This window comes from Hordeum vulgare, chromosome 3H (genome assembly GCF_904849725.1).
Source record: "Hordeum vulgare subsp. vulgare chromosome 3H, MorexV3_pseudomolecules_assembly, whole genome shotgun sequence".
NCBI lineage: Eukaryota > Viridiplantae > Streptophyta > Magnoliopsida > Poales > Poaceae > Hordeum > Hordeum vulgare.
Window position 1 is genome coordinate 2,877,284 of NC_058520.1, and position 72,089 is coordinate 2,949,372.

General features: G+C 46.2%; 2 protein-coding genes and 1 pseudogene across 2 annotated transcripts; 1 reads left to right on the top strand and 2 right to left on the bottom strand.

Annotated features, from left to right (window-relative positions):
- The first annotated feature begins 2,685 nt into the window (after window positions 1–2,685).
- LOC123439128 (probable serine/threonine-protein kinase PBL28) lies at window positions 2,686–4,580 on the top strand. Its single transcript, XM_045115877.1, has one exon. It carries the CDS (start codon window positions 2,834–2,836, stop codon window positions 4,205–4,207), a length of 1,374 nt encoding a protein of 457 aa, XP_044971812.1. The 5' UTR covers window positions 2,686–2,833; the 3' UTR covers window positions 4,208–4,580.
- A 23,252-nt stretch (window positions 4,581–27,832) lies between these two features.
- Window positions 27,833–29,873, bottom strand: LOC123439129 (probable serine/threonine-protein kinase PBL7). Its single transcript, XM_045115878.1, has one exon. It carries the CDS (start codon window positions 29,564–29,566, stop codon window positions 28,052–28,054), a length of 1,515 nt encoding a protein of 504 aa, XP_044971813.1. The 5' UTR covers window positions 29,567–29,873; the 3' UTR covers window positions 27,833–28,051.
- Window positions 29,874–33,993: 4,120 nt separating this feature from the next.
- Window positions 33,994–37,030, bottom strand: LOC123439075 (annotated as a pseudogene).
- Between the last annotated feature and the right edge of the window lie 35,059 nt (window positions 37,031–72,089).

Here is a 72,089-nt window from a genome sequence, read left to right on the forward strand (position 1 = left end):
GTGGTGTCAGGAGGCAAGCGGTGGGCTAGCGGCCTGAGCGGGGGCGACGGTGGCGCGAGGCGAGCAGGTTGAGCGAGGAGGTGGAGCACGGTCAGCCTTAATTTATTTGATAAATGCACACGGTCATGCTGCGTGGATGGTGAAAGGCCGTTAGATTGTAATTTGTTGTCTATTTGTGTGGTGGTGATTAGTGTTTGTTTTTCTGGGTGTAATAGTTGTGTGTACCTAGAGAAGTTTTCGTTTGATCTTTTATTAGTATTATAGATTCCATTATAAGTTGGGAAAAACTGAGTCTGTAAAGCGACTTTTCTGAAAGATACAATAGAATCTCGAAAGCGACTAGCTCCATATAATGAATGTTATTACACTTAGCAACTAGCGGTAGGCTACCTCCACTTGCACTAAAATAAATCATATGTATATTAGTTTCAGTTTTGATTTTTTTTAATTATTCATGTTCCATAGAATCAAATTTCATTTGTTACAACATACACCACGCATGACGGAACACTATCTATAATAGTCCCACATATTGGTAATCAAAACTAAACTTAGCTAAATCATGGACCGCCCCGTCGAATCCTAAACTTTCTTATCCTACACTGAAAGAATGGCGACTTCGAACACTTGATCGACTTTACCGACGTTGCAATTTATGATGTCTCCTATGCCATGAAGAATGTCCTCGCCGCCCCTTTTGACCTTCCTGATTCAAGGTACAATGTGTTATTCATGTCTCCACTTGTTTATGTGTGTTGCACTTTTTAGTACTCTTACTACGTTTATAGATATACATTATATATATATATATATATATATATATATATATCGTCACCCAGGGTGAGGAATAGTTATTCTTCACCCCCTCCATTGTAACATCAATGCATCATAATTTTACGTTTCGTATTTTTTTTCATACGTAAAAAGAGACCGTAAGAAAATATATAATCATCGTAAAAAAAATTGTTACGTAAAATTACAAACGTAAAAATATAGTGTAAAAGATACATAAAGTGCATATTTTCTTGTCTTACAACCTATATTTTTATTTTTTTATGCCAAATTTTACATAGTGGGTCAATATAAATGTAACTATTTGTATTTTAAATATAATTTATTTATGAAAAGCTCATAAGATTACCTCGGGTGAAGAATAACCTATTCTGCACCCTGGGTGATGAATAGAGTTCCTATATATATATATATGTGTGTGTGTGTGTGTGTGTGTGTGTGTGTGTAAAAAGAGAAAGTAAGAAAATATATATTCACCATAAAAAATATTTTATATCATGTAAAATTACAAAAACAAAAACGTGGTGAAATTATACATAAAATACGATTTTTCTGGTCTTATAACCTATATTTTTGTTTTCTTATGTCAAACTTTACGTAGTGACTCATTATAAATGTAACTATTTGCATTTCAAATATAATTTATTTATGAAACGTTCATAAGATTACCTCGGATGAAGAATTACTTATTCTACAACCTGGGTGATGACTAGACTTTCTAATTAATAAAAGATTTATATATATATATTCGTATAAATTAAATTAATAAAAAATTGCTAATTTATTCAACGTCGACTTCGTCTGGGTCAAGAGAAAAGTTCAACCGCGTGGCAGGCTGTTGAACCAAAATTAAATGGTGAGAGCGAAAGGATCTGAATTTTTCTTCTGCGGACATTGCATTCCTCGCACCGTGCCAACCTACCAACTATACGTACGTAACGCGGCAAATATATATCCGGGCCACGTACCTCATCAACTACTAGTAGCTAGTATAGTTCTCCTCCTTCGGACTACAGTGACATGCTAATCAATGGCACTGATCTAAGCTACTCACGGAAATTTCCTCGAACACCTTGATCGCCAAGCTCGCTTCCAATATACCAAAACCAGAAATAAATGGCGAGAGCGAAGGGATCCGGGATTTTGTTCTCTGGACATTTCTCACTCCGTGTGCTGACCTTAGCAACTATTCATACCACCTAAATAAGTACTTCCTCTATAAACTAATATAAGAGTGTTTAGGTAACTAAAATAATGATCTAAACGCTCTTATACTCCCTCCGTCCTGAAATACTTGTCCTAAAAATGCATGTATCTAGACTTATTTTAGTTATAGATACATCCATTTTATTCATTTTTAGGACAATCATTTCCGGACGGAGGGAGTATTAGTTTACGGAGGGAGTACCTATGGAGAAGGATGGAACGTTTGGTTCCTAGATGTATCAACATCTTATATAAAAGAATAGCATTTCAATAAATAGTTAGATATTTTTGACAAAAACTTAGCATTCCATTGTACTTGTAAGAAAAGTTCTACAAAAGGAAAATGATCGTTTGATTTCTTTTCAAAAAAGACAAATTTTCAATCAAAATAATGTGAATAACGACCTATAGTAGTATAAAAAATTTGTCAGATTTTTCCCCCAAAGTCAATGTTGTTGTTTTTTTGTGAGAATTTATATAGTAGTGCAAAAAAAAGTCAAGTTTAATCTAAAAATACTTTATTTTTCTTTAGTATTTTATTTAATAATTAAAAATATTTTTTCATATAAGATGTATATACAACCAGAAACCAAAATGTATTTCTCCTAGAAAAAACGTATATAAAACATATATAGTAGTATAAGTTTTATTAAAATCAAGTGATATATGAGTTAGACGTGACTTGATTAAGCTCATTTAGATGAGCGCTAGACACACCCATAGTAGTATCGCAATTAGAGTACTAGTAGTAGCTAGCAGTCTAGTACTACCGGCCTCCTCGTCTTCTTCCTCCCTCCTTGGTGCTACTAGCTAGGTACCTCGTGTACAACAAGTCATGGACGCGCTAGGGAGTACAGCTTCGGTGGCGCAGCTGGTCGGGACCGTGGGCAGGCTCATCTCCAAGATCATCGACGCAGCGAGGACGGCACGCCAGAACAAGCGGGAGTGCGAGTACCTCACGGCCCGCCTGTCCATCATCGGCGAGGTGCTGCCTCGCCTGCCGCAGGACACCAAGGTGAAGCGGTCGCTCACGGAGCTGGTCAAAACGCTGGGCGAGGCGCACGATCTGGTCCTCGCCTGCAAGAACTGGAGCACCGCCAGGCACCTCATCGGGGCACGCCGCCTCGCCGACAGCTTGAAGGAGGTCAACGCCAGGATCGACTCCCACGTCGTCCTCTTGAACTTGGTCTTTACCACCTCCGGCTCCGGCTGCGGTGACCAAACCCTCCCTCCCAACAACACGGCGACGGGCTGCTCCTCGGGTCGTGCTGCCCCCGTGAGGCTCACCTGGGCGGAAATAGCGGGGGCGACCAATTACTTCGCCGACGAACTCAGCCGACGCAGCTCGGAGGTGTTGTACAAGGGCCGGCTCCGCGACGGCCCGGAGGTGGCCGTGAAGGTGCTCAGCAAGAACGGGCGGCATGACGACGTGGAGGGCGCGGTGGTGGCGGAGGTCGAGATCCTCTCCCCCCTCCGCCACCCACACATCGTGCCCCTCGTCGGCTGGTGCTCGGAGGAGGAGGACCGCATTCTCGTCTACCACCACGAGCACATGAGCAACGGCACGCTCAGGGACCACCTGCTGCGCCTGCGCCGCCGCGTGCGCGTTCGAGCGCGCCTGAGGGGCGGCTCTACCTTTAGCTCGTCGCCGGTGAGGTCGGCCTGGAAGGCGCGCGTCGAGGTGCTGCTGGGCGCGTCGCGGGCCATCGAGCACTTGCACCGCTGCGGGGTCATCCACCGCAACGTGACCTCGTTCAACATCCTGCTGGACGGCAGCTGGGCGCCGCGCCTGTCCGGATTCGGCCAAGCGATCTTGCTGGCGGCGGCCGGAGCCCAGGTCCTCGTCACTGAGGTCGTCGGCACACATGGTTACGTCGACCCGGAGTACCGCCGCGATGGGCGTGTGAGCGCGGCGAGCGACGTGTACAGCTTCGGGGTGGTGATGATGGAGACGCTGACGGGGGAGGATCCCGCCACCATGCAGATGGACTCGGTGCTCCTCGCCATACGGAACAGGAAGCTAATGGATGTGCTGGTCCGCCTCCCCGCCGCGACGCCGCGGCAGCTGGAGGCGCTGGAGCTCGTGGCGCACACGGCGGAGTGCTGCCTGTTTCCACATGGGAACGACCGGCCTGCCATGCCCGACGTCGTGGCCAACCTCGAGAGGGCCCTCACCATCATAAATACGAAGCTATTATGTCCGCAATAGCTATTCGTAAGTTGCCTCGAGAGGTTACTGCATGCGTTGCTGGAGGAAGAAGAAGAAGCCCGGGCCGTTCGGATCTCAATCCAACGACGAGGAAAAATCGACTGGTTCTGGAAAAAGAAAATCTGGAAACTTATATATATTCTGTCCTTATCTAGTACTATATCATTCCGGCGATGGCGACGGCCATGGCGACGACGACGGCTCATCAAAATGTGGTCAGCCTCTAGTGCTTTGTGTGAACCATACACGGACAAAGAAAAATGCTTCAGACTTTGCTCCTAGGCATCCATCACTACAGGAAAAAACTGTTTTACCGTATGGTAAGCCATAAGCCGAGTGCTTTTTTTCGGGCATTCGGCTTATCGACATATAAGCCGTGTTCCACATAAAAAATACTCGGTAACAACAAAGCACTCGGCTTATGCTATCCTATAAACCGAGTGACCCCAAAAAGCTCTCGGCTTATAGGTGACACACGGTATCTACGCATAAAACACTCGGCTTCTAGCATGCCACGGGTAAAAATAACCTACCACGTGTCTCCAACAGTGACGGCTGACGGCGCCGTCACGCCGTAAGCTGTAACCCGAGTGACACAAAGAAGCACACGGCTTACAGGCACTATAAGCCGTGTGCTTGACAAAAACACCCGGCTTACAGGCACTATAAGGCGTGTGTTGTTGTAAGCCGAGTGGCATTCTATAGTTCTCACCTTATACAGCCTATAAGGCGTGTGCTTGACAAAAACACTCGGCTTACACGCAACATAAGCCGTGTGTTCCGCATAAGCACTCACCTTGCATTTATGTTTGATGCTTGATTATTATTTGTTTATCTATTTACCACAAGAATGTCTCTCATGTCGACTATGGACCTTGCGGGCCCTACGGCCGGTGCATCACCGAAAACGGTGCGAGCGAGGGTACAAAGACCGCACCGACATGGGTTTTACCCAAATTAATTTATGAAAGGGTGTTGCGATGTATACATAACCAATATAAATTTTTATGTGACACTTGCCTCACAAACACAACAGTTTCACAAGAAGGTTCTGCGCCTATAATGTTGGTGTTGCACCTAGTGTCGTCGATTCAAACGGTTGGATCAGGCATGTTGCCGAGGTAATTTCGCACCCCTGATGGCTGGGTCTGCCCCTCCCACACCTGCACAAGGCATACCCATGTCACAAATACATCACATAGGATTTTCCATGCCGCTTCTAGGCGTGATTTCATGTGTCGCCTTGTAGATCTACAATTTCGGACACTGAAACCCTAGAAGTGCAATAAATGTCTCAAATATTGCAGGCGGGTCAGAAAAATGCGGGGGCCTGGCATGTGTCTTTTGATGGCCTCCTTTGAAAGCACGAGAAGTTTCGAGGTCAACGGAGCAACATGACCAGGCCCGGTCCCGGGGGAGTGCAACCTGTGCGGGCGCACAGGCCCCCGGGGTCTTGGGGCCTCAATATTTTTAGTGAGTAGTAATATTAATAAGGATCATTAGTGATAGATGATGGGCCTGCCGGCTACTGTTAGGTGTCATGGGCCTCCTGGCACGACTGCGAGCAGCTGCTGATTGTGAGCGACCCCTCATCTGCGCTTCTCGCGCGTAGAGCAGCCACGCCGCCAGGCTCCCAGTTTCAAGCGATTGCAGATCGAATCGAAGCGTCCCTTCTCCAATAAAAAAATAGCGATCGAATCGAACCGTCCTTTCTCCAACTATTCTTTCATTTCCCTTGGTTTCCAAGTTTTCTTCGTGTGGCGGCTAGGGCCAGCGACTCACGGTCCGAGCAAGGCAGCGAGCGGCCGACAACGACAGGAACGGGACCCGGCGCCCCACCGAAAGGTATGCAAGTTCGCACCATCTTCGATTACTCAACCATCATTGCATCGACTGCCGGAGTGCCGGTGATTCCGTGTGCCCTTCATGTTTGTCGTGAGTTTCAATTTCAATCATGTATATAGTTTTACTGAAACTTTGTAGCTAATTTTTATTATTCTCATCAATTAGACCTCTAGCATTGCAAGAGCTGAGTCATACCTTCACTTAGAAAACATGAATCTGCTTACCAAAAGCGAGTGAAGAAATAAAATATCGAGGAGTTAACTCAGTCTCAGTTTTAAAATATGGTAAGTATGTTATAAAAAAATGGTTTTGCTAGAATTCATCTAGCTGAATTTTATTTATGTCTCATTCACCTTTTATTATCATTTTTTATGATATTATAAGATGCGTGTGTGCTGATGTGGATCATACAACTTTATATATGTTTTTGTTTATCAGGGGAATGAGACCAAATTATATCTGATCTACATGAGTTCTAGGTACCCCTATAAAAACAAGTGTCCTCGAATAATCAATCGCTTGCAAATATGGATATTCATATAGTTTCTTAAAGTGGGGTAGGGCCCATTTTAAAGTTTCGCACAGGGTCTCGGATTTTGCCGGCCCGGCCCTGAACATGACCCGCACTTGCTTCATAAACCTGATATGTTCCCTCTCGATACCGAGAGACTACCTCGTCGAGGTAATTTCGCACCGCCAATGGCTGGTCCTGCCCCTCCCACACCTGCACAAGGCATGGCCATGTCACAAATACATCACATATGATTTTTCGTGTTGCTTCTAAACATGATTTCATGTGTCGCCTTGTAGATCTGCAATTTCCAGCGCCGAAACGCTAGAACCGCAATAAATGTCTCAAATATTGCAGGTGGGTTAGAAAAATGCACGCGCGTGACACGTGTCATTCGATTGCCTCCTTTGAGAGCAGGAGAAGTTTCACGGCCAACGGAGCAACATGACCCACACTTCCTTCACAAACCTGATACGTTCCCTCTCGATAGCAAGAGATTACCTCGAAGATGGTGCAGTTTACAAGCAGCCTTAGGTGAGGCTTACTCGGAACGTGTCCAAACTTTGACCACACCCTACAGGGGGCATGTGATGACACCGTGCCTGATCCTGAGGAGTTCCAGCATCGTACCATTTTCTGGAGACAAAACACCACAGCCCGAGGCTCCGATCCGCCGCGTGTCAAGCAGCACCTCCAAGAAGGAATGTGACATCGATGACGCTGCTGCTCGGAAAAATCCTAGGGTTTTCCCTGACACACGGAAGGAGGTAGTGGATGGCTACCAAAGACACCCCCGAGGAAGGAATGGTGGCAACCGCCAGCGTCACCGCATCGGAGCCGGCAGAACCGGCAAGGAATCCCCCCGCACTCCAAACCCCACTGCCCAACCAAAGCCGACCAGCGAAACCACCGCCCAACCCCATGCACCATCACAGTTGCGCCAACATCCACGTTGTCTCACTGCGAACACCAACACGAGGCCAAGGAGACCGGAGAGAAGCGTCAAATGACGGCCATGCTGCAACGGGTAGGTGACGGCGCCGCCAGCACCCAGCCGCTCGTCGTCGCTGCCCTGCCTCCCGGAAGTTTCGCCGCAGACCCGCTCCACCGTAAGACCCGCCCCAGGCCTAGATGGGCCCCGCAAGGCGCAGATTTGTGTCGGGAGGCCGTTGCCAGGTCGCGCCGCAGCATCAGCCCACCGTCAACGCCGTCGCCGCCACCCAGCCGTCCGCCCACGCCGCGTCGGGGAGCCTCGCCGCCACACGAACCATCGTCGCCTAGGAGCACCCCCCGATGCCCCTCCGCCCCACGCGTAGAGCCACCAAGAGGGGAAGATCTGGGGCCTCCACCACCAGCGGCCGCGGGTGCGAGCGAAGGCGGCAGAGAGGAGAGGGAGAGGGGGCTGATGGAAGGGGAGATTGGCCGCGGCCGATCGCCCGCGGGGGCGACGCGGTCGTGGGAGAGGGAGGACACTTCGAACGCCCTGGTGGCCAGTCCAACCCTTTTTAAAAGACAATACACAAAATATTAAAAAAAAGAAAAATAAAATAGAATAAAATAACCTGGTTTTCTTATGGGAAAGAAAAAAATATAGTTGTAATGAAATAAAAAAGTAAACCGTGTACAACTACCTTACACCCGGCTTACCTTTTCCCTCGTAGAGCACAAACAACGTGGGACTTGGCAAAAAATCAGGCGCGTAGCCAAAATCCTCTCCCCGCGCCGCCTAAATCCCCAAATCGATAGCTCTGCCCGCATTTTTTCCCCGTCGCCGAAATCCTCTGCCCGCCGCGCCGCGCCGCCCCCAGCCCCCACCCATCCACCGGCAGCCACCGACCCCACCCTCCGGTGTCGTCCATCTCCTCCAGACCCCGAAGTCATGACCGGCCGCCGTCGCCGCCGCCCCTCGTCCACCGTCCGTTAGGGTTGAGGTCGTCGACGAGGAGAAGAGTGTCGTTCCCCTCGGGCCTCCTCCAGCGGCAACCTGTTCGTTGAATAGGAGAAGCGCGTCGTTCCCCTCGGGCCTCCTCCAGCGGTAACCTGTTCTGTGAAGAGGAGAAGAGCGCCCCGGAGCAATTTTTCCTCAGGTGCAGCCACCCCGTTCCTCCTCCAGCGGCCAGAGCAGCCCAAGGTAGCGCCCCTTCAGTATATACTAACAATTACATGGAACTATGCAATGCTCGATTGCTCATTTTTCTGAAGTTTCAGCAATATCAGTACATTATTTCAGTAGTTTCAGTATATTACTGTTCTTGCGTGTCCAAAAGAACCTTCAGGCAACAATATGGCAAGATCTGGCATATATACTATATATTTGGATTTCAGTAGTTTCAGTATATATGTATTAAGATTTGAGCTGAATGTGTTCCTTTTTTACAGTTACTGAATGGGTTTACAGTATATATATATATATTTGGATTTGAGTAGTTTCAGTAATACTACTGTTCTTGCCTGTTCAAAAGAATCCAACTTCAGGCAACGATATTTCAGTAGTTTCAGTATATATGTATTATGATTTGAGCTGCGTCGATGTTCTTGTCAATTTTGTCTGTTTGGAGGAAGAAGACTCATATGGAAGCCATTCAGCATACAAGTTCTCACCTTTGTCCTGCAAATTTCTTATCTTGTTGTCTGAATTCCGTTTTGGATATTTGCAGGGGATCTCTTTCAGAGTACAGGAGTTCAATCTTGGTCTTTTTAGTGGGCTTGCCATACACAGTCATACTTTTGAGCTTGAGCAATGACGTCTGGAAGTTTACTAAGTGCATAACTATAAACCCACTTATCAAGAGCTGAATGTGTTTCTTTTTTACTTCCAGTCACATTTGATGGGATATATACTGAAGTATTGTTTAGTTAAGGAACAACCACATATTGTTTGATCCCAGATTGTACTTTATTGCAGGACACAAATCAGTTTGATGTTGGGACCGTCGTCGCAAGGTTTTTTGCTGTAGGGGCAACTGTTGCCGAGCACACTTCGAGGTAAGAATCTTTCGTCTCATAAGGTTTATGTATATGCAAATCATGTAGCTAGCCAGTTGCGTTACCTATGCGTCTCCCGTTCGAAAGAGTTACATTATTTATAAATATGCAAGTTGCATATTTATAATCGTAACTCTTTCGAATTGTCCAGCGTTTTCCACGGACAGCCCGAGGATGTGTAGGCTGGCTTTGCTTTCATGCACTACTCCAATCCGACACAGAATTTCGACAATGTCTCCTCGATGTTCTCCGGATGCACATTCTCTCTGCTTATGTCGAGACGTGTATTTGGAGAACAGCGGGGAGGTGCTGCCGAAATTCTGTGTCGGATCGGAGTAGGGCATGAAAGCGAAGCCAGCCTACACATCCTCGAGTGGGATTAGGACCTATCCTTACCTATTAGGTAGTTTTGAGTTCATGCCATAAAACTTGAATAGTTGTAATTTGTTGAACTAATACTGGATGAAACAACTTGGTCAATGAAAAACACATCAGATGGAGGATCGTGAGTGGATGTATAGTGGACAGTTGAGTGGAGGGGGTGTGCTTCCAGAATGGGTTACAAAGACAAATCAGTTCTTCGAAGCAGCATTTGCCAGGCACACGGGACATGGTGGAGTTGTGTGCCCTTGCACCAGATGGTGGAGTTTGACGAGTTGGACATACCCTTGTACCACGTGTTGCTAGCCCTATCCCCTCCGCCCATTCCGAGGAGGAGTCGGAGGAGAGGGAGGAGGAGTTTGAGGAGGAGAGGGAGGAGCCAGTTTTGGAGGATAGGGAGGAGGTGGAAGAGGAGAGGGAGGAGGCGGAGGAGAGGGAGGAGGAGTTGGAGCAGAGGGAGGAGGAGTTTGAGGAGGAAGAGTATGCGGTGGAGGAATCAGCAAAGGACATGGAATGGCCGGTTCCTACGGAGACCAAAATCTGGTTGCGCAGGGTGTCCACTCTCCCTTCGCGACCATATCCACATAAGGGGATCATTGTTAAACCAGTCGGTGTGAAGTAAGTGCTTCTGTGGACTCTTAACTACGTCTTTACATTCAAGTTTTCTGCCGATACTAACTTACTTGCCTTTCCATTGTGCAGGGCCTTGGTGGTTATTCCACAAGGCATAATCCCGCCACGCCAGCCAAGCACCATCATTGGTTGTCTTTGTAGGCATTATTACCCTGGTCTGGTTTCGATAGGAGATGATGAGGAGGAGCCAACTTGGTCTTGGGAGCATTGGAAATGCGCTCCAGATACCAAAGACAAGTGGGGCAGGGAGTATCGCAATGCTGCAGAGCGGGTGGTTAACGATTTTTGGGTAAAGTTATTTCTTAATTTTCATAGTTATTTCTTTGCCAATATTCAAAACATTGCACCGATAACTGTCTTATGTGAATTGATGCACTTTGGTAGGAATTCTTTACTTGCGTTGAGGGTATGGAGGATGAAGCTAGTGATGTTGTGGAGGAGATTGCCAAGGAGATTGTCCAAGACATGACTTCCGAGGCTCGCGTCAATTCCGTGGTGAAGTATTTTGCACATGAACGCAAGATGCTTCTCCCAAGGCCGCTAGCCCGTAGAGTGCATCTTACCCGTTCCATGTACATGAAGGTAGTTTCCATCTAGTTGTGATTGCCTAGATTAAAACTACTTAGTTTCATTCGTAAGTTGGATATATTTGACATGTTTCAGGCGGTTCCTCCATGGTGCAACAACAAGATTCCTTGCTACCAGCAAATCATATCCAAGTGGATAAACCCAGAGTGGAGGGCCACACACACAGCTGCTTCGAAGCGACGTGCCTTGATGGGTGGTCCGGTACACCTTCAAGGCAACCTCAACCTCCACGCTTACGTGCAGAAGAAGGTAATAATATCATTCGACTAATGAACTTCTCAACTTGTGCCCTTATGGATATTATTGCTTCTATTGCAGAATAGGGAGAGAGGTGAGGGTGAAGAGCTGCTCAATACCTTCACGGGATTATGTCTCGCCCGTAAGTCAAAGAAACCGGAAGGCGGGTGGGTTAACCCAGGGGCTGGCTTGAGGATTAATACATATAGTGGGAAGTTCAAGGAGTGCAACGGGCCCGACTCTGATCCGGCCTCACAAGACATTGACATTTTAGTTTCCTTCAAGTCGGGAGAAGGCAAGAAGCGTGGCCGATTATATGTTGGTGACGGTTCCTTCCGTAAGAAGGACATTCCAAAACTCGCCCACATCCGTGCAACCACATCGAGCTCAGGTCCTGCTATTGAGCGTCGCCCACAGCCTGGGATGGACATGCTGCATCAATTCAATGTATGCTTTGCTTCACTAATCTTCTTCTGATTTCTTCTTTACATTGCAATGATGGTGAACTTGTTGTGCTCACATATTGTAGGCCCGCCTAGAGGAAGAAAGCAGGCTACGACAGGAAGAAACCAGGTTGCGGTTGGAGGCTCAGGCCAATGCCCTACTTCAACAGGAGCAAGCCATGAAAATGCAACAAGCCCTAATTCGGCAACAGGAATTCATGGCTAAACAACAGGCAGCCTTGCAGGAGACGTTTGCTCGGTTCAGTAATAATATGCAGAGTTCTATTTTGCCAGATCTTCCTCCTATTCCGCCTCTTCCTACTTTCAGCTCTGTAAGTATTCAACTTTTCAATCATGCATCTTACCATCTTACCGTCTCATGTTTGAAGTGTCCTCGGTTAGGAGAAGGCTCCAATAACTTTGTGGTTGCTGGATGTACACCTTCCCAAGCAGGCCCAACGACACGCGCTTTGGCTCAAGATGCTTTGACCTCCACGCCACAATGAGCACCCGAGGTAGTTGTCTATGCTTGTGTCTTGCCGTTGGTTGTGCCTCCACTCACAACTTGTGCATTGCTGCTTGTTGATCCTTATATTATTCATACTTCTTATATTATTCATACAAGCCCACAAGTGTTGATCCTTATATTATTCATATTTCTTAGGTTGTTGATGCTTGTTGAATCTTGTGCCTGACCAATCATTTGCAATTTAACTTTGGAAACTTATGCGTGTGGTAATGAATTTATAGGTTTGCATTGAGGATGTCGTCGATGGTTGGCATACATGCTGCGGTGGAAGCTCATTGCATATTTTAGGTTGAACTCATGCTTGGTGTGAACTTGGAACACATGATTTCGTTTGTGAACTCTTGTTGCATATGTAGGCATGTTGTTGTGAACCCTTGTTGAATATGTATGCATCTGTGGACTTCGAACTCATGATCCTTTCGTTTGTGAATTCTTGTTGCTGCTGTACGCATGCTTTTGTGATACTATATTGGATATGTATGCGTGTATGTACTCTAAACTTATTGTTTGGTGAACTCGTAATATATTGTAGTTGGATATATATGTTGTTGCTGCTCCCTGAATATATATATATATATATATATATATATGTTGTTGCTGCTCCCTGAATGTATATATATATATATGTATGATGTAAGGTGCGTGTTCCACGTTGTGGCATTTGGTTTATAGGATAGCTGGTATATAAGCCGTGTGTCCCAGGGCTTGGAACTCGGTTTATAAGGCAGTTCGGCATATAAACCGTGTGTCCCAGGGCTTGGCACCCGGTTTATAGGGATGTAAACCATGTGTCCCAGGGCTTGGCACCCGGATTATAAGCATATATGGCGTGACCCTCGCCAATGGTGTGGCACCCGGTTTATAGTGCAGCTCGGCTAATATGTAAAATTGTATAAATCGTGTGCACTGTTGGCACTCGGTTTATATATAAACTGTGCGCGCGCATTTGGCACTCGGTTTATATATAAACCGTGCGACGGTTGGCACTCGGTTTATATATAAACCGTGCGACCGCAGGCACTCGGATTATATATAAACCGTGTAAACTATGGCCTTCGGTTTATATAAACGATGATGTGGCTTGCCGTTAGGGTCGGGATGCCGTCAGGTATAAACCGGGTGCCTGGTGGCACATGGCTTACAGTGCACTGCTCGGTTTATAGATAAACCGAGTGTTTCCGCTATGGCTCTCGGCTTACATCTGATAGCCCGGTCCCCAGTAAACCGTGTGGTGTAAACCGGGGAAAACACTCGATTTATATATAAACCAAGTGTTTTCACGTATAAGGCAAGTGTTTCGGGCACTCGGTTTATAAGTTTTTTCCTGTAGTGCATCCACCACAACAGAACAAGAAAAATGCCTCAGACTTTGATGCTTTTCAGCCAATAGTAGCAGCTTTTCAATTAGTTAGCAATACAAACAACAGTTTTTCAATTAGTTAGCAATACACATGTTGCACATACATTAGAAAATAGCATTGTATATGTACTGAATAAGCAACATCGTAGATAAGCTATCATGTATACTTCCATTGCTGCACAATATTGCTACGACGAACAGTAGCACCGGTATTATTATGCCTATGCGCCAGTTTATTGCGCAATCGAAAGGACTACTCAACACGCTAACACTGTCGTGCTTTACGCATAACGTGTGAGCGTGAGCTTGGCCAGGGGACGACTCGTGCCGTCTTTGTCTGTAGAGGTGAGCCCTACCTAAAATATGAGGAACGTAGACCAAATGGAAAATAGTAATGTGTATGTTTTGTTTGTGATATGAGTTCAATAATTTGCATTCCAGTGCAAGTTTTGATTCTAGTGCCATAGGTTTAATAGTTTGCATTTTTTTCCTCGGTGAGTTTGGATTCAATAGTGCCATAGGTTCAATAACTTGCATTATTGCAGTGTAAGTTGCAAGTTTGGACAGACTTAGTCTCTCAAGCGAGTACCCCCATATTTAAATTAAGATTCCCCATAGAATAGAAAACCTATCAACCAGCTGCACTTGTACTACGATCGACTACTTCTGGTTGCAAATCAGCTAGTAGTCAGCTAGTAACAATAGAGGGGGAGAGGGGAGGTGGTTGGTGAGGGAAAACGCGGGCTGAAATGTCTCCCCATCAATTGCTTCCGCTTATATCCAGGGCACCACAACGGTGAGGGGGAAACCCGCAAATACGCGGGTTGGGGCTGAGATTTTGCCGCACTTCCCAATTTTTTTTACGGGCCGGGGCGGGATGCGGGGTCTGATCGTGCAGGTTTTTTCGCAACTGTTGCGCCCATCTGATACTTCCACCACACATCAGTGTCATTGGATTGCCGCGTGCCAAGAAATACCTTCAAGAAGGACTACAACGACGAGGACGCTGCTGCCTGGACAAGTCCTAGGATTTCTCCCGGCACACGGAGGGGAGTGGGGGAGAGGTACATTCGACACCTTTCAGGAAGGGAGGGGGCGTCCGCACGCGTCACCGCACCAGTGTCGGCCAGATCCGACATATATTTCTCCCGATCCCTCGCACCCACCGCTCGGAATCAATCCTTAGCTCCATGATGCCAACCACCCACCAACATGCGCCACCACAGTCACGAGGACACCACCGCCGTCTCACCACAGCATGTTGGGGAACGTCGCATGGGAAACAAAAATTTTCCTACGCGCACGAAGACCTATCATGGTGATGTCCATCTACGAGAGGGGATGAGTGATCTACGTACCCTCGTAGACCGTACAGCAGAAGCGTTAGAGAACGCGGTTGATGCAGTGGAACGTTCTCACGTCCCTCGATCCGCCCCGCGAACAATCCCGCGATCAGTCCCACGATCTAGTACCGAACGGACGGCACCTCCGCGTTCAGCACACGTACAGCTCGACGATGATCTCGGCCTTCTTGATCCAGCAAGAGAGACGGAGAGGTAGAAGAGTTCTCCGGCAGCGTGACGGCGCTCCGGAGGTTGGTGATGACCTTGTCTCAGCAGGGCTCTGCCCGAGCTCCGCAGAAACACGATCTAGAGGAAAAACCGTGGAGGTATGTGGTCGGGCTGCCGTGGAAAAGTCGTCTCAAATCAGCCCCAAAACCTCCGTATATATAGGTGGGAGGGAGGGGACCTTGCCTTGGGGCTCAAGGAGCCCCAAGGGGGTCGGCCGAGTCCAAGGGGGAGGACTCCCCCCCCCCCCCAAACCGAGTTGGACTAGGTTTGGTGGGAGGGAGTCCCCCTTCCTTCCCACCTCCTCCTTTTTTTTTCTTTCTCTCTTGATTTTCTTCTCCTTGGCGCAGAGAGCCTTTTGGGTTGTCCCACCAGCCCACTAAGGGCTGGTGTGCCACCCTCAAGGCCTATGGGCTTCCCCGGGGTGGGTTGCCCCCCCCCCCCCCGGTGAACTCCCGGAACCCATTCGTCATTCCCGGTACATTCCCGGTAACTCCGAAAACCTTCCGGTAATCAAATGAGGTCATCCTATATATCAATCTTCATTTCCGGACCATTCCGGAAACCCTCGTGACGTCCGTGATCTCATCCGGGACTCCGAACAACATTCGGTAACCAACCATATAACTCAAATACGCATAAAACAACGTCGAACCTTAAGTGTGCAGACCCTGCGGGTTCGAGAACTATGTAGACATGACCCGAGAGACTCCTCGGTCAATATCCAATAGCGGGACCTGGATGCCCATATTGGATCCTACATATTCTACGAAGATCTTATCGTTTGAACCTCAGTGTCAAGGATTCATATAATCCCGTATGTCATTCCCTTTGTCCTTCGGTATGTTACTTGCCCGAGATTCGATCGTCAGTATCCGCATACCTATTTCAATATCGTTTACTGGCAAGTCTCTTTCCTCGTTCCGTAATACAAGATCCTGCAACTTACACTAAGTTACATTGCTTGCAAGGTTTGTGTGTGATGTTGTATTACCGAGTGGGCCCCGAGATACCTCTCCGTCACACGGAGTGACAAATCCCAGTCTTGATCCATACTAACTCAACTAACACCTTCGGAGATACCTGTAGAGCACCTTTATAGTCACCCAGTTACGTTGCGACGTTTGATACACACAAAGCATTCCTCCGGTGTCAGTGAGTTATATGATCTTATGGTCATAGGAACAAATACTTGACACGCAGAAAACAGTAGCAACAAAATGACACAATCAACATGCTACGTCTATTAGTTTGGGTCTAGTCCATCACGTGATTCTCCTAATGACATGATCCAGTTATCAAGCAACAACACCTTGTTCATAACCAGAAGACACTGACTATCATCGATCAACTGGCTAGCCAACTAGAGGCATGCTAGGGACGGTGTTTTGTCTATGTATCCACACATGTAAATGAGTCTTCATTCAATACAATTATAGCATGGATAATAAACGATTATCTTGATACAGGAATTATAATAATAACTATATTTATTATTGCCTCTAGGGCATAATTCCAACACAGCAAACGTGCCGGGGCCGGCTGGACTCAGACACAACCACCGTAGACAGGGCCCGACAATACCACATCCGCGCGGGAGAGGACAACCACCACCGGCTCAAGCGGTAGCAGACCGGACGCATGAGCAAGGGCATGCCGGACCACATGCCCAATCGGGTCCAGATTGGGCCCGTTAAGCCCCTGCCGTTGCGCTGCAGCAGACGCAACACAGGAGCCGTCGCCCCCATCGCCTGTATCGCGCCAGACCAGCCGGAGTCGTCCCGTCGGAGACAAAACTGGCCCATCCCGACCCAGATGTAGGCTAGCATGGCGCTGCCAGCCAAGCCCCCCCCCGCCGCCCGAGCTGCCTCGGGGCACCACCCGTCGAGGACCACCGCCACTGGAGCACGCCGCCCGAGCCGGGAACTGTGACGGGAAAATGCAGGGGGCGCCACTGTCAGCCTCATGGCGCCGCGCGGGCAAGCGCCCGACCACGCCTGCAGACGGCAACGACGAGAGGAAGGGAGGGAGGAAAGGTTTGGCGACACGGGGAGGAAGGGGCCGCCCTGCTTGTCTCGCTTGGGGAGGCGACGCGGGGGATACGCGCGGGGGGGGGGGGGGGGCGACTTAGACCACGATAATGTTTATTGACATACAAATCTTCAAGTTGAAAGACATTACCAGATGCGAGGTATGAGAATGACAAATTTCAACCATGAATAGTGATATTACTATTTGGCATTATTCAACGACTGATCTTGTCTTTTTATAGCTCACAACTTATAAAGTGTTTTAATTTAAAACTTTTGTGGCAATAAAACATCATTCTCTTAACATCCCGTATTTTTTTTAGATATTTTAGAAATTACAAAACATTTTTTTTCTCATTTGATTTTCATCGGTTTTGATTGAATGTTGGTTTTCGTATGATATGCTCCCTATATGGAGTGGTGTGTGAAACCACTCAGTCATGGTGGTTTATGCAGAGGGAGTGAGTGGTATAGATCGTCGCTATGAGCTTGCCGACTATTTGGGTCATCTCCGGTCATCGGTACCGATCGATAACGAACAAAGTCACGCGAACACACCGCAAAAGAGTATTACATCGGATAGCTCTCTATGAAGATCATGGAGAATATGGTATTGAAGATCAAAGAGAGAGAAGAATAGCTACTAGCTATGAACCCGTAGGTCTGTGGTAAACTACTCACGCGTCATCGGAGGGGCAATGCAGTTGATGTAGATGCACTCCGTGATCGAATCCCCCTCCGACAGATTACCGGAAAAGGCTCCTAGATTGGATCTCACGGAAACAGAGGTTTCCGCCGACGGAAAAGTATTTTTTTGGTGTCTCATCGATAATGGTGAAATATTTGGGAATTTATAGGACGAAGATTATGGTTAGGAAACCTGCAGGGGGGCTACAAGCCAGTGCCCCCCTAGGGCACACCCGGCAGGCTTGTGGCCTCCCGGCAGGTGTCCTGCCCCCCTCTCCAAGCCTGACAGGTTTCTTCTGGTCCAAGAAAAATCATTCTGGAGATTTTATTCTGTTTGGACTGTGTTTAATATTCTGTATCTGCAATATCCAAAAAACAAGGAAAAACAGAAACTGGCACTAGGCTCTAGATTAATATGTAGTCCCAAAAATAATATAAAATAGCATATTAAGGCATATAAAACATCTAAAACAGATAATATAATAGCATGGAACAATAAAAAATTATAGATACGTTGGAGACGTATCAGCGCTGAACAACCTGGTCCTTAGTCATGATTCCACGGGTCACCCGAACAACACCTGTTCGGGAACTCTCCAGAGTTAGTGTAGTCGAAGTAGATCTAGAAGACTCAAAGAACATAAGCTTCGGGCAGCAAGCCCCATAAATAGTAACCACTGGCTTCGGCCCGAGGAGTAAGGGACACTCTCCCGTCTCATGCATCTCCTTAAGACAAATGTCACATAACTCAACCAAGCACTCAGCCACAAAATGCCCCTGTCCTCTACATCCGTAGCAGGTCATCTTTTCTTTTTTCCGAGACCACTTTGTAGCTCTCTCACCACCAGACTTATCACTAGCTTCATCCGACACCACTTCCCGAATAGCAGCTGCCTTGATAGTAGGCACTTTCACCCCCGCGAGAGCACGAACCGCCTCCATGGCTATTCCCGTCAGAGATGCAGAACTAGTGGCCGCACCATCAGTGTTTGCGGTCGACCCCGTCCCAGCCTCAGCATCCTCTAGTGACGGGAGAGGATCGGTCCTAGCTAGGTGGATCCCGACGCGGATATGTCCGTCTCCCACCCCCGTGCCTACCATGATTCGGGCGCTGCACCGGGCGCTGGCGATATAAAGGACCCTTTGCTCCCTCGACGAACGGGCCAGGAGGGCCATTGAATCCACAACCACCTCCGTCACCTCGGCCAACGCCGGTGGAAGAAGAACCACGGTGCACACCATCGCCTCCCCATGAGGCATTGAAGTTGTTGTTACCCCACTGTCAGCGATTGTAGTGATGTCCACCATCCGCCTGCGATGAGTAACCTTGGCCCGGACCAAAGTCCCCGCAGCCGTGGCCAGCCCCATGAGGTGGAGGTCGCTAGGTTTAGGCCCTAGCCGGCGGCCCCTTGGGCGGCAGCGACTGTCCATTCCCGCGTCCGGCCATGAGTGACACCCCCCCCCCCCCCCCCCCCCCCGGTATACCGAATCCTGGGAGCACACCCTGATCGCAACGAAGGGAAGCCAGGTCGAGCGAGAACCCTAGACGAAGGAGGCGTATGACTAGATACAACCTCGATGGATACATAGTCGGTTTCCAAAGAGCAATGCTACACGTACATGAGTTTTACGGGCTGAGCTAAGGTGAAATGTATTGATTGATGATCAAGATGAAGCGGGCCCCATCCCAAGAATCAGGGAGGAGATTAGTGAGGAGAAAGACCAGTCCGTAAAACTCCTATAAAAAGTCTCGGTACATGTAGCATTTTTGGCCAGAATCATCAGGTTGGGATCCACACTGGGCCAATTACCAAGTGCATCGCGAGCCCAACCCTGAATAATCCGCTACACGCCCACCTTGGCCCAGTAGCTCGGTCAATTGTTTCGCCTGCGCCTCCCGGATCTCCTTGATCGGGTCCGTCGCCGGCGGCACTGGTGGCCGATGTTTGTTCTTCCTTTGCATCACGTTCCAGGAAAATCAAGCAGTGTTAGTTTTGGAAGACATACCATGGAAAGAGGTCCATGCCATGGCCGGATCACCGTTGCCGACGAACGACTCGTCAAGCCATCTCCACCCTGTCCGTCTTCATCAGGCCCTGCCTCGTCGGATAGTCTTGCGGGATCACCGTATCCACCAGTACAGCCACGTCGTCCTCCGAATACCCCATATCAAAAGCTTCCCAGATCGTATCTGATGGAGTTGGCGACGCTACCTCCCGCAATACGGCGGTCGGCAACTCGTCGTCCTCATCTTCATTATCTCCGGCGCCCTCCGCTAATGCCCAGAACTGGCCACCAACTTGCCGGTGGCCGTCGGCCTCGGTAGTGGGAGGACCGGCCCTAGTCATTCTTCCCGTCCAGACTACCAATGTTCTCCCCAAATCACAATCACAGAAGCTGTTAGCCGGTTAATTGCACACTAACTAGTGGTGGTGTATAGTACTTCCATAGTTGTAGCCTTCATTCCTAGGTTTAACAAATTTAGCCTTTTCAACTTGCCAAGAGAGGTTGGGATATATATAGTACCCTCTAAATGGTTACCGTTGAGAAAAAGTGCCTAAATAGTACCCTCTTTGGAGAGAAAAGATATCACATGCTTGGATTGAAAACATAGACCACAATCGAGTCCATTTGCCATCTGGAGGCATCGACGAAGGACACATGTACCTAGCAAACACGTGGCAAGGTCACTTCAGGTATCTTGGCGAAAAGAAAAAAAGGTTCACTTCTTGTAGGAGGGACATGTAGTGACGCAGGTGGTCACCTTTGTCGCCGCCGGGAATGAAGCATATTTCTATGGTGCCTCATCCACCAGCTCCGGAGCACACTACTTGTAGTAGGTAGTGTAGTTGTTTCACAACATTCGAAATCCTTCCATCCTTATAGCCTAGGGGTGGGTGGCGAGAGGAACAAGAAAATGGTACGGTAGCTTGCTTGGTGTGTTGCTTTGGTACGATGGAAGCATTGGATTGGAGTAGGAAGTGGCTAGATAGCTAGCTTTTATAGAGATGAAAAGCACACAACTTACATTTCTGCTCACACATATACATGTGATATCTTTATTATAATACCATATATAATTGTTATGAACCTTAAATATCATGCTACCCGACACGTTATGCTGCCAAAGTCTCCAACTAATTTTTTCATGACTTGTCAAAATTTTAATCTTGTTTGTAAGGAAACTAAAGCTTCAGAGCCTTGACTGCGAAAATGATACTCTCTTGTTTGTAAGGGAACAAATTAATGCTTTAGGGCGTATGCCGTTGGCAAAAATTTAGAAATGCTAGACATATAAAGAGTTATATAAGGTTACACGTTGATTAGGATTCTTTCTTTCTAACTAACCACTTTCATCCTAATTTTTAAGGGGGTGGGCCCTCATTCCCCTTAATCTCCAATCAAAATTCACCTCTTTGTAAAGTCTATGTAAACTTATGTATGTGTAGCATTGCTGCAAGAAATTTTAAAAGGATTCCAATTAATATGCATTTTTTTTACTTCTAGTGTTTACTGCCTTGATGGATGATGAATGAATCGGAAGTTTATAAAAGAAAGAAAAAAATACTCTTTGCAAAACGAACGAACGAACGAATTTGCTTGCAAGAGGAAAAGAAAAAAGAGAAACATAAAAACCGTGGGCCAGACTGCTGAAACCGCTCTGTGGTTGTGGTTTAATCTTTAATAATGCCGAGAGAAGGGCTTTGCAAGGTCGTGCATGGATTGTCGGACGAGCTTGACTTTGACAATTCCTCGGGTCGTCGCCGAACACGGTGCAGAGAGAGCGATGGACCACGACAATGGCGCGGAGGCCACGTCGCTACGTGCTACCATTTCCACAAGGGTACACCTCGATCGAGCTCCAGCGCACGCACATAAAAAATCCTATCCTCTTCCTTCTACTACTACTAGCAGCTTAGCCTTAGCAGGTAGGGGAACATACTCATAATCGTAGTGCATGCACCATTGATCGAGTGATTGATCATGGCGTTGACGTTGGTGGGGAGTGCGGCCGCGGTGACACAGCTCATCGAGCAGGCCACCGGGCTCATCTGCAAGATCATTCAGGCGGTGGAGACGGCACGGCAGAACGAGCTGGGTGCTGTCTAGCATGCGGGACGACCCCAAGCTGGTGCCGCCGCTGGAGGACCTGAACAAGACACTCAAGGAGGCGCACCAGCTGGTCCTCGACTGCCAGAAGCGGGGCATCGCCGACTTAGTCATCTGCAACACAGAGCATCTTCAACAGCCGCGCTTCGCGTCGCGCGCAAAAAACTTGTTTACCGCGCGCACTTCGGATGGTTTAGCGCGGCCGTCAGTGCTGGCTCCAACAGCCGCGCTAAAATGCAGCGCGCGCCGCTCCAGCAGCGCGCAAAAAATGCAACACGCGTGATTCGTCGGGCATTTCACATATATGGAATTTTGGACACAAATTGAGTTTGAAACATTCATCAAAATGCAATGAACATGTGAAATTTGACACAAACAAGTTGATGAATAAAAGTTCATGCCCACAAATTCATCCAACCAAGTTCAAAATGTAAACTAAAGTTCAAGACACAAATGAAAGACACATCAATCCTCTTCCTCGTTTTCGTCGACCTCATCTTCCGAAGAAGATTCTTCTGTCTCCGAAGATGAATCTGCCTCCCTCACCTCATCACGCACGGCATCACGTGAAGCTCCGACGGTGTTGGCAAGATCTTCAACGACATCTTCATGAGAATGTGTGTGAGGACAACATCTAGTTTTAATAAAGTGTGTGACTAGATCTCTGTCCAAGTCTCAGCTAAGTGACAGAATATATTAAAAAAATAAGAAAGAAAAAACTAAAAGAATATTTTACATGAAAATCCATGCAAGATCGCAGGAATATATCACTGACAAAACTAGTAGTTCATCGGGTGGTGTATTTCACACGTTACTAACAAGACTGGTAGTTCAAGGCATATTTGAGATGGTCCACAAATTTACCAATTGATATCTAAAGCAAGTCGATTTAAAATTGTGCTTGTCTTGGAATGGCGACCTACAACTACAAGCGCCTCCGGACGGGCCATGAATTGGGTGGTTTGTGCCCGAACGCGTTCCCGATGAGCTGCGTCACCGCCACCGCATGCCGCACAACCGCAAGTGTTCCCTGCTACCAAAGTGTTCCCCCGGTATTAGTAGCTGATCAGCAACCAGAAGAAGTCGTAGACTCGTAGTACAAGTGGAGCTAGTTGCTAGGTTTTCTATGGGAAATCTTAATCTTATTATATGGAGCTACTCGATTCAAAGACTAAGTCTGCCCCAACTCCCAGCTTCCAACTAATTACACTGGAATAATAATGCAAATTATTGAACCTATGGCACTATAGAATTCAAACTGACACTGGAATAATTCAAACTATTGAACCTATGTCACTAACTAGAATCCAAACTTGAACTGGAACGCAATTATTGAACTAATGAAACAAAACTTATAGTTTACTCTCTCTCTGTATCATAATCCTTAGGTTTGTGTCAATGCAAGTCTCTTAACATGGTTTTATAGGCATTTTATTTATGTGACACTGTATTTAATGAAAACATATAGTGAAATTGTATCTTAGCTAACATACAACCTTGACACGTGGTCATAGACAAAAAAAGATACAAATTATTCACATGCCTGCATAAGCCACAAACTACTAAATTCACATACAACACATAATCTACAATGCATTGTACTAATTATTTCTTATATTTTTATTACACATATGATTACGTGGTAAAAGACGATGCATTGACAAAGTCTTTATTATCGAAAGACTTATACTAATTCTCTCCCATAAGAAATATATAGGTATATAGATGGAGCAGTTTCTTACATTTGGTCTACGTCCCCGTGTTTTGGGCAGCGCTCACCTCTAGTGACAAAGACGGCACGCGTCGTCCCTGGCCTAGCCCACGCACACACATTCTGCAAGACCGTGTTGAGTACTCCCTTGGATTGTGCAATATACTTGCGCATGCATGTACTCGTGAATAAAGATTTTTTTTCAAAAAGACCCCTAGCCGAGTTAATTCGTCGAAAAGAATCACCTGCGGGTGAAATTAGCAGAAAAGACCCACACCCACCGTGACGGAAGGCGCGCCCGGCGATGCGTGTCACCTGCCGTCACCAGGCAAGGTGGCTGGGGCCTGCCGCCACGGCACGAGACGACCGGCTGGCTTTTCTGTTTCATCTTACGTTGCGACGGAACGGGCCGCATATGGCAGGCCCTGCCGTCACCGCGCGAGGCGACCGGTACTGTGCCTGAGTGTGCGCTGATGGCGCTGATTCCCACGCCTCTTTCTGTATTCACTGACGAAACAGTGGACGATTTTCCCGCCTAACTGTTTGCGCCCTTTTTGGCTCCAAAATTTCGCGTGTTCGCGCCTTTTTTCCTGCCTTCACATCCGCTTGAGCCTATAAAAGGAGGCACCGAAATACTCTTCGACATCGTCCAGCAGCACTTGAATACACCTGCGCCTCAATGTTTCACACTTCTTTCGTATTCAGTATGAGCTTGCCTTGTTCGGATCAAAGCATTAGGCCTTATGAGGAAGATCCACTCGTTGCTCCTTCACCGTACATCAGTCCTCCGGTATGCTTCAGTCATCAAGAATAAACATGTTGTAGATATTATTGTTAGCTTCATATATATATATTTCTATTTTTGTTGTAGTCTCCTCCTCCTCTGTGCATGTACTATCGTTGGATCGACACGGAAATGCTAGACTGGGCGATGACCGAGATTCGTGAAACAGGTCGTCGTGTATGGGCTAGTTTGAACATGGAAGAGCGTCGAGTGAAGGATGAAGCAGAGGCGAAAGCAGAGGAGAAAGCAGGGGAGAAGAGAGAGTCGGAAAATACTGTGTGCAGCAGAGGACTTTTCTTGATGAGATGATCTGGAAAAGCGAATAAGAGAAACTTCGACTGATTGAGGTTCACAGACAGTGACAGGAGGCCCGTGATGCTGAGAGGGAGAGAAAGAAAGAAAAGGCTCGTGTGGCCAAGGCAGCAGAAGAAGCTGGTGATGGAAAAAAAAAATATACACGCTGGACTCAGTAGATTTATTTTATTGTTTCTTAATTTCTGTCAGTTGTATCTTAATTTCTGCAAGTTGTATCTTAATTTCAACAAGTTGTATCTTCATTTGAGCAATGTGTATCTTAATTTCAGCTACGTGTATCTTCATTTTAACATGTTAATTTCAACAAGTTGCCTCGGTTTCCCGCCATTTCTTTTCCGCCTCGCTTTGCCGCCATTTTTTTCCCGCCTATAGCTTTCCCGTCATTTCTTTCCCGCCTCGCTTTCCCGTCATTTCTTTCCCGCCTCGCTTTCCCGCTATTTATTTCCCGCCTCGCTTTCTCACCATTAATTTCTCGTCTCGCTCTCCGGCACCTATAAAACCCCCTCCACATCAAGGTGGGTAAGGAGCGTCCTTAAAATGTCTCGTTATCCTTTCGATCATAGTTTTTACAGTGGTATGTCCGAGTGTCTTCTGCGCTTAGCTACCAATTTCAAGATAGACAATAGAATAGTTTTATGGGATGAACTCATCAGTAGTGACACGCTACTGAATGAGGTTGCTCGCGCATTAGCTAGGAAGGGGTGGCCTCCAAGGAAATATGAGGAGATACGGAAAGAACTTCTGTGGTTGAATGAAAGATGGAAGAAGAAACGCCAAAACATACGCGGTGGAGTAAAACATCCCTTTTATGGATTGACGATTGATGATAGCGAGGACGAAGACGATATCTTCATGCCGAGTACCAAGGCCAATATTGTTGGATCGTCGAAGGACAAGAGCGCAACATCGACGACGGCCAAGAGTAGCGCTTCGTCGAAGGGCCAGAGCTCTGCATCGTCGAAGGATGACGACGAATTTATGTAGTTTTTGTATGAGCTCTGCATCTTAACGTATCTTATTTTATGTATCTTATGTATTTTTTCCTGCTGGCAAAAGGTTTAAAATACATATTGCATGCATATTCATACCACCAGTCATATTTCTACGGGGTTGATAAATTATCACATAAACAAAAATATTACACACGCGTCTTGCATGTAAAATATAATAATACTAATGGAGTTAACATATTATTACATGTTTAACAAAAATGCTAGTTACACAGACATTTTTTTGGCTGCTTTCTAAATACCAGTTGCATGCATGAACAAATCACCAGTAATATATGAACAGAGTCAATCTATTATCACATGAACACAAATATCTAACGTGTATAGCCATAAAAATTAATGTATTGCAAATTTGAGACCTTGATCTTCAACTTAGTAGTTCATATCACATGACAAAATCGTACTCCTGAAGCTCTAAATTATTCCAAAAAAGTGATAATACACTCCCTAAAACAAAAGAAAACACATACTTAGAAACTACTCAAACAAAATAAAAACATCATCCATGCAAACACGACCAACAGAAATGGACAACTCTTACCTTGATCTATCTTTTCGTCAACTACGACGTCTTCAAAATTCAATTTTAAATCGTCCTAAATCGCCACTTAAAATGTGTATGGAGTAGTTCTTGAAAGAAAGAGAAGACAGTGAGAAAGAGAAGCAGTGTGGGCTGAAGCAAGCAAGAGAAACGAGTGAGAGAGGAGGCAACGACATGAAAAGAGATTGAGAGAGGAGGCAGCGACGCATCTCCTTTATAAAGAAAAAAATTGTCACTGTTTCATCGGTGAGAGTTAGCGCCGTCAGCGTCGGAGTTAGCGCTGACGTGTACACCTACCGGCCGCCTCCTGCCGTGGCGGCAGGTCCCACCAGCTCGTCACCGTTCCGTCACGGCGCGGCTGAAATAGGAATGCCAGGCCGACCGCCTCGCGCCGTGGCGGCAGGCCCCAGCCGCCTCGCCTAGTGGCGGCAGGTGACACACGTCGCGTGGCGCTCTTGTCGTCACGGTGGATGAGGATCTTTTCTTCTAATTTCACACGTAAGTGGTCCTTTCCGACAAATTGATTCGACTGGGGTTTTTTTTAGACAAAAATTCGTGAATAACAACTGTGCTAGCAGTGTTGAGCGTGGCCATGTTGTGTGTAAGGCTCACGAGTCGGCTTGTGGGTGTAACCAGCATGGTAGCCGATGATGCTTGTCGTGGCTAACTGTTATCGGAATGCTGGTGTTCAAGATTAAAGATGAATTATTAATTCAAGGTTATAAAAAATAGATAATTATACATTTTGTCTTCAAACTTATCGGGCATGTAGATTCGTCCCTTGTCTTTTTTAATGTGTGTAATTTCCCCCTTATTTAGTGGCCAATGTCAGTCAGTCCTTTCTCCTCGTGACGTAGTTGGCAGAAGCGTCGTCATTGTCGCGTCCCTTTTTAAAGGTGTTGATTGATACCGGTGCTTCGGAGTCTAGGAGTTTGGCGGAAGATCTTCGGTTGACGCAACGGTCGCGAGTCTTCTTCGTTCTTGTTGATTCGCCGTGGTCGGCATTTGTTGCTTTTCTCTTTTGTTTTTTGAACGTGACTGTGATACTTCCGTCCCAGCATCTATCGTTGGTTGTATCAACGTTGTTTGCTTTGTAATACAAAGCGGGGTAAAACCCTTATTTAAAGAAGGGACATATAATATATGAGTTGCATGTGATGTCAATACTTTTTATGCATCATGTTTGATGCACGGTGTTGCATCATTTTATTATTATTATTTAGTCCAATGAATATAAAAACGTTTTATTAATATATATACACTATTCTTCTTGTATTTTAATATTTCATCCACGTGATTTTTGGAGGCGTCCTTAAGGATTATACAAAGGATATTTTTAAGATGAATGGTTAATTTACAAGAAGCTTTATATGATGGATTATTCAACAAAAAGCATTGTACAAGAGGATAGATTAGGGTTTATCTAACGTGTAGTCGCTTGCTTATCAAATTGAGATTTAGGAAAAAATATATATATATATGGAGCCATTTTTGTAGACTCGCTACTTTTTTTGATTGGTTTGGAAGAGCTTATCACGCTAGCTGCGTGATGTAGGCTCGCTACTTTAATTTTGAGTCAATCGATGCGTGCCCAAGACACTGGCTCATTGCTGCGAATCATCTGGAGCGCCGTCTGCAGGTTGGCCACGACGTGAGAGATGGGCAGCCGGTTCTGCCGGCCCGGCCACAGGCAGTGGCTCGCCGTGTGCGCCACGAGATCCAGCGCATCCAGCTGACGCCGCGTTGGCTGCGGCGACGGGCGGCCATCCAGCACCTCCCGCAGGTTTCCCATGCGTATGATCGGGAGCGCCGAGTCCACGAGGAGGCCGAGGGTCACCCCGTAGACGTCCGGCGGCCTCCCCGTCAGCGCCTCCAGCATCACCACCCCGAAGCTGTACACATCGCTGGCCGGGTTCACGCGGTTCGTGAGGTTGTACTCCGGGTCGATGTACCCGCGCGTGCCGACGACCTCCTCCACGAGCTGGCCGCCGGCGCCGTGCTCCTCGTCCTCACCCGCCGCTTGGAACACCGCTGAGCCGAAGCCGGACAGGCGCAGCGTCCAGTTGGCGTCCAGGAGGATGTTGGACGAGCTGACGTTGCGATGGATGACCACCGGATCCGCGCCGCGGTGCATGTAGTGGATGGCCCGTGCCACGGCCAGCAGCATCTCCACGCGGGTCTCCCAGTCCCAGGACCTCGTCACCGGCGACGCCGATGAGCAGCCGCCCAATTGCTGCAGCTGGTCCCTAAGCGTGCCTTTGCCCATATGCTCGTAGACCAGCATGCGGTACTCCTGCTCCGCGCACCAGCCGACGAGGCGCACGATGTGGTCGTGCCGGAGGCCGGAAAGGATGTTGCTCTCCGCCACGAACGCGTCCTCCACGCCATGCCGGCCGTGCTTTTCCAGCACCTTCACGGCCACCTCCGCCACCGTCACCGTGCCGTGGTGTTGGAACTGGAGACGTCCCATGTATACCCTCCCCGAGCTGCCGCGGCCGAGCTCGACGGCAAAGCTGGTCGCCGCTGCAATCTCCGACCCCGTGAGCGCCCTGGGGTTATCGAACGAGACCGAACTTACCTGCGACGGCGACTGCGACACCACCATCTGAGTTTGCAGGGAGCCAGAGCTGAAGCCTGGCGCCATGGCTATTGTCGAGGTGGGCACCCCGATGTCATTGGGAACGGGATGAAGGACTTGGTTGGAGTGTCGCCGGGCCATGCAGCTGCATAGGCTGAGGTTGAGGATGACGACGTCGGCCGCAATCCGCAGATTGATTTGGCTGAAGCAATCGGCGATGCGGCGGGACCCGAAGAACTGGCTGGCGGCGCCCCGGTTCCGGCAGGCGATGACCATGCGGTGTGCCTCCTCAAGCGTGTGGTTCACCACCTTGAGCGGCGGCGCCATCTCCTGGTACGGCGGCAGGTTATACACCACCCCGTGGACCGAGGACACGCGGCAGACGAGGTGGTCGCACTCCACCCTGTTCTGGCGAGCCGTCTCCACCGCCCGAATGATCTTGGCGATGAGCCCGGTCGCCTGCCCGATGAGCTGTGTCACCGCGGCCGCATCACCAATGACCGCCAACGCCATGACGACTCACTGACTGTACGTAGTGTACTGCGACTGCTACCTTCTCCGGCCCAGCTACTAGTAGTAGAAGAGACGGGAAATGGTAGCACACGCACGCGCGAGCGCGAAGCAACGCGGAAATGGCTCCGCGCCATTGTCTTGGTCCGTCGCTCCCTCTCTGCACCGTGTCGGCGATGACCCGACGTATCGTCATAGTCAAGCTCATCTAAGATCCATCCCCTCTCCACCCACACGTACGACACCGATAAGACTAGACCTCTCCCTCTGTCCGAAAATACTTACCCTAAACATGGATATAATGAATGTATCTACTCCCTCCGTTCCAAAATATAAGACCTTTTAGGTATTTCACTAGGAGACTACATACGGAACAAAATGAGTGAATCTATACTCTAAAATATGTCTATGTACATCCGTATGTAATTTATAATACAATTTCTAAAAGGTCTTATATTTAGGAACGGAGGCAGTATAACTGATACATTCATCACTTTTTTTTTTTGCGAATCGATACATTCATCACTTAAGATACTGGGATCCACAACCACACAACCGTCCCAACGGTTTGACTGTTTCTTTTTTGGAAAATCTAATGGGCTTCGTACGCACACATGATCTCCCGTGCAGCGGCCGCGTGCATGTGTTATACTAGCTATTTGTATTTTAAAAATGATTTATCTTTTAAATCGTTATCCCAATTAATGATCCACTTTCATCGCTGACTTTATCGCGACGAGATCTTCAAAACTAGATTCCATGTTAACATGTTTCGATAATTTTTGTTTTCGTCGGTACTTACCAGATTATTATGACTTGCTTGTCATATTATTTGTTATATAGTTCTCACATTAAATTAACTTGCTTATCACATTCATGAATGAGTAAAAAACTTGATTCATTATACTTGTGCTGATTCAAGCATTTGCTTTTTTGTTATTAGTGCTTTAATACCCACTTTTTACCTTCACAGAACACTGTAATACTTAAAAAGTATAAAATTATTGTCACGGTAACTATGTATAATTTTTGTGACAACTGTACATCCGTAAGATGACAACTATGATGACATAAATATGGTAACTAGGAACGATGAAAAAAAAATCAACGAAACATGTCAATATGGGATCTTATTTTGAAGGTTTTGTCGAGACGAACCTAACGGTGAAGGCGAATCTCCAATCAAATTATTAATTTGTGAGATAAAATATTTTTAAGATTGACAATAAATATGCATAAGATGTTGACTAGGACTGGAAAATGTTCTGCATGCATGCGCTCGCAAAATGCTCCTTTTCGTCATTCAGATGCATGCAACAGTACAAGTTTTTGCCGTTAGTACATTCCTGAACCTAAGTGCTGTACTTGTATAATTTTTTAATCCCGACACATGCGCTTAAACGTGATTTGCGCCATGATCAGCTAGCCGCCGCACGGGAAGGCAGCCGTGCGGCGCCGCTACTTAGCGAGCTCCTTCTTTTTTCTTTTTCTCTCCCAACAAATCGTTAGTTTGTTAAGCAATTTTTTATCAGTTTTAAAATTTTAATAAAAAATTAAGGCTTTCGGCCGGAGCAGAAAATCGCATTAGCCCTGGGTCGAAATAAAATCAAGATCAATGCCACACATTGGTCCCGGTTCGAGCTGCCAGGGCCTCACGGTACAATAGTCCCGGTTCATGCCAAAACTCGGGACTAAAGATCCAGCGATTGACACATGGTGTGCCGCAAAGCATTAGTACCGGTTGGGGGCTAGAATGGAACTAGTGGTTAGTCTTCTGTCCCAGTTTGTCCACCAACCGAGACCAAAGAGATGCCTATATATATCCTCGCCCCTGCCGCTAGTGAAGGAAGTGTTGGACCTCTTTATATAGTGAGTTCTCCCCACTACTCTAAGCGTGTGTTGAGAAGAGAAAGGAGAGAACCACACCCGCGCTCGTTCGCCTCGCCTCGCCGGGCCGGACCGGGCTGGGCGGGGCGTACGTGCAACATGCGCGTGAATAGTCTGCAAAAATCCGGTCCGATGCCTTGTGGGGGCGCGGCTACCTTTTGCCGTTTTATTTTTTATGTCTTGGCAGACAAGTTAATTACTTGTCCGGTAAGTATACGACTTAGAAACCAAGTCGGTTTGAGACGTGATCGCGACACGGAACCGACCTTGGTCCTCCTATATATACAGCTTATCGGGGTCGGCCAAAGACACACCGAAAACCATCTAGGGTTTTGCCTCGTCTCACAACTTACGCCGCCATCGTAGTCTACCTCATCTCGAGCGCCGGCGTCCAACGACGAACGGGAGAGCAGGTCTCCGGAACCAGTCGCCTTTGCGATCCTGTACAGGAGAAGGTGAATTAGATGCGTCGTCCAACAACGCGTCTGCACCGTACACATCTGCTTCCTCTATAAACGTTCGGTACGTGCGTCGTGTTCCCGTTAGCCTGATGAACATGTTAGATGCGTACATGTTTTGCTACACGGTCTTGCTGCTATTCATGTTGTCTGCTGCATCTAGTATGTTAAAGCTTCACATGTTAGTAGCTGCTGTGGTCATGCTTTATATTCTGGAATTAATCATGGAAATTGTGCCTAATTTTTCAACAATCCAAAAACCTAATTATAGGCAATTTCCTGAGTTAACTATGGCTGATTTTTCTGATGCACCGAGGCCGCATAAGTTTACCGGTGTGCACTTTAAGAGGTGGGAAGTGAGATCCACGCTCTGGCTTACTGCTCTGAAAGTTTTCCATGTTAGTGCTGGCATGCCAGAGGGAGCTTCTGATGAAGATCAGAGAAAATTTCAGGAAGCCAACACTATGTTTGTGGGATGCATTTTGAGTGTTCTTGCTGACCGTCTGTGTGATCTGTACATGCACATACAAGATGGAAAGACACTGTGGGATGCACTAAAGGCTAAATTCGGTGCTACAGATGCAAACACTGAATTGTACATCATGGAGAATTTTCACGACTACAAGATGGTGAATAACCGTTCTGTGGTTGAACAAGCTCATGAGATAGAGTGTATTATGAAGGAACTGGAACTCCTTAAGTGTGATCTACCCGATAAATTTGTGGCTGGGTGCATTATTGCAAAGTTGCCTTCTTCATGGAGGAACTTCGCCACTTCTCTGAAACATAACAGACAGGAGATATCAGTTTTAAAATTTTAAGAAAAAAATGGACAGAGTCACTAGTAAAAATTGAGGCTTTCGGCCGGAGCAGAAAATCGCATTAGCCCCAGGTCAAAATAAAACCGAGATCAATGCTAGACATTGGTCCCGGTTCGAGCTGCCAGGGCCTCGCGGTACAATAGTCCCGGTTCGGTTCGATGCATTAGTCCCGGTTTGTGGAAAAAACCAGGACTAAAGATCTAGCGACTGACACATGGCGTGCCGCGAAGCATTAGTACCAGTTGGGGGCTAGAATGGGACTAATGGTTAGTCTTCTGTCCCGGTTTGTCCACCAACCAAGACCAAAGAGATGCCTATATATACCCTCGTCCCTGCCCACCATCTCCTCTGTTTTTTGGTTGTGTGAGGTGTGCATGCCATGCTCTTACCACCCTTCTATGCATGCACATGAAGTGTTCGATGAAATGCCCGAGCCACGTTTAAGCTTTCTCCTCTCCAAGATCGGCATCTCCAAGCTCCATTTTCCTCAAGATTTGTCTAGGTTTGACGGTGCACCAACTACACAAGTGTTCTAAAGGTTAACTATTTCTTTCTTTCATCTTTCACTGCTAGTTTAGCTCATTTCAAATGCTCTAGAAGTAGACTGGTTTGTGGGTTTTAGTGTAGGAGTGTATGTGAGAGTTCTTTTGATTTAGATGCAAAATTTGAGCTCAAATGAACTTCTTAGAGTCTGCACATGTATAGGGTGCCGACCTGTGCCCGTCCTCACCATTGTCGATCGCCGACGTCGATCTCGTGGCGAGCACCACAATGATGAGCCTCTTGTTCTTATCTTCTTTTTAAAAGAAAAAAAAATCTTATTTATATGATTTAGATAGATACTTGTATAAATTACTTACTTTTATTATTTTTTATTATTATATAGTGCGATGGTTTTGGTATCCGCCTCCGTCGGCCCTCGTCTTGTCTATGATTCGGATGTGGTATATATTATTTTTTATAACTATTTTTTTTATTTAGTGTTTATGATAATTATGACGACCAACGTGACATATAATCTAGGAGGTATGTGAACCGGAAATTCCAACATATATAGAAATTATTGTCGAGAAGTTAAATTTGGTTAAAAAATAAAACAATTACTTGAAGAAAAAATTGAAAATAATTGAGGAGAAGAATATAGAAGTGGAGTTGCATGTTGCCGATGTCGTCGATGATCACAAGATGAAAATAGATGCAATGCGCTTGAAGATTAAGAATATTTGAAAATATGCCATTGATAAAAAAGGACTTGGTATCATTATCATGTTGGGTCTATTATCATGTTGCCGAAGCCGGACAGGCGCGGCGTGCAGCTGCCGTCCAGCAGGACGTTGAATGAGGCCACGTTGCCGTGGATGAGCCCACAGCGGTGCACGTGCTCGATGGCCCGCGACGCGCCCAGCAGCACCTCGACATGCGCCTTCCAGGTCGACCTCATCGGTGACGAGCTAAGAGCATCTCTAGTAGAACCCTCAAACCCTTAAATAACCGCTTTTTACAGTTTTCATCGGCAAAACGACGTAGACTAGAACCCTTAAACCCTTAAACCCGTAAAAAATATAAATGTCCAACCCGCAAACCCCTTCCCAGCCTGTAGAAGTGAGGGTTGGGAGGGAAAACTCCCCCCAACCCGCACTCCACTTCCTACATCGCGCGGGAGCGAAAACCGCCCCGCCTCCGAGCTCCTCCCGCCGCCATGGAGCCCCCGGCCACCGCCGCGCCAGCCGCCCCGCCCGCCCCCGCGCCCGTCCCAGCCGCCGCCGTGCCCGCCCCCGCCCCCGCCCCGCACGCCCCGGCCACCGTGGCCGACGTGGTGGCGGTGACCCACGTCGGGGCCAAGCGGCGGCGGGCGGGCCTCGCACCGCCTCCTCCCGCCCCGGCCACCACGGCTGCCCCGGCCACCGTCCAGCCCGCCCCCGCGAAGAAGAGCCGACCGAAGGTCTCCTCGCGTGGGCCGCGAGGGGCTTCCTCGAAGGCCGCCGGCGCATCCCCGAAGCGGAAGAAGGTCGCGGCGCGGAAGAAGCCCGCGGCACCGCCTCCTCCCGCCCCAGCCGTCGCCGTCGCCGAACCTCCTCCCGCCGCGCACGAGGTGTTCGAGGAAATGGTAAACCCAACCTCGTTCATGGACCTCCTTCAAGACGCGGAGGTGGACCTCGGGGCTCCGCCTCTAGAACCCTTTGGTGAGGAGGTTGAAGAAGATGAGGAGGATGAAGGGGATGACGAGGAGGAGGTGGCCAAGATAAGGGAGGAGGCATTCACCGCCGCTTCCCGCCCACACGCGCGGTCGACAAACTACACCGGAGCGGAAGATATCCTCTTGGTTCGTGCTTGGGCATCTGTGGGGATGGATGCAACCACTGACACCGATCAAACCGGTAAAAGGTATTGGCACAGGATCGAGGACAACTATTGTAGGATCAAGCTGAAGAATTGTGGGTTCATCTCTCGCAGTTACCGGTCGCTTTAAGGCCGGTGGGATTTGATGAAGCCCGCTTGTGCTCGTTGGAGTGCGGCCATGGACCAAGTGAGGGATGCACCACCTAGTGGAACCGTGGAGAGTGACTATGTGAGTACATATCTTTTCACTATTTTGATTATGTGTGTGTACTATGTGGGTTCTTATGTGATTATGTGTGGTTGATAGGAGACAATTGCCGGCATGAGGTACAAGGAGATGGCCGCTTCCAAGGGCAAGCCATTCCCATTTAAGCATGCTTGGGCAATTCTTCAAACCTTTGACAAGTGGAAGTTGAGGGATCAAGAGACCGCACCCAAGAAGTCGGCAATGCTTAGGATGGATGATAGTGAAGATGAGGAGAAGAAGAGGAACTTCGGCAAGCCCGAGGGAACCAAGAAGGGCAAGCAAAGGGTGAAGATGGAAGGAGAGGCATCAAGCCTAAGGGAGAAGATGGAGCAAATGATGAAGGCAAGAGAGGAATTGACAAGGAAGACATTGGAGACGAAGATTCTTATCACCGAGAAGAAGAAAGAGGTCAAGCTTGCACAAGTTGAAGCAAAACGTGAAGAAGCAAATTGCAAGGCTGACTTGGAGGAGAGGATGATCAAGGTGAAAGAGGCAAAGGTATGGAATGAAAGAACTCATGGTGGAAGAGAAGGAGGACATGATGATGTCCAAGAAGGACATGGATGAAGAACAATTGCAATGGTGGAAAGACTACAAGGAGGACATCGCAGAGAGGAAGAGGATATTCCGTGGTGCGTCCTCTACTCTTCGAGGTGACACTCCGATGAGTGGTGGTGGCGATGACGGTGTGGATGACTCCAATGGAGGTGCTTGATGGACGTGCAAGTGGTCTAGGAAATGGCGCCAAGTAAAACTTTTTTGGTGATGGTGCCGATGAGAGGGGGAAGATGATGATTGTGTGATGTAAAAACTATTAAACCATGCATCAATGATCTTTATTTCCGTGTTTTTTTGAAGGTTTATTATGTTTGTCTTGTGAAAATTATGCAATGCCAAATGACAGTTTTAAGGTTCGGGGTTGGGGCAAAGACTAGAACCCTCAAGTCCAATCCTTATAACGAAATATTCTGTTATAAAGGTTGGGTTTGAGGGTTCTAGTCTTTGTCCCTGTTTTTCAACCCTTAAAAGTGTCAAAAATGTGCAATTCTCAACCCTTAAAACTGGTTTTTGTTTTAAGGGTTTGAGGGTTCTACTAGAGATGCTCTAAAGGTAGAGCCGCCCCTCAGGCGCGCTCGCTCGAACGCGCACGCGGCGACGCAGGCGCAACAGGTGGTCCTTGAGCGTGCCGTTGCTCATGTGCTCGTGGTGGTAGTGGTAGACGAGAATGCGGTCCTCCTCCTCCGAGCACCAGCCGAGAAGGGGCATGATGTGTGGGTGGCGGAGGGGGAAGAGGATCTCGACCTCCGTCACCACCGCGCCCTCCACGTCGTCATGCCACCCGTTCTTGCTGAGCACCTTCATGGCCACCTCCGAGCCGCCGCGGAGGTGGCCGTGAAGGTGCCTGATGGTGTTGACCTCCTTCAAGCTGTCGGCGAGGCGGCGTGCCCCGATGAGGTGCCTGATGGTGCTCCAGTTCTTGTAGGCGAGGACCCGATCGTGCGCCTTGCCCAGCGTTTTGACCTGCTCCGTGAGCGACCGCTTCACATTGGTGTCCTGCGGCAGGCGATGCAGCACCTCGCCGATGATGGACAGGCGGGCCGTGAGGTACTCGCACTCCGCGTGCCATCCTCGCTGCATCAATGATCTTGGAGATGAGCCTGCCCACGGTCCCAACGAGCTGCGCCAGCGAAGCTGTACTCCGTAGCACATCCATGACTCAGTTAGGTAAGAAAAACGAAGAGGAGGAAGCTACGAAGCACCGATACGGCGACGCTGATACGGCGATACGGGATACGGCAATTTCTAAAAATAGCAATACGTCGATACGTCAAGCATATATAAATAATGATAAAATTACATGTAAAAAAAGCTAACATAATAAAATGTATCAGATGAGATCAAAATACCGCACCACTGGTTGCCTAATTGATTCCATACCTTCGTGTTTCTCATTTTAAAAATCACACTATCATCAATGGGGTAACACAACCAACCGGTCATAGGCTGCCACAAGCTAATTTGGATTGTAATACATATTAACATGACAACATAAAATCAACAAATCTTTTAGGAAGTAAAAAGATGGCATGATTTATACTTCTATCTTCTTCCCTAGCAATAGGAGACAACAACAACATCAGAAAGTAATTTTATGCCATAAAATCAACAAGCAACAAGCCAATAGCATCAACAAGCAATTTTATCCAACAAACAACATCCTTAGAAGCACTTTTATCCAACTACTACATCAGTACACAGTACACGTACACTACCTATATGAACAGATCAATCATACATCAAGTTATGAGCAATACTCAGTGACGATACTTCAAGGATACCTGTATCGCCGTTTTTTCTTTTATTTTTAAATTGAAAAAGACGATACTTCGAAGATACCCGTATCAAAGGCGTATCTGACGTATCGGAGTATCGGCGAAGTACTGAACGGCGATACACAGATTTCTGAAGTATCGGTGCTTCGTAGGGAGGAAGACGAGGATGAGGAGCTAGTACGACTAGAACTAGGCTAGTACCAAGAGTAATATATACTACCATATTCCATTACAAATCACATACAGAATAAAATAAATAAATTTATACTTTATGATTTATACATATTTAATATATGTAGTTTGTAGTAAAATCTTTTATAAGAGTTATTTTAAAAATGTAGGACGTACGTACGTGTGGAGTATGTTTACTTTAGATACGTGGATTCGGAAAATGCACGGGAGCATATGGGTGCTCCACATCCCTCCTATCTGAAAATTGGATGCCCAGTCTACTCCCGTACCAAGTTTCATAGAAAAATATCAGGAAATAAATCTATGATGAAGAAAATATAGTCCAAAGTAAAATCCACCCAAACAATTCTTTTTTTATACATATATATAGGAATGCTTTGTCTTTTCTTGCCACGGATTTCACACGAAACTGTAGATTGGATACCCAGGTTTCATATTCCAAAATCCTGAATTTGTTATAAAATTAAGGTGTGCTTCGGTACACCCCACAAAACATACGAAGGAGAACGTATACCCACCTCGTAATATACGAGGTGGGTATACATATGTCTATTTGTAGTGTACAATAGTTTACAATACGAGATGGGTATACGTTTTCCCTTCTATATTTTGTTGTGGGAGAAGGGGGTGTGTCGAAGCAAAAGTGTATGAAATTACGTGATATTCTTTTTAACATAGGGTCTGTTTGGCAACGCCCCAACTCTCAACTCCGAAAACTTCTCGAGAGAAGCCGCCCGGCCCGAACGCCTGAGACTCGTGAAGTTAGATTCTACAAGTAAAACCAAAGCTACATGCAAAAACGAGAAGCAGCTTTTGCCCTGCTTCATGAAAAGGAGAAGGGAGGAGTTGAGCACATTTACAAGGGGATGCTACCGCCAAATGGGAAAAAAAAATCGTACAGCTTGTCACTAACACTCGTTCCCCGAATCAGTACGCAACAACCCATCTCTCCCTCGAGATCTCTTCCGTTCGTAACTTACCCAGTGCCACCGGTCGCCACCACGGCGCCCGATTCCATCCCTTTACCGGCACTCGAGCCTCTCCGGCGATAGATCCAGCCATTCCAACCCCGTTCCCGTCGGATCCCGCCCCTAAGGAGCACTTCCCCTGCCATCAGCCAGGAGCAGCAACCAGATCTTTTTCATGCTATGGCTGGATGCATTATCATGATACAAAGGCGGTAATCCTCTTTTTTTTTTTTAAAGATCTCTTCCGTGCTATGAGAAGCTGCCAAGCAAGCCGGACGTATTGGACTAGCCAGACCAAGTGAGAAGCTAGCTAAAGAAGCTGGATTTGTGAAGTTTTGAGAAGCTAGAGAGTTTCAAAACATGCCCTTAATGCTCACATAGGGGTGCGGAGCATCCGGCCGGGTGCCACAAGTCCTCTTCCCATGGCCTCGATGTATTTGCCGCGTTAGGTACGTACACTGCTAGGTAGGCACGGTGTGAAAAATGTCCCAGAGAAGAAAATTTCAAATCCTTTCGTTCTCACCATTTAATTCTGATTCTGATGTATGCTTGGAAGGAGCGAGCTTCGCTCGAGGTGTTCGAGGAAATTCCCGTGAGTAGCTTCCATTAGCCGTCAAAGGCGCGGTTTCCCGTGAGTAGCTTCCATTAGCCGTCAAAGGCGCGGTTTCCTGTGAGTAGCTTCCATTAGCCGTCAAAGGTGCTATCTAGATGGAGATCTTTTTTTTAGGGGATCCAGATATTTCTCTGACCATGTGTGATGTTGGCTGCCATGGCGTTGTGGACTGAGGACGGGAGATGACGCCTACTCAGCACAGCGCGGACGTCACCAGGCCTCATGCTGCGACACCGACACACTGCTCAGCTCGAAAATAATTATAGTTCTTTTTTTCTTTTTGCTAAATTAAACTCTTGTATTACTTCAAGGTTCAGACTGACAATCTCGCACAACAATTTCCAGGACCCCTTCCGGCCAAAGGCCAGAGTATAGCCAAACCGCGGTTCCGCGTTGCAACCTACCCAAAGTAGCCATGAAATGACAAGCATTAATACAACTAGTAAGTATGCACGTCCACGCACGTCTCGATCAAAGCAACCTATGAAATTCATGGGATTATTGAATTCAGCATTCATATTGAGATTAGTTATTCGTGTGAGTATTGAATTCTGTTTTCATATTGAGATTACTTAAATTCCGTGTAACGGAAGCTTGCCTGCATGAAATGAAACTTACTATATACTACTCCCTCTTCACAAATATACCAATACACAGGGAGTTCTATTTATAACAAAACATGAAAAATGGTGATAAATCCATGTAATAGAAGCATCTATGACGACCATATAGAGATTTGAATAATAAAAATGAATGATAAGTGTCTGCGTGAAGAAATACAATCTCAGGAGTTGTGCGGGTCATCTTCCTAATAAGAAACATTTGGCTTTAGTTCCAAACATACGAGAACTTCAGTTACAAGGGTGGAATAAAATGGTGGCGGGACCTGGCAAGTGTATCATGCAGTGAATGGTTCATAGTTTGCTCGAGACAGAGCATGTAAGTTAAATTAATTAATTAAACCAACATGATGCAAGCAAAGATCATCCTAACACTGAGCCTAATCTAAATAAACACTTGACAAACGAAAGCTTAAGATCACGCATAAAGCTAGTTAGCATGATGCACACTTGTTCAGAATCTGAGATGGACAAAGCACAAGATCTCTACCTGAAACCGTCTCCCATATGTCTTCCAATGTCCCGTTATCCTCAGCGAACCCAGCTGCACGTGCCTCCTTGAAAAGATAGCTTATTGAACACATGTCATGCTAGTCCAAAGTACCTACCAAATGAGACAAAATATCAGTTATCACATAATTTCCATATTCCATGTTGTACATGAAATGCTCAATATAAGCAAGAACAAATAATAAACAGTGCCCACTGAAAGTTATCGAGCTAAAGAAAACCATAAATAATAGTTGTGGGTGTTCACTCAGGGCTTCCAGCCAAAGCTTCAAAGATTTTCACTCAACACACGGTTAAAACTCAATTCCATGTCTAAAGCTGGAGATACATGACAATAACAAACCTTGACGACTTTGTCGGAGTTGTCTTCAACCAAAGAATCTCTCAGGATCTGGGCCCATGTCTTACCCTAAAAAAGCACCCCAAAAATATTTCGTGAGCCAACACACCGACTTATACAACCCAAGTAGCAGAAGAGAACAAATATGTGTTAAATCCATCACTCAATTTGAACACAAGTAACAGGCACTATATTCAAGAGTGTCTCGAGTAGATAGTCATGTAAATCTTGAGAGTTATGAAAGAAACATGCATTGAGGGGAGAGAAGTTAAGCTGGGACTGAAGCTGGGAGACCCATCCGACGACACCAATCTGCTTGACGCCCTTGAACACTTTAGGGAGCACCCGGAGGAGGTTACACCCGACCCTCACGATGTACTGCAAAAAACAACACATACAGAACAAACTGTCAAAACCCAATCCCGGGGAGGGATAACGATAGTGATGGAGTGGTAGTGGTGGTGTGTACCTCCCCGTGTCCGATGAGGAAGACCAATGAATACAATGGTAAAAGTGCAAACAACCTTGCTTGATCGAGAACATGGTATACTTTGAATCGATTAATCATAGACAAATGCATTCCACAAACTCCTGACCTGAATGGTTATAGATAAACATCATGACAAAGATACTGAGATTTGTGAAGTTAAATCATAATACATCTCCACTAAGACATCTCTAATGAAAACATAATTTATTACACACATCACATATGCTTCTTTAATTCTGGATGATCAACTTTAATCAACCTTTTCATGATGAAAATAAGAACCACTCTCACATCCGCACTTAAATATTGTAAATATAGTATCGAAATCTCAAACACAATATTGCAGCAGCAATTTCATTTACATAGCTGTACTATTGCTAGTTCCACGGAACAAAAGGATATACACCAGAGAGAAACATGTACCAAAGGAAAGTACCTTTTTACTGTACCATAGGATTTGTAGTGCAACAACGCTTCTCTTTTTAACACTGGCCAACCATATTTTATTGGAGATAGTAATTCTCAATTCAAAGGTAATCTTCTTATAATATAGAGGTGATGCTTAGCAGTACCTTCTAGGGCAGCCAATCCACGTAGATTGGATAAAAATGGATTCATGCTTCATTCTCCGACTTGAATCAAGGATAAGCTCCTACTGCTTTCCAGTAAAAACATAATGCAATCCTATTAGTAGTAGACTCAAGGAAGCATCAATACATATAATTTGTTAGATTTTCTGTATCATAGTAGTAATTTTGCTGCACGCCGAGACTAATACAAATACACCTGAAATACATATAGCACCCTAGGAAATCTAAGCTACAAAAACATATGCTTGGCTGACTTTTGATATGTTTCATACTTTGCTTTAAGCCATTCTTAAACATACCCATTCATGTACAAAATTGCATAAAATTGACAAGCATTCATGGATGCATGAACCTTCGTTGTGACGGTCTTGTGAATCACTCAAATATGAGCAGTGGCTGGACAAAACATGTTCGCTGCAGTATGGGAGCTAAATGACTCCAGCAGATTAGCGCCAAACCTATCCCGTGTGTCCGTAGTCACAAGCCATCAAGCAGAGCAAAAGCATAGTGAGAGAGAGCAGATCAAATCGACCCATCGAAGCAAGCAAAGAGGAATTCATGACGGAAGCGGAGGTGCACGTGCTGGAGCGGATCCGCATGGGGCCAGCGACGGGGACGCCGTCTTCGGGGTTCCCCATCACCTTCTTCGACGACGTTGCCTGGATCTTCACGGACCCCATCGAGCGCCTCTTCTTCTACCGCCACGTCGACCCGTCCGCCACATTCCCGCTGCCCATAGTGATCCCTGAATCTGTTTTCGAGGCATATGATTCCCACGCAGCTGCCTTCGTTCGGCCGAGGAGAGGGACCCGGCTGCCGCCGGTGACGCAGGTCGATATGGTTTCGAACCATACCGTCGTCGCTGCTCGACGAAGGAGTAGAACAACGCCGCTGAAGAAGGCCGAGCCCGCTGCGTCTCGCGCTGCCGCTGCCGCTGCTTGAGGGAGGAGAGGGACTCAGGCGGCGTCTTGTGGTGGCGGCGAGGAGGAGAGAGGAGGGAGGGATGGGAGTGGGGAACGATGGAGGCAGGGCAGGACGAAGCGTGGGCTCTTTTTTTTTTAACTGGAGATGTGGGCTTTCCTTTTCGTGAGGATTCGGCGAGGATTCGGCGGATGGCAGAGTTTTCGCCCGCCTCTAAAAAGTGCTAAACGTACTTTCGATGAGGTTAGTTGCTATGTTAACGGTTAGATTTAAATGAATAGATCTGATCATAAGGCTCTAATTGCTTTGAGTTGTTGTGTGTACATTAGGTGGGGTGTCCTTAAAAAAGAAAATGTTCGCTTGTTTATTAGTAGTATAGATTACGGCGGGTGTGAGTAATACAAGAATTCCTAAGTGCGGTGGTTTGGCTCCTGGGGTCAGATGAGCCCGGACAAAATAGTAAAATCATAAAAAATAGAAAAATAATTAAAAAAAATCTGATTTTTTTTTTGTGATGAAAGATGCATGAATGCGTGATGTTCGTGCCAAATTTGAGATAATTTTAGACATCTAAGAAGGTCTTAACAAAAAAGACAAAATTCAGGACTGTGAAAAAGTGTACTGTTTTGTACTCCTTCCGTCCCAAAATTCTTGTCTTACGTTTGTCTAGAAATAAATGTATCTAAATACTAAAACGTGACTAGATACATTCATATCTAGACAAATCTAAGGCAAGAATTTTGAGACGGAGGGTGTACTATTTAGACCTGATTTTGTCTTTTTTGCTGAGAGCTACTCAAATGCCCAAATGCTCTGAAAATTGGGACGGAGATCACGCACTCATGCATCTTTTGCCACAAAAAATTTCGAATTCTTTTGAACTTTTCCCCTATTTTTTTGATTTTACTGTTCACCGGATGCATCTGAACTCGGACTCAGAGATGGATTATGGAAGAATTCCTCTCCTTCGTACTATCGATGATCTCTCTAAAAATGAATGAGTGCTTTGACTTGTTTCCAATACCTTCCTTGATCATCGATACAGCCTCTGGACAATCTGATTCATGCTCCATTGGAGAGCCAATGAAATTCCCTCTTTTATAGCTAACAATTCTGCTTCTAGTGGATCAGTGCAAGTGTAAAGATATATGCACGAGGTAAAAATGATTGCACCTTCAGAATCTGGGAGAATCATGCCAGTACCCCCGTTGGACTCCAAGTAGGAGCCATCGGTGTTGAGTTTGACTCTTCCTGAACTCGGTTTGTTCCACGAGCTAGCCGCTGCTGCTTTATCCCTTTCACGTGAGTAATGTTGCTGGTGGAAGTTAAACGCTAGCACTGCCTTGCCTTTTGGATCTTTGTTTGGAGGTACGCTGTGCAAGGCTTGCAGGGATGTGAGGTAGCTAGCTAGAAACCGAACCGAAGTATCTACTCGAGGTAGCTGTTTGGAGTGGACGATCTCATTTCTTAGGTGCCAAATGTAGCCGCATGCGTGTATCCTCATCTATGCCTGCGAAGAGATTGGAAAGCCAGACTTTGCCCGTGTGCTTGACGCATGTTCTATTCTATCCGGCAGTCGCCAATCCGCGGACATGGCCATCCATAGGGAAACAACATGATTACACGAACCAAACATGTGGAAAGAGTCCTCTTCCTCACGACCACAGACCGGGCACATCGCGGACACTTCCAGGTTCCTCTTCACTTTGTTAGTTCATCTTGCCAAAGAATCCGTAGCTAACCGCCATGCAAATGACTGTACTTTTGGAGGATAGAACGCCACACTTGTGAAGGGTAGCCACCCAATTCAGCCTCAAGAATGGAACGAGTGGGGTAATAAACCGCCTTCAAGATGCGGGTACTCAAGGAATGTGGCTCATGCAGCAGGCGCCAAGCTTGCCGGGCAAGAAGTGCCAGGTTGAAAAGTTCAATGTCACGGAAGCCTATTCCTCCCATATACTTAGGTTGTGTCATGGCTTTTCATAAAACCCATGCAGTTTTCCGCTCGCCCTTCTTGGATCCCCACCAGAACTTGCACAAAAGACCGTTTATATGATGGCACAACCCTCGGGAGAGCTTGAAGCACGTCATCGAATAGGTTGGGATTGCTTGTGCTACAGCCTTGACGAGTACCTCTTTGCCTCCCACTGAAAGTGCCTTCTCCATCCAGCCTTGCACATCCTTTCCAATCTTGTCTTTCACGTACTTCAAGGATCCTTCTTTTGCTCTCCCCATATAGCTAGGAAGGCCCAGATATTTCTCTGACAGCTTTCCTTTTTGGGCATCCAGGACATGCTTGATCTCATGTCTTAATGCTTCCGCGCACCTCTTGCTGAAGAAGTTGGAGGACTTGTCCTTGTTGATTCTCTGTCCTGAAGCCCCGTAGTCTCTCTGGAGGAGGGCGTCAACACGGCAAGCCATATCAAGGCTAGCGTTAAAAAATAACAAACTGTCATCACCAAAAAGGAGGTGATTCACTGTCGGAGCATCAGCCGTCACTTTAACCCCCTCAATTCTCTCATTAGCAGGGGTGGATTTGAGCAGACAAGAGAGCCCTTCGGCTCCCAGCAAGAACATGTAAGGGGAGATAGGGCCCCCCCTGGTGTATACCCCTAGAAGGCTTGAATTCCTCCAGTTTCACAGCGTTCAGCAAAACTGAGAAAGAAACAGTAGTTACACACCTCATGACTGCCTCGGTAACCCGAGGGCTTATCCCAAGCTTCAACATAACCGCGCGCAGGTACGAGTGACCCAGGAATTTTGTGGACGGGGGGCAAATAATCAGAGTGGGGGCACTTATTGTACAAATTTTAACAATTTCAAAAATACCTTGTAAAATATAAGCTACTTTTACTGAAATTTCAAAAATTGAGTGGGGGCCTAGGCACCCACTCAGCCCTACGTAGGTCCGCCCCTGGGTACAACTACTCAAGGTGATCGTAGGCCTTCATCATATCCAGCTTTAGCGCAAAAAATCTGTGGTCTTTCAGCTTCTTCATTTTCATGTAATGCAGGCACTCGTACGCAGAGATAAAATTGTCAGTAATAAGGCGGCCTGGCACAAATGTGGACTGTTCTTCGGAGATGATATCGGGGAGAATAAGTTTCAGACGGTTAACCAGAACCTTCGATTCAATCACATTTCAGAGGCTAATAGGTCGAAACTGTCCTAGATTCTTTGGAGTTGCTATCTTGGGAATTAAGACGATTATCGTTTTGTTGATCTCCTCAGGGGAATCAATTCCATTGAGAACACGAAGCACCATATCAGTCACCTCATCACCACACAACTTCCAGTGTCGCTGGAAAAAATACGCGGGAAAGCCAGCCGGCCCAGGGGTCTTTGTAGGAAACATTTGAAAGAGGGCAGTCTTCACCTCCTCATTGCCATATGGAGCATTGAGCCTACTATTCATGGCCCCATCCACTTTCACAGGTATGTGCGACAGGACCTCCTCCATACCAATTGTGTTTTCAGACTTATAGAGCTGCTTATAGAAATTTGACGTGAGAGTAGCCACCTACGCAGGATCAGTACACAATGTGCCATCACCTCTCTGCAGCTATGTAAGACGGTTATTGGATTTCCTTGCACCAGCCTTCCGGTGAAAAAACTTGGTGTTGTTGTCTCCCTCGGAGAGCCACTGAACTCTGGCCCTTTGGTGCCACATGATTTCCTCCTAGAAGCACAACTCCACCATGCGCTACTCGATCTGTTTCTCCTCCATGCTAGGTTCTGAACGGGAGGGATTGGCGCGTAGCACCTCTAGCCGAGTCCGTAGCTGCTGTAACTCACCTAGGATGGAACCAAAGGTCTTTCCATCCCAGTGTTGCAAGCAGCCGGCTACCGTAGATAGTTTGGACGCCAAATCGGCTATGGACTGCACTCGACCTGCCGATCTCCATACATCTTGGAACATGTCACCAAAGCGGGGGTTGATACGTCCATTTTGCATCATGCTTTCATGTTGATATTTATCACTTTTTGGGCTGTTATATTACCTTGTGGTACCATACTTATGCCTTATTTGAAGAGGAAGAATACCGGCAGCTAGAATTCTGGACTGGAAAAGGAGCAAGCCTGAGTCCTCTATTCTGCACAACTCCGATTGCCCTGAAAATCAATGTGGAATTTTTTGGGAATATATAAAAAATACTGGGCGAAAGAAGTATCAGAGGGGAGCTACCAGGGCCCCACAAGCCTGGTAGCCGCCACCCCCTGGTGGCGGCTACAGGGCTTGTGGGCTCCCTGACGGCCCACTAGCCCCCCTCTTTTGCTATATGAAGGGTTTCGTTCCATAAAAAAATCAAGGAGGAGCTTTTTCGTGGTTTCGCCGCCGCCACGAGCCGGAACTTGAGCAGATCCAATCTAGAGCTCCGGCAGGACGATCCTGCCGGGGAACTTCCCTGTCGGAGGGGGAAATCGTCGCCATCGTCATCACCAACACTCCTCTCGTCGGAGGGGAGTCATCTCCATCAACATCTTCATCAGCACCATCTCCTCTCCAATCCCTAGTTCATCTCTTGTAACCAATCTCCGTCTCGCGACTATGATTGATACTTGTAAGGTTGCTAGTAGTGTTGATTACTCTTTGTAGTTGATGCTAGTTGGATTACTTGGTGGAAGAGTTTATGTTCAGATCCTTGATGCTATTCATTACACCTCTGATCATGATTATGATTATGCTTTGTGAGTAGTTAATTTTGTTCCCGAGGACATGGCATAAGTCATGCTGATAATAGTTATGTGAATTTGGTATTCGTTCGGTATTTTGATATGCTGTATGTTGTTTTTCCTCTAGTGGTGTTATGTGAATGTCGACTACATAAAACTTCACCATATTTGTGCCTAGAGGAAGGCATTGGGGAGTAGTAAGTAGATGATGGGTTGCTAGAGTGACAGAATCTTAAACCCCAGTCTATGAGTTGCTTCGTAAGGGGATGATTTGGATCCACTAGTTTAATCCTATGGTTAGACGTTGTCTTAATTCTTCTTTCGTAGTTGCGGATGCTTGCGAGAGGGGTTAATCATAAGTGGGATGCTTGTCCAAGTAAGGGCAGTACCCAAGCGCCGGTCCACCCACATATCAAACTATCAATGTAACGAACGCGAATCATATGAACATGATGAAACTAGCATGACAGAAATTCCCGTGTGTCCTCGGGAGCGTTTTTCCTCCTATAAGACTTTGTTCAGGCTTGTCCCTTGCTACAAAAGGGATTGGGACACTTGCTGCACCGTTGCTACTACTTGTTACTTTTCGCTTGCTATGTTTCACCTTGCTACACCATCACTTGTTACCGCTACTTTCAGTGCTTGCAGTTATTACCTTGCTGAAAACTGTTTATCAGAGCCTTCTGCTCCTCATTGGGTTCGACACTCTTACTTATCGAAAGGACTACGATTGATCCCCTATACTTGTGGGTCATCAAGACTCTTTTCTGGCGCCGTTGCCGGGGAGTGAAGCGCCTTTGGTAAGTGGAATTTGGTAAGGAAACATTTATGTACTGTGCTGAAATTTATTGTCACTTGTCACTATGGAAACTATTCCTTTGAGGAGTTTGTTCGGGGTATCTTCACCTCGAACGGAAGCACGAGGAGTTGTTCCTCAACCTGAGGTACCTACTAAAAATATCTTTTATGAAATTCCTTCGGGTATGCTTGAGAAACTGCTGGCTAATCCTTTTACACGAGATGGATCTTCACATCCAGACTTGCATCTGATCTATGTAGATGAAGTTTGTGGTTTATTTATGCTTGTAGATTTGCCCGAGGATGAGGTTAATAAGAAAGTCTTTCTTTTATCTTTGAAGGATAAGGCGTTGACATGGTATAGGCTATGTGATGATACTGGATCATGGGACTACAATCGGTTGAAATTGGAATTTCATCAAAAGTTCTATCCTATGCATTTAGTACATCGTGATCGGAATTATATTTATAACTTTTGGCCTCGTGACAGGGAAAGCATAGCTCAAGCTTGGGGGAGGCTTAAATCAATGTTATATTCATGCCCCAATCATGAGCTCTCGAGAGAAATTATCACTCAAAACTTTTATGCTCAGCTTTCTCATGAAGATCGTACCATGCTTGACCCTTCTTGTACCGGTTCTTTTATGAAAAAGGATATTGACCACAAGTGGAATTTATTGGAAAGAATCAAACGTAACTCTGAAGATTGGGAGCTGGAAGAAGGTAAGGAGTCAGGTATGAATTTCCAGTTTGATTGCGTTAAATCTTTTGTTGAAAGAAACACTTCTAGAGATTTTAGCACTAAGTATGGACTTGACTCTGAGATAGTAGCTTCTCTATGTGAATCTTTTGCTTCTCATGTTGATCTTCCCAAAGAGAAGTGGTTTAAATATCATCCCCCTGTAGAAGTCAACATAACTAAACCCAATCTAGTTGAGGAGAAAGTCATTGCTTTTAGTGATCCTGTTGTTCCTTGTGCCTACGCAGAGAAACCACCTTACCCTGCTAGGAAAAAGGATTATTCTAAAGCTCCAACTGTGATATGTAGGGGTTACATTAGACCACTTGCACCCCCTGAGGAAATTAGAGTTGAACCTAGTGTTGCTATTATCAAAGATCTCTTAGCTGAAGACATAGAAAGGCATGTTATCAAATTCTATGAGGACTCTGCTAGAATTGCTAAACCTCACGCGAAAGACAAATAAAGACCTGTAGTTGGCCTGCCCGTTGTTTCTGTCAAGATAGGAGATCATTGTTACCATGATTGATGTGATATGGGTGCTAGTGTTAGTGCAATACCTCGGTCCCTATATGATGAAATCAAAGATGAGATTGCACCTGCTGAGTTAGAACCCATTGATGTCACTATTGCGCTAGCTAATAGAGACACTATGTGCCCTCTGGGAATTGTGAGAGACGTAGAAGTCCTGTGTGGTAAGACGAAGTATCCTACTGATTTCCTCGTCCTTGCTACTGCACAAGATAGCTTTTGTCTCATCATATTTGGTAGACCCTTTCTCAACACTGTCAATGCTCACATTGATTGCATTAAGCAGACTGACACTGTTAGTTTCGAGGGTGTGTCTCATGAATTTAACTTCTCCAAGTTTGGAAGACAACCCCATGAAAAAGAGTCGTCTGGTAGGGATGAAATCATTGCTCTTGCCTCTATTGCCGTACCTCCTACGGATCCTTTAGAGCAATATCTGCTTGAGCATGAAAATGATATGCATACGGATGAAAGAGATGAGATAGATAAAATTGTCTTAGAGCAATATCCTATTCTCAAGAATAATCTGCCTATTGAACTGCTTGGGGATCCTCCCCCACCGAAGGGTGATCCTGTGTTCGAGCTTAAACAGTTTCCTGATACTCTTAAGTATGCCTATCTTGATGAGAAGGAGATATATCCTGTTATTATTAGTGCTCTCCTCTTGAACCACGAAGAGAAGAAGTTACTAAAAACTTTGAGGAAGCACCGTGCGGCTATTGGATATACTCTAGATGATCTTAAGGGTATTAGTCCCACTCTATGTCAGCACAAGATTAAAACTGATCCTCACTTCAAACCAGTTGCTGATTATCAAAGGAGATTAAATCCTAAGATGAAAGAGGTCGTGAGAAAAGAAATATTAAAGCTTCTCGAAGCAGGAATCATTTATCCTGTTGCTCATAGTGATTGGGTAAGTCCAGTACATTGCGTACCTAAGAAGGGAGGTATCACCGTCGTTCCTAATGATAAGAATGAATTAATCCCACAAAGGATTATTACTGGCTATAGGATGGTGATAGACTTCCGGAAACTGAACAAGGCAACCAGGAAAGACCATTATCCTTTGCCGTTTATCGACCAAATGCTCGAAAGGCTATCCAAACACACACACACTTCTCCTTTCTAGACGGTTATTCAGGTTTCTCTCAAATACCTGTTGCACAATCTGATCAGAAGAAAACCACTTTCACCTGCCCCTTCGGTACTTTTGCTTATAGACGTATGCCTTTTGGCTTATGCAATGCACCTGCCACCTTTCTAAGAGATATGATGGCCATATTCTCTGACTTTTGTGAAAAGATTGTCGAGGTTTTCATGGATGACTTCTCCGTTTACGGGTCTTCCTTTGATGATTGCCTCAGCAACCTTGATCGAGTCTTACAAAGATGCAAAGATACCAACCTCGTCTTGAATTGGGAGAAGTGCCACTTTATGGTTAATGAAGGCATCGTCTTAGGACACAAAATTTCTGAAAGAGGCATTGAAGTTGATAAGGCTAAGGTTGATGCAATTGAAAAAATGCCTTGCCCCATAGATATCAGAGGTATAGGAAGTTTCCTAGGTCATGCTGGTTTCTATAGAAGGTTCATTAAAGACTTCTCTAAGATTTCTAGACCTCTTACCAACCTCTTGCAGAAGGATGCTCCTTTTGTTTTCGATGAGGATTGTGAAGAAGCTTTCGAAATATTTAAGAAGGCCTTGATAACCGCACCTATTGTTCAACCACCTGACTGGAACTTGCCCTTTGAAATCATGTGCGACGCTAGTGATTATGCTGTTGGTGCTGTTCTAGGACAAAGAGTTGACAAGAAGTTGAATGTTATTCACTACGGTAGTAAAACTCTAGACAGTGCCCAAAGAAACTATGCCACTACGGAAAAGGAGTTTTTAGCAGTCGTGTTTGCATGTGAAAAGTTCAGATCTTATATAGTTGACTCCAAAGTCACTATTCACTCTGATCATGCTGCTATTAAGTACCTTATGGAGAAGAAGGACGCTAAGCCTAGGCTAATCAGATGGGTTCTCCTTCTACAGGAATTTGATTTGCACGTTGTTGCCCGAAAGGGTGCTGATAACCCTGTAGCAGATAACTTGTCCAGGATAGAGAATGTCCTTGATGACCCACGACCTATTGATGACAGGTTTCCTGATGAGCAATTAAATGTCATCCGCACTTCACATAGTGCACCGTGGTATGCTGATTATGCAAATTATATCGTAGCGAAATACATACCACCCAGTTACACCTACCAGCAAAAGAAGAAATTCTTCTTTGATTTGAGACACTACTTTTGGGATGATCCTCACCTTTATAAGGAAGGAGTAGATGGTGTTATTAGACGCTGTGTGCCTGAACATGAACAGGGACAGATCCTGCAGAAGTGTCATTCCGAAGCCTACGGAGGACACCATGCTGGAGATAGAACTTCTCATAAGGTATTGCAATTAGGTTTCTATTGGCCCACTCTCTTCAAGGATGCCCGTAAGTTTCTCTTGTCTTGTGACGAATGCCAAAGAATAGGGAACATTAGTAAGCGTCAGGAAATGCCTATGAACTATTCACTTGTCATTGAACCGTTTGATGTCTGGGGCTTTGATTATACAGGACCCTTCCCGAGTTCCAATGGGTACACTCACATCTTAGTTGTTGTGGATTACGTCACTAAGTGGGTAGAAGCTATCCCCACTAGAAATGCTGATCACCACACCTCTATTAAGATGCTTAAAGAAGTCATTTTCCCAAGATTTGGAGTCCCTAGATATCTGATGACTGATGGCAGTTCACACTTCATTCATGGTGTTTTCCTCAAGATGCTTGCTAAGTATGATGTCAACCATAGAGTTGCATCTCCTTATCATCCTCAGTCTAGTGGTCAAGTGGAGTTGAGTAATAGGGAGATCAAATTGATCTTACAAAAGACTGTGAATAGATCTCGAAAGAATTGGTCTAGCAAACTTGACGATGCACTATGGGCTTATAGGACTGCTTATAAGAATCCCATGGGCATGTCGCCGTATAAAATGGTTTACGGTTAGGCCTGCCATTTACCTCTTGAGCTGGAACACAAAGCTTATTGGGCAATCAATGAGCTCAACTTCGATTTCAAACTTGCCGGTGAGAAGTGGTTGTTTGATATCAGCTCATTTGATGAATGGAGGGCCCAGGCATATGAGAATGCCAAGTTGTTCAAGGAAAAGGTTAAGAGATGGCACGATAAAAGAATACAGAAACGAGAGCTCAATGTAGGTGATTATGTCCTGCTATACAATTCTCGCTTAAGATTCTTAGCAGGGAAGCTTCTCTCTAAATGGGAAGGTCCTTACGTTGTCGAGGAAGTATATCGTTCCGGTGCCATCAAAATCAATAACACGGAAGGAAATTTTCCTAGAGTGGTAAATGGGCAAAGAATCAAGCATTATATCTCCGGTACTCCCATAAATGTTGAGACCAATATCATCAATATCATAACTCCAGAGGAGTACATAAGGGATGTTTATCAGCCTGTTTCAGACTTTGAAAACGAAGATGTACCTATTTCGGTAAGTAATTGGACTCCGAAGCTTTTCCAATAGGAAATTTCCTCCGTTTTGGAATTTTTGGAAAATTAGAAAAATAAAAAGCAGCCGGAGAGCGCACGAGGCGGCCACAAGCTTGGTAGCCTACACCCCCCTGGCGGCGGCTACAGGGCTTGTGGGCACCTCGTGTGCCTCCCGGACTCCGTTTTCTTGCGGAGCACTCCTTCTGGTCCAGAAAAAATCATTATATATACGCCCGAGGGTTTTGATCTCCATATCGCGCAGTTTTCCTCTGTTTTCCTTTCGAGCCTGTTTCTGTTGCAGATCTAGATCGTCATGACTTCCCCAAACGCTCCTAAGGACAAGATCTTCGAGAAGGTCATCAATCCCTATCTCACGGAAGTGCTGAAACACTCTCATTCTATCAAGATGAGCGAGGGGATGTTGCACATCCGTGATGTTGAGGGGCCTAAGAAGACCGGAAGCATGGAGACGAGGCTCGAAGCATTGGAGCAACAAGTCTTCAAGTGCTAAGCGATGGTGGAGCATGGACTCAACGCCAACCACATGATGATCACAGAATTCACCAGCAATCTCAAGATGGATGCCATTGACATTGGGAAGCACCTCTCCAGGCTCTATGACATGGTTGATCAACTTCAGGGCCAGATCTATGACCTGCAGAACCAAAATTGTGAGTATGAGTATAGATTTAAATCAATACGGTTGCCTGCAGATTTGATGATTCCGACGACTCGTTCATCCTGCCATGATGGAGCACCTATGCCTTGGAAGACGGAGGATCAGACTACTCCAACAACTCCACCACCATCACCACCAAAGGAAGACAACTAAACATTGGTATGGGCAATCCCCTTGGCTTTTGCCAAGCTTGGGGGAGTTGCCCTCGTATCGTATCACCTTTATATCTTTTGCTTTTACCTTTGTTTTAGTTCTTTCCTTTTCAGTTTTTATTTGTTCTCTTAGTGGAATAATTTTCTATTGTTTAGTTTGAGTCTTTTGCTTTGTCTCTCCCCCAATGTATTCGAGCTTGCGAGCTATATAATAAAGAGTATCTTAGTCAAGGGCTTTGTTTTGTGACGTGATCAAGAGCATGAAAATAACGATAGCATGAAAGATCATGAGATGGTCTTATGGAAAGTGATAGCTTCACATATGACAAGTATGATGATTGAAACTTGTTGAGAATAGACCAACATAGACCTCAGTCATTGTTGCAATTAATAAGAAGTAATAAGGAAAGAGAGGTTCACATATAAATATATCATCTTAGACACTTTCTATAATTGTGAGCACACACCAAACTATTACATGCTTAGAAGTAGATGTTGGACAAGGAAGACAACATAATGAATTGTGTTTGCTTGGTTCCAAACAATGTTATATGATTAGAGATCCCTTAGCATGTGACGATTGCTTCCACCTAATCTTAGCCAAAACTCCCGCACCAAGTAGAGATACTACTTGTGCATTCATAAACCTCCAACCCAGTTTTGCCATAAGTGTCCACCATACCTGCCTATGGATTGAATAAGATTCCTCAAGTAAGTTGTCATCGGTGCAAGCAACAAAAATTGCTCTCTAATATGTATGATCTATTAGTGCGTGGAAAATAAGCTTTATACGAACCTGTGATGAGGAAGACATAAAAGCGACAGACTGCATAATAAAGTTCTTTATCACAGGAGGCAATATAAAGTGACGTTCCTCCGCACTAAGAGGACACGCATCCAAACCTAAAAAGCGCATGACAACGTCTGCTTCCCTCTGCGAAGGGCCTATCTTGTACCTTTACTTTTTGCCCTTGTAAGAGTCATGGTGATCTTCACCAATCCCCTATTTTGCCTTTGTCTTGGCTACCGTCACATGCTTGGGAAAGATCTATATTCATATCTCAACTTGGAGATGAGTACTTATGATTTATTATTGTTGACTTTACCCTTGAGGTAAATGGTTGGGAGGCAAAACTATAAGCCCCTATCTTCCTCTGGGTCCAGCTGAAACTTTGATACCATGAGTACCACGTGAGTTGTAACAATTGTGGAAAACAAAAGAGATGATTGAGTATGTGGGTTTGCTTTACAAGCTCTTATTTGACTCTTTCTGATGTTATGATAAATTGCAATTGCTTCAATGACTATGGACTGTTGTTGGCTATTTCTCGGTAAGGTTTTTTCTTCATACTTTGCTCTGTGAAGGAATTGTTACTTTCCCATAAGAATCTTTATGATGTATTGTTGTTCTATGTGTGATCATGATGTCCTCATGTCCGTATTATGTTTTATCGACACCTTCATCCCTAAACATGTGGACATGTTTATGGAACTTGGTTTTCGCTTGAGGACAAGCGAGGTCTAAGCTTGGGGAGTTGACACGTCCATTTTGCATCATGCTTTCATGTTGATATTTATCGCTTTTTGGGTTGTTATATTACCTTGTGGTACCATACTTATGCCTTTTCTCTCTTACTTTGCAAGGTTTATTTGAAGAGGGAGAATACCGGCAGCTGGAATTCTGGACTGGGAAAGGAGCAAGCCTGAGTCCTCTATTCTGCACAACTCCAATTGCCCTGAAAATCAACGTGGAATTTTTTGGGAATATATAAAAAATACTGGGCGAAAGAAGTACGAGAGGGGAGCTACCAGGGCCCCACAAGCCTGGTAGTCGCCACCCCCGTGGTGGCGGCTACAGGGCTTGTGGGCTCCCTGACGGCCCACTAGCCCCCCTCTTTTGCTATATGAAGGGTTTCATTCTAGAAAAAAACAAGGAGCAGCTTTTTCGTGGTTTCGTCGCTGCCACGAGGAGGAACTTGAGGAGATCCAATCTAGAGCTCCGGCAGGACGATCCTGCCGGGAAAACTTCCCTCCCGGAGGCGGAAATCGCCGCCATCGTCATCACCAACACTCCTCTCGTCGGAGGGGAGTCATCTCCATCAACATCTTCATCAGCACCATCTCCTCTCCAATCCCTAGTTCATCTCTTGTAACCAATCTCCGTCTCGCGACTCCGATTGGTACTTGTAAGGTTGCTAGTAGTGTTGATTACTCTTTGTAGTTGATGCTAGTAGGATTACTTGGTGGAAGAGTTTATGTACAGATCCTTGATGCTATTCATTACACCTCTGATCATGATTATGATTATGCTTTGTGAGTAGTTACTTTTGTTCCCGAGGACATGGGATAAGTCATGATGATAATAGTCATGTGAATTTGGTATTCGTTCGGTATTTTGATATGTTGTATGTTGTTTTTCCTCTAGCGGTGTTATGTGAACATCGACTACATAACACTTCACCATATTTGGGCCTAGAGGAAGGCATTGGGGAGTAGTAAGTAGATGATGGGTTGCTAGAGTGACAGAAACTTAAACCCAAGTCTATGAGTTGCTTCGTAAGGGGCTGATTTGGATCCACTAGTTTAATGTTATGGTTAGACGTTGTCTTAATTCTTCTTTCGTAGTTGCGGATGCTTGCGAGAGGGGTTAATCATAAGTGGGATGCTTGTCCAAGTAAGGGCAGTACCCAAGCGCCGGTCCACCCACATATCAAACTATCAAAGTAACCAACGCGAATCACATGAACATGATGAAATTAGCATGACAGAAATTCCCGTGTGTCCTCGGGAACGTTTTTCCTCCTATAAGACTTTGTTCAGGCTTGTCCCTTGCTACAAAAGGGATTGGGCCACTTGCTGCACCATTGCTACTACTTGTTACTTTTCGCTTGCTATGTTTCACCTTGCAACACCATCACTGGTTACCGCTATTTTCAGTGCTTGCAGTTATTACCTTGCTGAAAACTGTTTATTAGAGCATTCTGCTCCTCGTTGGGTTCGACACTCTTACTTATCGAAGGGACTACGATTGATCCCGTATACTTGTGGGTCATCAGGGGTCCCTCTCCCAGATGCATTCGCACCTGAAGGGTCGCTGGCTCGCCTGAAGAGATACCTCAGTACATGTTGTTTCCATCAGTATCGAGCAGTAATCCGACTTGACAACCGTAAGGTGCTCAACCGATCCAAAAGGAAAGAGTGCTGACCAGGAGGCCGTAGAAAAAGCTCTGTCCAAGCAAAAGGAAAGAGTGTACTATTACTCACTGATTTTGGTTCCCGCTTCGATACGAATGTTTCAGGAAATCCGGGGTCCGGTTACATGGAACTCGTCAAAACACACAGTTTTGGCCTATTCTGGTCAGTTTTGTATGATATTTCTCACTCATTTTGGGTCCTTCTGCGATCCCAACGTTTCAGGAACCCCGGGGTCTGGTTACGGAGAACTCCTCAAAACTCGCAGTTTTCGCCTATTACGACCAATTTTCTATGTTATTAGTCACTGATTTTGGGTCCCGCTGTGATCCAAATGTTTTGGGAACCCTGGGGTCCGGTTACGGGAAACTCGTGAAAATTCACAGTTTTTGCCTATTCTCACGAGTTTTGTATGCTATTAGTCACTGATTTTGGGTCCTGCTGCGATCCGAACGTTTTGGGAATCCCGGGTTTCGGTTACGGGGAACTCATCAAAACTCGCAATTTGGGCCTATTTCTAGCCAATTTTGTATGCTATTACTCATTGATTTTGGGTCCCGCTGCGTTCCAAACGTTTCGAGAACCCCGGGGTCCGGTTACGGGGAACTCGTCAAAACTCGTTGTTTTAGTCTATTTTGGCCAGTTTTGTATGCTAATTTTGATCCCCGCTGCGATACGAATGTTTCGGGAACCTCGGGGTCCGGTTATGTGGAACTCCTCAAAACACGCAGTTTTGGCCTATTCTGTCAAGTTTTGTATGCTATTACTCACTAATTTTGGGTCCCGCTATGATCCGAACGTTTTGGGAACATCGAGATCCGGTTACGGGGAACTCTTCGAAACACGCAGTTTTGGCCTATTCTGCCCACGTTTGTATGCTATTAGTCACTCATTTTGGGTCTTTCTGCGATCCGAACGTTGGGGGAACCCGGGGGTCCGGTTACGAAGAACTCGTCAAAACTCACAGTTTTGGCCTATTACGACCAGTTTTCTATGCTATTTGTCACTGATTTTGGGTCCAGCTGTGATCCGAATGTTTCGGGAACCTTGGGGTCCGGTTACGGGGAACTCGTGAAAACACGCAGTTTTTGCCTATTCTCGCGAGTTTTGGGTCGTGCTACGATTCGAATGTTTTAGGAACCCCGGGATTCGGTTACGGGGAGCTCATTAAAACTCACAATTTTGGCCTATTCTGGCAAGTATTGTATGCTATTACTCACTGATTTTGGTTCCCGCTACGATGAGAACGTTTCGGGCACCCCGGGGTCCGGTTACGGGGAACTCATGAAACCTAACAATTTTGGTCTATTCTGGCCAGTTTTATATGCTATTACTCACTCATTTTAGATCCTTCTGCGATCCGAATGTTTTGGGAACCCCTGGGTTCGGATACGGAAAACTCGTGAAAACTCGCAGTTTTGGCATATTACGACCAGTTTTCTATGCTATTAGTCACTGATTTTGGGTCCCGTTTTGATCCAAATGTTTTGGGATCCTTCGGGTCCGGTTACGGGGAACTCGTGAAAACTCGCAGTTTTTGCCTATTCTCACGAGTTTTTATGCTATTAGTCACTGATTTTGGGTCCTGCTGCGATCCGAATGTTTTGGGAACCCCGGGTTTCGGTTACGGGGAACTCATCAAAACTCGCAATTTTGGCCTATTTCTGGCCAGTTTTGTATGTTATTACCCATTGATTTTTGGGTCCCGTTGCAATCCAAACGTTTCGAGAACACCGGGGTTCGGTTACGGGGAACTCGTGAAAACTCACAGTTTTAGTCTATTTTGGCCTGTTTTGTATGCAATACTCACTGATTTTGGTTCCCGCTGCGATACAAATGTTATGGGCACCTCATGGTCCGGTTACGTGGAACTCCTCAAAACACGCATTTTTGGCCTATTCTGTCCAATTTTGTATGCTATTACTCACTTATTTTGGGTCCCGCTGTGATCCGAACGTTTCGGGAACCCCAAGGTCCGGTTACGGGGAACTCGTCAAAACACGCAGTTTTGGCCTATTCTGGCCACGTTTGTATGCTATTACTCACTGATTTTGGCCTATTCTCGCCACGTTTGTATGCTATTAGTCACTCATTTTGGGTCTTTCTGCGATCCGAACGTTTGGGGAACCCCGGGGTCCGGTTACGAAGAACTCGTCAAAACTCGTAGTTTTGGCCTGTTACGACCAATTTTCTATGCTATTAGTCACTGATTTTGTGTCCAGTTGTGATCCGAATATTTCGGGAACCTTGGGTTCCGGTAATGGGGAACTCCTGAAAACTCGCGGTTATTGCATATTCTAGCGATTTTTGGGTCCTGCTGCGATTCGAACGTTTTGGGAACCCCGAGATTCGGTTACGAGGAACTCATCAAAACTCACAATTTGGGCCTATTCTGGCGAGTTTTGTATGCTACTACTCACTGATTATGGTTCCCGCTGCGATCCGAACGTTTCGGGAACCCCGGGGTCCGGTTACGGGGAACTCCTCAAAACTAACAATTTTGGTCTATTCAGGCAAGTTTTGTATGCTATTACTCACTGATTTTGGGTCCCGCTGCGATACGATTATTTCGGAAACCCTGGAGTCCGGTTACCTGGAACTCGTCAAAACACAATGTTTTGGCCTATCCTGGCCAGTTTTGTATGCTATTACTCACTCATTTTGGGTCCTTCTGCGATCCGAACATTTTGGGAACCCAGGGTTTGGTTATGGAAAACTCGTGAAAACTCGCAGTTTTGGCCTATTACGACCAGTTTTCTATGCTATAAGTCACTGATTTTGGGTCCCACTGTGATCCAAATGTTTTGAGAACCCTGTGGTCCGGTTACAAGGAACTCGTGAAAACTCGCAGTGTTTGCCTATTCTCACGAGTTTTGTATGCTATGAGTCACTGATTTTGGGTCGTGCTGCGATCCGAATGTTTTGGGAACCCCGGGTTTCGGTTACGGGGAACTCATCAAAACTCGCAATTTTGGCCTATTTCTGGCCAGGTTTGTATGCTATTACTCTCTGATTTTGGTTCCCGCTGTGATACGAATGTTTCGGGAACCTCGGGGTCCGGCTAGTGGAACTCCTCAAAACACGCAGTTTTGGCCTATTCGATCCAGTTTTGTATGCTATTACTCACTGATTTTGGGTCCCGCTATGCTCCGAACGTTTCGGGAACTCCAAGATCCGGTTACGGCGAACTCGTCAAAACACGCAGTTTTGGCCTATTTTGGCCACGTTTGTATGCTATTAGTCACTCATTTTTGGTCTTTCTGCGATCCGAACGTTTGAGGAACCCCGGGGTCCGGTTACGAAGAACTCGTCAAAACTCGCTGTTTTGGCCTATTACGACTAGTTTTCTATGCTATTAGTCACAAATTTTGGGTCCTGCTGTGATCCGAATATTTTGAGAACCTTGGGGTCCGGTTAGGGGGAACTCGTGAAAACTCGCAGTTTTTGCCTATTGTCGCGAGTTTTGGGTCATGCTGCGATTCGAACGTTTTGGGAACCCCGGGATTCGGTTACGGGGTGCTCATCGAAACTCACAATTATGGCCTATTCTCGCAAGTTTTCTATGCTATTACTCGCTGATTTTCGTTCCCGCTGCGATCCGAACGTTTCGGGCACCCCGGGGTCCTGTTACGGGGAACTCCTGAAAACTAACAATTTTGGTCTATTCTGGCCAGTTTTGTATGCTATTACTCACGGATTTTGGGTCCCGCTGCGATACGAATGTTTCGGGAACCCTGGAGTCTGGTTATATGGAACTCGTCAAAACACTCAGTTTTGTATGCTATTACTCACTCATTTTAGGTGTTTTTGCGATCGGAACATTTTGGGAACCCTAGGGTTCAATTACGGAAAACTCGTGAAAACTCGCAGTTTTGGCATATTACGACCAGTTTTCTATGCTATTAGTCACTGATTTTGGGTCCCGCTGTGATCCAAATATTTTGGGAACCCTGGGGTCCGGTTACGAGGAACTCGTGAAAATTCGCAATTTTTGCCTATTCTCAAGAGTTTTGTATGCTATTAGTCACTGATTTTGGGTCCTGCTGCGATCCTAATGTTTTGGGAACCCCGGGTTTCGGTTATGGGGAACTCATCAAAACTCGCAATTTTGGCCTATTTCTGGCCCGTTTTGTATGCTATTACTCATTGATTTTGGGTCCCGCTACGATCCAAATGTTTCGAGAACCCTGGGGTTTGGTTACGGGTAACTCATCAAAACTCGCAATTTCAGTCTATTTTGGCCAGTTTTGTATGCTATTACTCACTGATTTTGGGTCCCGCTGCAACACGAATATTTCGGGAACCCTTGAGTCGGTTACATGGAACTCGTCAAAACATATAGTTTTGGCCTATTGTGGCCAGTTTTGTATGCTATTACTCACTAATTTTGGGTCCTTCTGTGATCCGAACATTTTGGTAACCCAGTGTCCGGTTACGGAAAACTCCTGAAAACTCGCAGTTTTGGCCTATTACGACCAGTTTTCTATGCTATTAGTCACTGATTTTGGGTCCCGCTGTGATCCAAATATTTTGGGAACCGTGTGGTCCGGTTACGGGGAACTCGTGAAAACTCGCAATTTTTGCCTATTGTCACGAGTTTTGTATGCTATCAGTCACTGATTTTGGGTCCTGCTGCGATCCGAAAGTTTTGGGAACCCCGGGTTTCGGTTACGGGGAACTCATCAAAACTCGCAGTTTTGGCCTATTTCTGGCCAGTTTTGTATGCTATTACTCATTGATTTTGGGTCCCGCTGCGATCCAAACGTTTCGAGAACCCTGGGGTCCGGTTGCGGGGAACTCGTAGAAACTCGCTGTTTTTGTATATTTTGGCCAGTTTTGTATGCTATTACTCACTGATTTTGGTTCCCGCTGCGATACGAATGTTTCGGAAACCTCATGGTCCGGTTACGTGGAACTCGTCAAAGCACGCAGTTTTGGCCTATTCTGTCCAATTTTGTATGCTATTACTCACTTACTTTGGGTCCCGCTGTGATCCGAACGTTCCGGGAACCCCGAGGTATGGTTACGGGGAACTCGTCAAAACACGCAGTTTTGGCCTATTCTGGCCACGTTTGTATGCTATTAGTCACTCATATTGGGTCTTTCTGCGATCCGAACGTTTGGGGAACCCCGGGGTCCGGTTAGGAAGAACTCGTCAAAACTCGCAGTTTTTGGCCTATTACGACCAGTTTTCTGTGCTATTAGTCACTGATTACGGGTCCAGTTGTGATCCGAATATTTCGGGAACCTTGGGGTCAGGTAACGGGGATCTCCTGAAAACTCACAGTTCGTGCCTATTCTTGCGAGTTTTGGGTCCTGCTGCGATTCGAATGTTTTGGGAACCCCGGGTTTCGGTTACGGGAACTTATCAAAATTCGCAATTTTGGCCTATTTCCGACCTGTTTTGTATGCTATTACTCATTGCTTTTGGGTCCCGCTGCGTTCCAAACGTTTCGAGAACCCCGGGGTCCGGTTACGGGGAACTCGTCAAAACTCGCAGTTTTAGTCTATTTTGGCGAGTTTTGTATGCTATTACTCACTAATTTTGGTTCACGCTGTGATACGAATGTTTCGGGAACCTCGGGGTCCGGTTACGTAGAACTCCTCAACACACGCAGTTTTGGCCTATTCTGTCCAGTTTTGTATGCTATTACTCACTAATTTTGGGTCCCGCTTTGATCCGAACGTTTCGGGACAATCGAGATCCGGTTACAGCGAACTCTTCAAAACACGCAGTTTTGGCCTATTCTGGCCACGTTTGTATGCTATTAGTCACTCATTTTGGGTCTTTCTGCGATCCAAACGTTGGGGGAACCCCGGGGTCCGGTTACGAAGAACTCGTCAAAACTCGCAGTTTTGGCCTATTACGACCAGTTTTCTATGCTATTAGTCACTGATTTTGGGTCCAGCTGTGATCCGAATGTTTCGGGAACCTTGGGGTCCGGTTACGGGGAACTCGTGAAAACTTGTAGTTTTTGCCTATTCTCGCGAGTTTTGGGTCGTGCAGCAATTCGAATGTTTTAGGAACCCCGGGATTCGGTTACGGGGAGCTCATTAAAACTCACAATTTTGGCCTATTCTGGCAAGTTTTGTATGCTATTACTCACTGATTTTGGTTCCCGCTGCGATCCGAATGTTTCGGGCACCCCGGGGTCCGGCTACGGGGAACTCATGAAAACTAACAATTTTGGTCTATTCTGGCAAGTTTTGTATGCTATTACTCACTTATTTTGGGTCCCGTTGTGATCCGAACGTTTTGGGAACCCCAAGGTCCGGTTACGGGGAACTCGTCAAAACACGTAGTTTTGGCCTATTCTGGCCATGTCTGTATGCTATTACTCACTGATTTTGGCCTATTCTGGCCACGTTTTGATGCTATTAGTCACTCATTTTGGGTCTTTCTGCGATCCGAACGTTTGGGGAACCCCGGGGTCCGGTTACGAAGAACTTGTCAAAACTCGCAGTTTTGGCGTGTTACGACCAATTTTCTATGCTATTAGTCACTGATTTTGTGTCGAGCTGTGATCCGAATATTTCGGGAACCTTGGGCTCCGGTAATGGGGAACTCCTGAAAACTCGCAGTTTTTGCATATTCTCGCGAGTTTTGGGTCCTGCTGCGATTCGAACGTTTTGGGAACCCCGAGATTCGGTTACGGGGAACTCATCAAAACTCACAATTTGGGCCTATTCTGGAGAGTTTTGTATGCTACTACTCACTGATTATGGTTCCCGCTGCGATCCGAACATTTCGGGAACCCCGGGGTCCGGTTACGGGGAACGCCTCAAAACTAAAAATTTTGGTCTATTCAGGCCAATTTTGTATGCTATTACTCACTGATTTTGGGTCACGTTGCGATACGAATATTTCGGAAACCCTGGAGTCCGGTTACCTGGAACTCGTCAAAACACAAAGTTTTGGCCTATCCTGGCCAGTTTTGTACGCTATTACTCACTCATTTTGGGTCCTTTTGCAATCCAAACATTTTGGGAACCCAGGGTTTGGTTACGGAAAACTCGTGAAAACTCCCAGTTTTGGCCTATTACGACCAGTTTTCTATGCTATAACTCACTGATTTTGGGTCCCGCTGTAATCCAAATGTTTTGAGAACCCTGTGGTCCGGTTACGAGGAACTCATGAAAACTCGCAGTGTTTGCCTATTCTCATGAGTTTTGTATGCTATTAGTCACTGATATTGGGTCCTGCTGCGATCCGAATGTTTTGGGAACCCCCGGTTTCGGTTATGGGGAACTCATCAAAACCCGCAATTTTGGCCTATTTCTAGCCAGTTTTGTATGCTATTACTCATTGATTTTGGGTCCCGCTGCGATCCAAACGTTTCGAGAACCCCGGGGTCCGGTTGCGGGGAACTCATCAAAACTCGCAGTTTTAGTCTATTTTGGCTAGTTTTGTATGCTATTACTCTCTAATTTTGGTTCCCGCTGCGATACGAATGTTCCGGGAACCTCGGGGTCCGGTTACTGGAACTCCTCAAAACACGCAGTTTTGGCCTATTCGGTCCAGTTTTGTATGCTATTACTCACTGATTTTGGGTCCCGCTATGATCCGTACGTTTCGGGAACTCCAACATCCTGTTACGGGGAACTCGTCAAAACACGCAGTTTTGGCCTATTTCTAGCCAGTTTAGTATGCTATTTCTCATTGATTTTGGGTCCCGCTGCGGTCCAAACGTTTCGAGAACCCCGGGGTTCGGTTGCAGGGAACCCATAGAAACTCGCTGTTTTTGTCTATTTTGGCAAGTTTAGTATGCTATTACTCACTGATTTTGGTTCCCGTTGCGATACGAATGTTTCGGGAACCTCATGGTCCAGTCAGGTGGAACTCGTCAAAACACGCAGTTTTTGCCTATTCTGTCCAATTTTGTATGCTATTACTCACTTATTTTGGGTCCCGCTGCGATTCGAATTTTTCGGGAACCCCGAGGTCCGGTTACGGGTAACTCGTCAAAACAGGCAGTTTTGGCCTATTCTGGCCACGTATGTATGCTATTAGTCACTCATTTTGGGTCTTTCTGCGATCCGAACGTTTGGGGAAACCCGGGGTCCGGTTACGAAGAACTCGTCGAAACTCGCTGTTTTGGCCTATTACGACTAGTGTTCTATGCTATTAGTCACTGATTTTGGGTCCAACTGTGATCGGAATGTTCCGGGAACCATGGGGTCCGGTCAGGGGGAACTCGTGAAAACTCGTAGTTTTTGCCTATTGTCGCGAGTTTTGGGTCGTGCTGCGATTCGATCGTTTTGGGAACGCCGGGATTCGGTTACGGGGTGCTCATCAAAACTCACAATTTTGGCCTATTCTCGCAAGTTTTGTATGCTATTACTCACTGATTTTGGTTCCCCCTACGATCCGAACGTTTCGGGCACCCCGGGGTCCGGTTACGGGGAACTCATGAAAACTAACAATTTTGGTCTATTCTCGCCAGTTTTGTATGCTATTACTCACGGATTTTGGGTCCCGCTGCGATACGAATGTTTCGGGAACCCTGGAGTCCGGTTACATGGAACTCATCAAAACACGTAGTTTTGGCCTATTCTGGCCAGTTTTGTATGCTATTACTCATTCATTTTAGGTCTTTTTGCGATCCGAACATTTTGGGAACCCTAGGGTTCGGTTACGGAAAACTCGTTAAAACTCACAGTTTTGGCATACTACGACCAGTTTTCTATGCTATTAGTCACTGATTTTGGGTCCCGCTGTGATCCAAATTTTTTGGGAACCCTGGGGTCAGGTTACGGGGAACTCGTGAAAACTCTCAGTTTTTGCCTATTCTCAAGAGTTTTGTATGCTATTAGTCACTGATTTTGGGTCCTGCTGCGATCCGAATGTTTTGGGAACCCCGGGTTTGGTTACGGGGAACTCATCAAAACTCGCAATTTTGGCCTATTCCTGGCCCGTTTTGTATGCTATTACTCATTGATTTTGGGTCCCGCTGCGATCCAAATGTTTCGAGAACCCAGGGGTTCGGTTACGGGGAACTCATCAAAACTCGCAATTTTAGTCTATTTTGGCCAGTTTTGTAGGCTATTACTCATTGATTTTGGGTCCCGCTGCGATACGAATATTTCGGGAACCCTTGAGTCCGGTTACATGGAACTCGTCAAAACATATAGTTTTGGCCTATTCTGGCCAGTTTGTATGCTATTACTCACTTATTTTGGGTCCTTCTGCGATCCGAACATTTTGGGAACCCAGGGTCCGGTTACGGAAAACTCCTGAAAACTCGCAGTTTTGGCCTATTATGACCAGTTTTAAATGCTATTAGTCACTGATTTTGGGTCCCGCTGTGATCCAAATGTTTTGGGAACCCTGTGGTCCGGTTACGGGGAACTCGTGAAAACTCGCAGTTTTTGCCTATTGTCACGAGTTTTGTATGCTATCAGTCACTGATTTTGGGTCCTGCTGCGATCCGAATGTTTTGGGAACCCCGGATTTCGGTTATGGGGAACTCATCAAAACTCGCAGTTTTGGCCTATTTCTGGCCAGTTTTGTATGCTATTACTCATTGATTTTGGGTCCCGCTGCGATCCAAACGTTTCGAGAACCCCGGGGTCCGGTTGCGGGGAACTCGTAGAAACTCGCTGTTTTGTCTATTTTGGACAGTTTTGTATGCTATTACTCACTGATTTTGGTGCCCGCTGCGATACGAATGTTTCGGGAACCTCATGGTCCGGTTACGTGGAACTCGTCAAAACACGCAGTTTTGGCCTATTCTGTCCAATTTTGTATGTTATTACTCACTTACTTTGGGTCCCGCTGTGATCCGAACGTTCCGGGAACCCCGATGTCCGGTTACGGGGAACTCGTCAAAACACGCAGTTTTGACCTATTCTGGCCACGTTTGTATGCTATTAGTCACTCATTTTGGGTCTTTCTGCGATCCGAACGTTTGGGGAACCCCAGGGTCCGGTTAGGAAGAACTCGTCAAAACTCGCAGTTTTTGGCCTATTACGACTAGTTTTCTATGCTATTAGTCTGATTACGGGTCCAGCTGTGATCCGAATATTTCGGGAACCTTGGGGTCAGGTAATGGGAACTCCTGAAAACTCGCAGTTCTTGCCTATTCTCGTGAGTTTTGGGTCATGCTGCGATTCGAATGTTTTGGGAACCCCGGTATTCGGTTACGGGGAACTCATCAAAACCCACAATTTTGGCCTATTCTGGCGAGTTTTGTATGCTATTAGTCACTGATTTTGGTTCCCGCTGCGATCCGAACGTTTTGGGAACTTCGGGGTCCGGTTACGGGGAACTCATATAAACTAACAATTTTGGTCTATTGTGGCCAGTTTTGTATGCTATTACTCATTGGTTTTGGGTCCCGCTGCGATACGAATGTTTCGGGAACCTTGGGGTCCGGTTACGGGGAACTCGTGAAAACTCGCAGTTTTTGCCTATTCTCGCGAGTTTTGGGTCCTGCTATGATTCGAACGTTGTGGGAACCCCGGGATTCGGTTACGGGGAGCTCATCAAAACTCACAATTTTGGCCTATGATGGCAAGTTTGTATGCTATTACTCACTGATTTTGGTTCCCGCTGCGATCCAAACGTTTCGGGCACCCCGGGGTCCGTTTACGGGGACCTCGTCAAAACTAACAATTTTGGTCTATTCTGGCCAGTTTTGTATGCCATTACTCACTGGTTTTGGTCGCGCTGCGATACGAATGTTTCGGGAACCCTGGAGTCTGGTTACATGGAACTCGTCAAAACACGCAGTTTTGGCCTATTCTGGCCAGTTTTGTGTACTATTACTCACTCATTATAGGTCCTTCTGCGATCCGAATATTTTGGGAACCCAAGGGTTCAGTTACGGAAAACTCGTGAAAACTCGAAGTTTTGGCATATTACGACCAGTTTACTATGCTATTAGTCACTGATTTTGGGTCCCGCTGTGATCCAAATGTTTTGGGAACCTTGGGGTCCGGTTACGGGGAACTCGTGAAAACTCGCAGTTTTTGCCTCTTCTCACGAGTTTTGTATGCTATTAGTCACTGATTTTGGGTCCTGCTGGATCCGAATGTTTCGGGAAACTTGTGGTCCGGTTACGTGGAACTCGTCAAAACACGCAGTTTTGGCCTATTTCTGGCTAGTTTAGTATGCTATTACTCACTTATTTTGGGTCCCGCTGTGAGCCGAACGTTTCGGGAACCCCGAGGTGTGGTTACGGGGAACTCGTCAAAACACGCAGTTTTGGCCTATTCTGCGATCTGAACGTCTGGGGAACCCCGGGGTCCGGTTACTAAGAACTCATCAAAACTCGCAGTTTTGGCCTATTACGACCAATTTTCTATGCTATTAGTCACTGATTTTGTGTCCAGCTATGATCCGAATATTTCGGGAACCTTGGGGTCCGGTAACGGGGAACTCCTCAAAACTCGCAATTTTTGCATATTCTCGCGAGTTTTGGGTCTTGCTGCGATTCGAACGTTTTGGGAACCCCGAGATTCGGTTACGGGGAACTCATGAAAACTAACAACTTTGGCCTATTCTGGCGAGTTTTGTATGCTACTGCTCACTGATTTTGGTTCCCGCTGCGATCCGAACGTTTCGGGAACCCCGGGGTCCCGTTGCGGGAACTCGTCAAAACTAACAATTTCGGTCTAATCTAGCCAGTTTTGTATGCTATTACTCACTGATATTGGGTCCGGCTGCGATACGAATGTTTCGGGAACCCTGGAGTCCGGTTACATGGAACTCGTCAAAACTCGCAGTTTTTGCCTATTCTCAAGAGTTTTGTATGCTATTAGTCACTGATTTTGGGTCCTCCTGCGATCCGAATGTTTTGGGAACCCCGGGTTTCGGTTACGGGGAACTCATCAAAAGTCACATTTTTAGCCTATTTCTGGCCAGTTTTGTATGCTATTACTCATTGATTTTGGGTCCCGTGCGATCCAAATGTTTCGACAACCCCGGGGTTCGGTTACGGGGAACTCATCAAAACTCGCAATTTTAGTCTATTTTGGCCAGTTTTATATGCTATTACTCACTCATTTTGGGTCCTTCTACGATCCGAATATTTTGGGAACCCATGGTCTGGTTACGGAAAACTCGTGAAAACTCACAGTTTTGGCCTATTACGACCAGTTTTCTATGCTATTGGTCACTTATTTTGGGTCCCGATGTGATCGAAATGTTTTCGGAACCGTGTGGTCCGGTTACGGGGAACTCGTGAAAACTCGCAGTTTTTGCCTATTCTCACGAGTTTTGTATGCTATAAGTCACTAATTTTGGGTCCTGCTACGATCCGAATGTTTTGGGAACCCCGAGTTTCGGTTACGGGGAACTCATCAAATGTCACAGGTTTGGCCTATTTTTGGCCAGTTTTGTATGCTATTACTCATTGATTTTGGGTCCCATTGCGATCCAAACGTTTCGAGAACCCCGGGGTCCGGTTGCGGGGAACTCGTCAAAACACGCAGTTTTTGTCTATTTTGGCCAGTTTTGTATGCTATTACTCACTGATTTTCGTTCCCGCTGCGATACGAATGTTTCGGGAACCTCGTGGCCCGGTTACGTGGAACTCGTCAAAACACGCAGTTTTCGCCTATTCGGTCCAATTTTGTATGCTATTACTCACTTATTTTGGGTCCCGCTGTGATCCGAACGTTTCGGGAACCCCGAGCTCCGGTTACGGGGAACTCGTCAAAACACGCAGTTTTGGCCTATTCTGGCCGCGTTTGTATGCTATTAGTCACTCATTTTGGGTCTTTCTGCGACCCGAACGTTTGGGGAACCCCGGGGTACGGTTAGGAATAACTCGTCAAAACTCGCAGTTTTGGCCTATTACAACCAATTTTCTGTGCTATTAGTCATAGATTTTGGGTCCAGCTGTGATCCGAATATTTCGGGAACCTTGGGGTCCGGTAACAGGGAACTCGTGAAAACTCACAGTTCTTGCCTATTCTCGCGAGGTTTGGGTCGTGCTGCGATTCGAACGTTTTGGGAACCCCGGGATTCGGTTACGGAGAACTCATCAAACCTCACAATTTTGGCCTATTCTGGCGAGTTTTGTATGCTATTACTCACTGATTTTGGTTCCCGCTGCGATCCGAACGTTTCGGGAACCCCTGGGTCCGGTTACGGGGAACTCGTCAAAACTAACAATTTTGGTCTATCTAGCCAGTTTTGTATGCTATTACTCAGTGATTTTGGGTCCCGCTGCGATACAACAGTTTTTGCCTATTACGACCAGTTTTCTATGCTATTAGTCACTGATTTTGGGTCCCGCTGTGATCCAAATGTTTTGGGAACCCAGTGGTCCGGTTACGGGGAACTCGTGAGAACTCGCAATTTTTGCCTATTCTCACGAGTTTTGTATGCTATTAGTCACTAATTTTGGGTCCTGCTGCGTGATACGTCTCCAAAGTATCTATAATTTTTGATGATTTCATGCTATTATCTTGTCGAACTTTGGATGTTTTGCATGCCTTTTATATATTTTTTGGGACTAACTTGTTAACTCAGTGCCATGTGCCAGTTCTGTTTTTTCCATGTTTTTGACCGCTTTTAGAGGAGGATTTTGAACGCACGTTTTTTTGGAACAGAAGGGGTAGTGAGGCACGCATCGTATTGTTGCCATCAATGGTAAAAAGATGGGGTTTTCATCATTGGTTTGAGATTATCCCTCTACATCATGTTATCTTGCTTAAGGCATTACTCTGTTCATCATGAACTCAATACACTAGATGCATGCTGGATAGCGGTTGATGTGTGTAGTAATAGTAGTAGATGCAGAAAGTATCGGTCTACTTGTCTCGAATGTGATGCCTATATGTATGATCATTGCCTTAGATATCATCATGACTTTGCGCGGTTCTATCAATTGCTCGACAGTAATTTGTTCACCCACCGTAATACTTGCTATTTTGAGAGAAGCCTCTAGTGAACACTATGCCCCCCGGGTCTACTCCACACCATATTTTCAGCCTTACACTTTTTACTTCGTTGCACTTTCCGCCTTTAGATCTGACTTAGCAATCAATCTTGAAGGGATTGACAACCCCTTTAAAGCGTTGGGTGCCAGCTCTTTTGTGTTTGCGCAGGTACTCTGGACTTGACGAGATTCTCCTACTGGATTGATACCTTGGTTCTCAAACTAAGGGAAATACTTACTGCTCCTGTGCCGCATCACCCTCCACTAGTACAAAAAGTATTATTAACGACGATGTCTAAAATCTCTTGGTCGTTAAAATCCAAGAAAGTCCCCGCACGACGAAAATCAGCTACAAGAAGCATGGGTGCGCTTGTTATTGTTCTCATCTCCTTCTTATACGTATAGCTCTGTAACAAACAGAATCTCCTCACCTTTATCTCTCCACCGTAAGCAGCAAAGAGAAAAAAAATGTTGGCGGTTCCCAAGAAAATTGGCACTAAAATCTCTACAATAAAACTAAACTGTTGGTAATCCTATTAGCTACTGTATTAGCTAGTCATCCGCATACTCAATCCTCCCCAAACCAGGCCACTATCACCACAGCCACCTGTACCTTCATGGACATCTTCCCCATCTCCATTCGATGCTGCTGACGAACTAAAATTCTTCCGGTTGCGCCTCCTTTTCGTCTCCTCCCAATCTCTTGTTAATCCTCGACGATCCAAAAAATCTAGCAGGAGCAGAAAGAAAACGAATCTGGTCGGATCCATCCCCTTGCACCTCCTTTCCCTCTCCTCCCTAGTTTTTTTTGAATCTGGACGCCTCCATTGATCCCATCTCCTTGCTCTTCTCCTACGACTAACGACGTTGGCGCTGCAGCCTACACCTAGACACCAACCTTGAGCCCAGCGTATTCGTGCCGCAGCCTGCTCCTTGTGGCGTCCTCGGCGCCGACGTGCCCACGATGTGTCCTGCACAACACCGACCAGTCACCTTGTC

Bases quoted from the DNA above. Each gene is read 5' to 3' on its own strand.
- LOC123439128 (XM_045115877.1), top strand. From the start codon at position 2,834: ATGGACGCGCTAGGGAGTACAGCTTCGGTGGCGCAGCTGGTCGGGACC.
- LOC123439129 (XM_045115878.1), bottom strand. From the start codon at position 29,566: ATGGCGTTGGCGGTCATTGGTGATGCGGCCGCGGTGACACAGCTCATC.